The sequence below is a fragment of the Benincasa hispida genome, chromosome 2, assembly GCF_009727055.1.
Source record: "Benincasa hispida cultivar B227 chromosome 2, ASM972705v1, whole genome shotgun sequence".
Classification (NCBI taxonomy): Eukaryota; Viridiplantae; Streptophyta; class Magnoliopsida; order Cucurbitales; family Cucurbitaceae; genus Benincasa; species Benincasa hispida.
Genome location: NC_052350.1, coordinates 10,972,065 through 11,043,552, shown reverse-complemented (window position 1 = coordinate 11,043,552; position 71,488 = coordinate 10,972,065). Strand labels below are relative to the sequence as shown.

The window sequence follows — 71,488 nt, the reverse complement described above, 5'->3', positions numbered from 1 at the left end:
ATTAATTTCCTCTTTTAGCGCCTTGACAACTCCATCGATATGAGAACAACTTAGGTGACAGACCACTTGCAGTACGGTAGGCACATTTACCTCATTATTGTTGTGTTCATTATGAAATACTAATAGCTAAAATTCAACTTGTGATTGTTGTAGATGGAATGACAACTATTCTGTAATTAGAGCACCGACGCATGTTCTACCACAACATAGGTACATACTGGATACACATGCTTGACTAGGTAATATTTTATTCATTCATATATCATATATTGATAATGTTTCAATCTTCTTGTTCATTCATATTTTGACACATATGCATGCAAATTATTTGGGAGCCATACAATCATCTCATCCAACTATTGCCGTCATATTGTCTCGATGGTATTGAGATATGGACATTCAGATGTCCACTCATATGTTTTTTCGTTGTGGAGTGACATTATCCAGATCGTATGATGCATCAATTTGGGATGTTGCAACAAATTCCTCAACCTTGCAATACAGACGCCCAACTCTATTCACACGAACTAAGGGGTAGGCATAAGCGAGACTGGATTGCATATTTGGCTCATCAAGTTTCAATATGGGAAAATCGTCAAAGTTTGATTGTTAATGGATCTCATATTAACAAAGTTGTAGATACTGGGCTTGGATATATTGAATGGTATTCCACTGTGAGCAGAAGATACATAACAAAAGCATGAGCATTATATCACTTATTAGTATGAGTTTATTATTTACTAGGATTGTTTGATTTTATTTCTTCATTACATATCAAAATAAATTTTAAAGTCATTAACTTGTTATTCAATTCTTTTTCAGGCCGAGCTTCCAAATTTGACATTATCTACTAAAAGAGTCTTGCGTAGACTCACCTCTATATATCGAGTGCGATATTTTGATGATGATGTTCCAATGGAAGAATAAGGTGATCCAGCAAGACATCCGGATGTTCCTATTCGACCTAATGTTCAGAATGAATATCCAGCAACCCCATTTGATCATTTTACACACACTTCAATGATGCCCTCTCCTTCAACATTTGAATTTTTCGAGCAACCCTTAATACACTAAGTATGGAAGAAGGACAAACTTCACACGTTCATCCAAATGTCCATGACCAGTGTGTGACATACCGACATCGTGGTGAGGGTATACACATTACAGAGGAAAGCCAACCATCAAGTGTAAGATTTTGTAGCGATCGTGGACACTATTGACTCAACATGATCGATCTAGGCGTAATAGAGGATCTTCTTTTAGTCGTGAATAAAGAAAATTGTACATATAATTAAATTTATTAATAAAATTCAAATACGAAAATGCACTTGCAGCTACAACACATCCTAAAAAACCTTGAATATTATTTACAATAGTCGAAAGTTAATATATATTTTTGCATAAGTTTCTAACAACTTTAAACAAAAACAATGATTTGAAATTAAACTAAGAATACTATTAAAATTAATATTAACTATATCAAATCAATCATAGAAATTTCTTAATTCTCAAAGTAACATTATTGTTTATATTATTAAAAATTAGTAATATTACTATTACAATAAAAAACGAGATTAGTGAGATAGTTGATTTTAGGTAACAATGATTTATAATTAAACAAATGAAATATTATGAATTGGAAAAAAACATAAGTTGTTAAAAGAATATAAAAATATATATATATATATATATTTTACCCAAATTGTATACGTCTCTTTAATTTTTTAATTATTATTTATGAATGCGTCTCTTCAAGAGACACATTCTTAATTTTTTTTTTTTTTTTTTTTAATGAATGCATCTCTTAGAGATGCGTTCAAGTCCGAAAAAAATAATAATATATTTCAAAATGTGTCTAAATAAGTTGAAAAGTATCCTTTTTATCTAATTAAAATAAAAATTAACCCTGTTTTCACGTAATTTATGTACCCACATAATTACACACATATTTTGACCTGACCTAATTCAATAATTAATGTGAATACTGACCTAAGAGATCAAAATTTGAAACTACTAAATTATTAACCATAATAAATAAATAAATTCAATTTAAATCTATTTTTAAAATGTTTTATTAATTTATTAATTTCTTTACTTTGGCCTCACATTTTTCAAAATAAAATATAGCGAAGTTTAAAATATCCTTAAATATTTTTCTTTTTATTATTTTTTTTTAAAAAATAATGCATGAAAGTGGGTGTAGACCGTAAATTAGTCAAAACATAATTAAAATCAAGAAAAAATAAATTTAAATTATGACGTTTGATATGACATGGGGTGGAGTGGAGGCCGACCTGATATATTACTGGCACGTCAATGTCAATGTCAATGGGCTTTTAAGCGTTGTGCGCCATTCACTAAGTCAATCCTCATCATAGCCACGTCATACATAGTCAACATCTACTCAGACGACAAGCTCCACTCACACGTGGAAATTTCCGTTATTTATGCCAACACATATCCACGTCCGCCGAAAACCAACCTTTTAAAGATCCGTTTAATAACTTATTTCTCGTTTCTCGTTTTCTCTTTTTTTAGAACAATAATTATAAATATGTATAATAACTATTCGTATTATCTGTTTCTTAAAAGGAAAAAACAAAAATCAGAAACTTGTTTGATAATTATTTATTGTATTTTTTTTTTACTTTTTTTTTCATATTTTATAGTTTAAATATAACCTAATTATAAAAAATAAAATAAATTATATCATGCATTAAAATATAAAAAATAATTATCAAATATTTAAGGTCTTGTTTGATATCCATTTTATTTTTTGTTTTTTAAAATTAAGTCTATGAACACTATTTTCACCTCCCAATTTCTTTCTTTATTATCTACTTTTCACCAATGGTTTTAAAAACCAAGTCAAATTTTGAAAACTAAAAAAGTAGTTTTCAAAAAGTAGTTTTTGTTTTTTGAATTTGGTTAAGAATTCAACTATTTTATTTAATAAATTGTAAGAATTGAGTATGAAATGCGCTTAATTTTCAAAAAAAAAAAAACAAAATGTTTATCAAATGAGACCTAAACTATCAAATACACATGAGCCTCGATGTAAAATTAACATCAATACAATTGTTTGTATCATTCATATGTTACTACAATTTGATTTACAACATTATTTCTCACTAAGTCATTTGTTTTAAATTTTAAATGATGTAGATTCAAATCTAACTCAATTATATTATTATGTAAAGGTCGTGATTGTAAAAATATTAAAATGAACTTAAATGAATATCTTAGTAAATAAAATTTATATTATTCTAAAATTATAATTAGTTTCGAATTTAAAAAATAAATAAAAATGCAGATTACAAAATTTAAAATTCAAAATAAAAAAATATTTATACATACATATTGAAAAGGAAAATTATTTTAAATGACAAAAATATTGATAATATTTATAAATAATAGCAAAATATCACTGTTTATCGAAATTTTGCTATATTTGTAAATATTTTAGTTCATTTTTCTATATTTAAAAACAACCCTATTGAAAATTTGAAATTTAGAAATCAAAATAATATATAAATCTAAATATTTGAAAATTAAAAATTAAATTTACTATATTTGTATATATTTTTGTTCATTTTTCTATATTTAAAAACAATCCTGTTAAAAATTTGAATTTTAAAATATTTAAAAATTCAAAATTAAATTGAATTAACATATATATACATATAAGAGAAAGAAATATAAAAAGAAATATAGAGAAAAATGAAATATAATAAAGAAAGAAGAAAATAAATATAAATAAGAGATATAACTATAAAAAATATATATAAAAAAAGAAAGAAAAAAGAAAATAAAAGATATAAATAGTTCTAAAAAATATAAAAATATATATAGAGAGAAAAAAGAAATTTAGAAGAAGAACCTGCCTTCAAAACATATTTTAAACATTAAAAATAAAACTATTTTAATCAAATACTTTCAAGTTTGTTAATTCTGGTTCATCCACTTTTAAATTCAATCTTAGCTCATAATCTTTCAGCAAACAATTTTAAATATAGTCTCTATTATTAGTTTATTATAAAATAAAATTTGTTATTCATAGTGATTTGTCTAAAATGTTCCAACATAATATTCACACAAAAATTATTATTATTGTTTAGCAAATTTTGAAAAAAAAATCAGGGCAAGATGCAAAATCTTCTAAAATATTAAGGTAGTTGTAATTATATTATGAAATTTTCAATTATTAACAATGAACTTTAAGAATGTGTTTGGGACACATTTTCAAGTGTTTAATTTAAAAAAATAAGGGTGTGTTTTGGAATACATTTTAATTTAAAAAAGAAATCATTTTGAAATAAACTAAAATATTTGATAACCACTCAAAATAGCATTTTGATGTGTATTTTCAACCATTTTTGTCAAAAATATTTAAATAAAAATAAGATTTTGAAAAATGTTTTTTATCAGGTTAATCCAAACGAACTCCAAGTCATTTTTTAAGAACTTGAAGTATTGATAACGACTTAAAATAGCAAATATGTCTTAATTAGTTTTTATCAAAAGTATTCAAATAAAAATGATTCTTTTAAAAAAATATCTTTTTCTCAAATCGTCCTAAAACTTATATTGTACTCAAATTGGATTCTTAAAAACTTTAAAAATATAGAAATTAAAATAAAAAAATTAAGATGAAATCAAAATAATATTTTAATCTATTTTACAATTTTGGAAAGCTCGAGAAAGCACGATCATACAGGAACAAAAAGTAAGTCAACTTTTAAATGATTGATAATTTGAAAAAGGGTATTAATAATTTATTTGCTGTCTTTGGTTAAAAATTAAAAAGGCCGTAATTGTGGAACGTGAAACTTAAAGAATGTTCTAAATTCGAGGCGGCTTAATTTTTTTAAAATTTTGATACAACTTTCTCTTATTTTATTCCTTTCCAAATATAAATATATTTTTATGAAACATTTCCATCACTGTTCAAGATGTAGATGAATCGGGGGCGAAATCAATCAGGAGAATTTATGCAATTTTAAATAAAATTTCCGCTGTTTCCCACCAACCAATTCAGCTTGTCTTCTTCTTTTCCTTCCTTTTTCATTTTTCTTCTGTTCAATAATCTCTTAAACAACTAGAGACTAATGGGGTCTATAAATTTGGTGGCACTGGTTTGATTTTTGAAATGTATAAAGCCTTCACGTTGAAAAAATTCCCTCTCCAACTTCCGAATTCAACCGATTTCATCAGATTTCGTTACCCATTTTCGCCAAATCTTCATTTTCAACTTCATCGTCTTCCATTTACCTTTCCTCTGTGTGTTTCCAGGCTAAATTTTGGGGGTAATTTTAGAAGGTTTTCCAGTTTCAATTCGAAGATGACGATCACGACCTTGCCCAGCATCAAAGATGGGCGCCTCATCGTCGGCGATAAGGTGGTTCTGACAGCCGTACCGGCGAATGTTGGTGTCTCTCCGGTGACCCACCGGTCAGCTTTCATCGGCGCCACTTCTTCTACTTCAAGCTCTCGTCATTTGTTTTCCGTCGGTGTTCTTGAGTGAGTATTTTTCTCTCCCTCTTTCTGTTTGCGATTTAAGTCTATGGTAGTCAAATCCCCTTTTCCCGCATCCTCTTGCTTTTGATGTTTTGATATGATATCTGAAAAACAGAGATTTTTCTACGGATGATCCAATCCCAACGGCGTTAACATTGAATGACTCAATCCAACTAATGAAAACTAGCATTCTGCTAACATCATAGAACACTTCACCGTCGCTTGAAAATGGTCGGAGCCCTAAAGTGATTTTTATTTTAAACCGTCGGTTTGTCAACAGTTGATTTTAAAAAATCTGGATTCAAATGAATATCACATCAGGCCTCCTAACACGATAGTGCAATGCAATGTCAGTATAATGTTAATTTTCATTCATTTTTAGGATTGGATCATTTCACATTAATACATCTAGAGATGAGTCATCCGTTCAAAAACCTCTAAAAACGAATAGAGAAGCAGAACTATGCATTTACCGGCATTGACTAGACGTTAATTTTTCCTTTTGGGGTTTTGGGGGTGGGTTTTTTCAATGCAGAAGGCACGAATTTTTATGCCTATATAGATTCAAAATGTGGTGGATGATACCAAGACTTGGGAAATCAGGCAGTGAAGTTCCGGTGGAAACCCAAATGCTTCTTTTAAAAGTGGCAGAAGAATCTGCTTTGAATGATGAAAGTTCAGCTGATTCAGATACTGAGAGATCACTTTACATCCTTTTTTTGCCAGTCTTGGATGGAGTATTCCGTGCAACTTTGCAAGGAACCTCAGAAAATGAGCTTCAATTATGCATTGAAAGTGGTCAGTTCTGTTTGCTTTTTTTAGTTCAAGCTTCAGGTGTTCCTTTTGTATATGTTTGAATTGGATCTGATGTTGGTGTTTTCATTTAGGGGATGTTAATGTTCAAACTTCAAAAGCAATGGAAGCTTTATTTATAAACTCAGGAGATAATCCTTTTGAGGTCATTACAGATTCTATGAAGTAAGGCTCTCTCTTTTTCTTGTGATTTCTAAAACAAGTTAATAGCATGGCCAAAATTCTCTAATTTCACCGTGCATTCTGGTGTAGGGTATTGGAAAAGGTCAAAAGAACTTTTAGTCGTATCGACAACAAGAAGGTGATCAAAGTCTAAAAGTATTCTTCTTAGCTGTATTGTTATTGCAGGAATTAATGCTAAAACCTCGAATCGTATCCTGTTTTTCTTTTGATAGATGCCTTCACATCTAGACTGTTTTGGTTGGTGCACTTGGGATGCATTTTACACTGATGTTAATCCACAGGGAATCAAGGAAGGTCTCCAAAGGTAAAATAAAAGATGTGAAACTTTGTACATATCCTGACGACTATCCCTTCTACATGATCCATTTAAGAGATGAACTTTTCGAATTATGTTTTCGGCTTTGTGTATCTTTTTAGTTTCTCGGCTGGAGGTCTTTCACCGAAATTTCTGATTATTGATGATGGATGGCAAGAGACTGTAAATGAATACCGCAAGGAAGGTGAACCGGATATTGAAGGGATACAGTAAGCATACGCCTTTCTGCTGAAACTTAACAACCTCTTGTCAAGTAAAATTTTTGGTCTCAGCCACTCTCTTAATACGAATCTCTCTTAATACGAATTTTACTTCTTGAACTTGAACTGTAGGTTTGCTACAAGACTAGTGGACATCAAAGAGAACAAGAAATTCAGGGGTTCTGGTTCAGATGATTCTCTAAAGAAGCTTGTTCATAGCATCAAAGAACAATATGGGCTTAAGTGAGCTTACTTACAATCATGATAACTCTCTTCATTCGTTTATGGTAAAATGAATGTTTCCAAAATATTCTTGAGGATGGTATTATTGATATCTGCACTATTTGCTTTATAACATTGTAGATATGTCTATGTATGGCATGCTTTAGCTGGTTACTGGGGAGGAGTGCTCCCATCTTCTGAATCAATGAAGAAGTACAACCCTAAGATTGAATATCCCATCCAATCACCGGGCAACGTTAGCAATCTCAGAGATATCGTCGTCGATGTCTTGGAGAAATATGGACTTGGGGTGATCAACCCTGAGAAAATTTATGAGTTCTACAATGATCTCCATGGTTATCTTGCAAGCAGTGGTGTTGATGGCGTCAAGGTGGATGTCCAAAACATAATGGAGACCTTAGGTACAGGGTATGGTGGACGTGTGTCAATCACTAGACAGTATCAAGAAGCGTTAGAACAATCAGTTGTAAGAAACTTCAAAGAAACTAATCTGATTTGTTGTATGAGTCACAACTCAGACTCAATATACAGGTTTGTCAATTTGTTTATTCCTAGACGCTTCGAACAAGCTTGCAAGTTTTTCGACATACATTTTCTGATTTGTTAATTTCTGTTATCAGTTCAAAGAAGAGTGCAGTTGCTAGAGTATCAGAGGACTTCATGCCCAGAGAGCCAACATTTCAGACTTTACATGTTGCTGCTGTGGCTTTTAATAGTCTTCTATTGGGGGAGATTGTTGTGCCAGATTGGGACATGTTTCAAGTAAGTTGTCCAATCCTACCCTGTTTTTTTTAGTAAAAAACTGCAGCATGTTTTACTTCCAAAGTCACATTTGCTTATCTTTAATATTCATTGGAAAGCAACACTTCTAACTGGAAGATAGGAATGGAAAATTTTTGGTACTGTTTGATAAACATCTAGTTTTTGGTTTTTTTTTGTTTTTGAAAATTAAGCCTATAACACTTATTCCACCTCTATATTTCTTGTTTTGTTATCTGCCTTTTATCAATGTTTTAAAAAACCAAACCAGTTTTTGAAAACCAAAAAAATAGTTTTAAAATTAGTTTTTGTTTTTTAAATTTAGCTAAGAACTAAACTCTTTTACTTGATAAAGATGAAAATCATTTTAGGAAACTAGGAGGAACTAGACTTAATTTTCAAAAACTAAATACCAAAAACAAAATGGTTGCCAAACAAGGCCTTAGTGAAACAAGGAAAGTATAAAGCTCCTGTGCAATCATCCACAATATGTCTTAACACTATGATATCTAAAATGTTGCATTTTTCAATTTATAGAGCAAACATGAAACAGCCGAATTCCATGGTGCAGCAAGAGCGTTGGGTGGTTGCGCTGTGTATGTAAGGTAGTACACTTGTTTATGACAAATTTCTAATCTGTATTAGCCAATCTCTTCAAAAGTGTTTCTTACCGAAACTAACATCATAACAGTGACAAGCCCGGGAATCACGATTTCAAAATACTAAGGAAGCTAGTGTTGCCTGATGGATCAGTCCTAAGGGCAAGACATGCAGGTCGGCCTACTCGAGACTGCTTATTTCGGGACACAGTGATGGATGGAAAAAGGTATGGAAAAAATGTCTGTAATCGATCTCATTAGAACCAGTGCACAGAATTTCCAACCCAAGCATGATTCATGTCAAATATATTACCTTTTCGCATTGGCTTCCTGCAGTGTGCTGAAAATATGGAACTTGAATAAGTTTACTGGGATCGTTGGCGTCTTTAATTGCCAAGGAGCAGGACATTGGCCATTGATGAAAGTAGCTCAGAATGAACATACCTCAACTTGTACAAAATTAACTATCACAGGTAGTGTCTGTCCAGATGATGTAGAATTTCTTGAAGATGTTGCAGGTGAAAACTGGGATGGAGATTGTGCAGTTTATGCCTTCAACTCAGGTTTGATTTCCACTTCATTTGAATATTTTTTCCCCATTTCTCTCTGATAAACCAGGCATTTAAGCTGAAAAAAGTTCCAACTTATGTTTGTAGGATCTCTTTCTAAATTGAAACGAAAAGAAAGTCTTGAAGTTGGATTGAGAACTTTAGAGTGTGAGATATATACTATTACTCCAATCAGGGTCAGTAAAGCTCATACATATTAGATTTCAGTAAGTTATGAATATCATCACTTCAAGACTAATTCTTGATTTATTTTATGTGATCAGGTTTTCAGTAACGATGTTCACTTCGCACCGATAGGATTGCTCGACATGTATAATTCAGGAGGAGCCATTGAAACTTTAAGTCATAGTATGGAGGATCTTTCACAATGCACCATCAGAATGACAGGACGATTCTGTGGCCGATTTGGAGCCTACTTGAGCACGAAACCAAGCCGATGTGTAGTTGACATGAAAGAAGAGGAGTTTATCTATGAATCTGGAAGTGGACTATTAACAGTCAAACTTGAAAATGGTTCCATTTCAAGAGAGATAGAGTTCGTATATTGATATGACAGACCATGTAGAGTGATTGTGAGGATGTTCTGCTTGCGGCATGATGGAAATATGAATCTCAGTCATTACTTTTGGCTCAATTTTATAAAAGAATCACACTATTTCATTGAAAAAGTTATTTTTGACATCATTCCAAAATAATACAGACAGTCATATTTTGACTAGAAATCCTTTTAACTTCGCAGTCATAGGTTTACATCTCGCATTAATATCATATTACAAAATTGCTCAACTATTTTAACCACTGATTACACATTAAAATATCAATCCAAAGGATAAGGCATCAATTAGTAAGTTTCATAGTTTAATCTCCTACCCTCACGATTAGATTAAAACAAGATCTATTGAGCTTTCAAAATTTCTATCAATTTTTTTTTTCTTTTGGAAGTTTAATAGTTTGAAAATGTATTATTATTCTTAATAAAGTTGAAGTGTGAGTGATCAAATTATGAACTTCGAGATGATGATAAATGTTATATCAAACTGACTTTTTCAAATTATTTAATACTTGCACATTTTTCACTTGAATCCCCATAAAATTTAGTTAAAATTTCAATTTATATCTCAGGTTTTATCAATTTAAACCCTAAATTAATAATTATATCAATTTAAACTCTAACTTTTTATAAGTATATCGATTTACGCTCTAAAATTTTGTAAGCATATCGGTTTACGCCATCCATTACGTTTCGTTTGGAAAACAATGTGAAACTTATAATTGTATCAATTAAGCCTCTGAACTTTCATAAACGAATCAATTTAGACTCTTAAATAAAATTTTCTTTTAAAACCGGATATACATTTACTCTAATCGTTTACATGTCTTACTAACTTTAATGCATGACTGACTTTCGAAGGTAAATTGATATTTGGCCGAGAATTTCACAGTAATGGGATTGTTCGTCCTGCCCGGATTACAATCCTAATTGGAATGTTGAGAGAGCACTAGGGACTAGGCAACTGAGCCTGTGGTGTGGCCCAAAGAAAAATTTGGGCCCAAACTCATGTAAATGGGCCTTGTGCAAAGCCCAAAAATTTCAGCCTTCTTTATGCTTTCAAGTCGAGTCGCTGCGATATTTTGTTTGGCGATAAGGAGGAGACAGGCCATCTCTTTCTTCACTGCCCCTTATCCTCACCTCTTGGGTGTTAAGGCCTTTCCTCTAAAACCCTTCTTCCTCCTCCTCCTCCTCCTCCTCCTCCTCCTCTTCTTGAATCTCTTCCTTTCATCTCCTTGAGATTCAGTAATGGCTTCTACTTCAGCAACTTCCATTTTGAAGCCTTTATCCAAGCCAGATTCCTGCTTTCTCTCTTTGCCTTCTCTATTCACCGGCAGACCCCCACACACTTTCCTCTCTTTCCCTTCAAAATTCATCCCCTTCAATCTTTCCTCTTCTCATACTTCACTCTTTTCCTCTTCAAAGAAGAAAACCCATCTTCCCTCTGTAGCTCAGACTTCCGACTGGGCTCAAGAAGACGACACCATCACCATTGACCCAAAACTCGGCGACGACGAAGCAGCCGAAGAAGGTCCTCATTGGGAAAATCAAGAGCTCAGTGAAACTGAGTCTCGTATTTCTGATTGGGAAGGTGAAGCTGAAGGTGAAGATGATGGAGGAAGTGAGGCCGAAGGAGATGAGGAAGAAGGCCCTTATGAAGAGCCAAATGAAGATGCTAAATTGTTTGTTGGGAATTTGCCTTATGATGTTGATAGTCAAAAGTTAGCAATGCTTTTTGAGAAGGCTGGGACTGTGGAAATTGCTGAGGTGAGCTTTAAAACTTAGCTAAATTTACAATGTTGTGTCTTCTTTTTTGGTTATGGATTTGGTTTAAGGTTTTAATCTGCTTGTGGTTGTGAGGAGTGTAGGTTATTTACAACAGAGAAACAGATCAGAGTCGTGGTTTTGGCTTCGTGACAATGAGTACTGTTGAAGAAGCTGAAAAAGCTGTGGATACATTCAACCGTTATGTAAGCTTTTGATGTTCAACCTTAATTAACTTTTTTCGTAGACATGATTCAGCCATATTTGATTATCATGAATGAAACCTTATCCTCATTCTTACTTTTCAGTGGAAGCATTTACCACCATACTTATCTCTGCATTTAACCATTTTATTTTATTCTGAAGAGTTTAAATAATCTGTTTTTCATGAATCTGAGGGCTTATTAGTCTAGGAGTTAGCCATTAAGAGTTAAGACCAACTTCTGACTGGTGAGTTTGTGGAATTGAATTGTAACATCTTCTGTAATAATTTGCTTGTTTGAATGTTTGAGGATGAGATTAACTGCTTGTTTGAATGTTTGAGGATGAGATTGATTTTGTTAGCAGGATAAGCTAAGGTTCCCCTAGAGGCCATGTTCTTGTGTGGGCTGTTACTAGAGTATCTCAAACATATGTAATTGTTTGTTTTCATTTATTGAGATGCCTCTTGACTTTTGCCTGGTACTTAGTTAAATTTTTTATAGCATCTTTTTCATTGTCAGTTCATTTCTGGGAATAAAATGTATTTTCTGGGTTTATAGGAGTTATCAGGGAGGCTGTTGACTGTTAATAAGGCTGCCCCGAGAGGTTCAAGGCCAGAACGACAACCTCGAACATTTCAACCCGCTTTCAGAATCTATGTGGGCAATCTTCCATGGGATGTGGACAATGCACGCCTGGAGCAGGTCTTTAGTGAACATGGTAAAGTAGTAGAGGCCCGGGTTCTTTACGACCGGGACAGTGGCCGTTCTCGTGGCTTTGGCTTTGTGACCATGGCTGATGAAACTGGAATGAATGATGCCATTGCTGCTCTGGATGGACAGGTATGTTCGAGTTAACCCTCATTGTAGAATCTGAATTGGATAACACTTTTAGGAACAGCACAACACAAATGATGAAGTTTTTTTTTAGATGGAAACGGTGATTGAATCTTGTCAACTGCTAACAAAACATGCTGAAATTTGAAATGTGCAGAGTCTAGAAGGAAGGGCGATCAGAGTAAACGTTGCAGAGGAAAGACCAAGGCGCAACTTCTGAACTGAACCAAGATGAATTCAAGGCCCTTTTTTTCCTCTTGTTCTATGTTACTTTCATTTTTCCTTTTTGTTTCCCAGAAAATGTAGGTGAGTTTTGTAGTGCAATTGTTTAGCCACCTTATTACAGTGTAATTTGATGTCTTTTATGCTTCTAAAATTTCAAGTCTGTTATTAATTTGGATGATGTGTGAGTTACAAGTTCCGCAAGTACTATACCCTTATTTTTTTACCCTTCCCCAAATCAACTTTAACCGTGTCAATCTTTTGATACTAGCAAAATGATTGAAAGCAAAGGATATAACATCCTTATTTGTACTAAATATCCACGTCGAGGAGGAATTTACAAGGCTGACGTTCGAAGCACAAACAGTGTCTAAAAGTTTCTATACAACATTCTTGATAATAGAAGCAAAGCATCTGAAAGTGATGCCCAAAGCAGATCAATTGTCACGTAACTGAGCTTCTCGACTTGTAAGAGGCACGTAACGAACAGAAGTCTCATCGTGGATGTTAACAGAGCCATCACTATCTTTGTCCACAACCTTCAAATCCTGGAATATGTTCCCAACAGGAATCACCATTCTCCCGCCTGGCTTTAACTGGTCGATGAGAGCCGGTGGAATTTCAGCAGCTGCTGCTCCAACATGAATGGCATCGTACGGCGCACACTCGGGCCAACCCTGCCTCCCATCTGCAACATCCAATTGGTTGACAGTGAACTTTCATTAAAACCATCCTATTTTTGGCAAGTTAGATTCTCTGACCCTTATTGACCTTGATTATTCTACTAAGAACATTGTTAGGAGGTGGCGCCTATAGATTCCTGAAGAAGAATTGATTAAATTAAATCTAAGGATTCTTCCAGAATGACGTTCAGTCATCTAGCCAAAAGTACGTTAACATTTTTTGAGAGTAACTTGAGAGAATAAATTAATGTTTTGTCGTGTTTCACTCAAAAGGTAAAGCACTACTTTTAAAAGGTCCCTTGAACTTGCCATGGCAGTTCAAAACTAAAAATGAGTGCAAGATGGTTACTTAACGATCACTTCACTACGTTCTTCTTACGGTCAACTAAACTAAGGATAATAGTTCATTTTAGATTCAAAGAGAATCTATGGCTCTAGAAAAGGGAAAGAAGACAAACGTACCACCAACATGCACAGAGAGGGAACCTTCTTTCAGTAAAGGAGCAGCAGCACTTTTTTTAATATTCTCCATTGAGGAAGCAACCAGCTCCGGAATATGTTCCACACCAACTGCACGACCTTCAGGTCCAACCATTAACGCAAAGCATGCTGTCAAATATCCCGTTCCTGCCAAGGGGATCAATCATGTAAATTCAACTCAACTATAGAGGCAGTCAGGAGTACGTCGAGGAAACAATATTTCAAACATAAAAAGGTAGTAAAATTGTATCTTCTTAGAGCAGCAGTTGCACAATCCCAGAAAAATAAACTTCAGGAGGAAGTTAGTTTGTTAGTTTGTCTTTTCGAACAAGCATATTTAACCCGATTTGGGAACCAAGTAAATGGAAAAATCACATCTTGAAGAAGAAAGACTACGACCACTAACAAGAAGTATCAAGTAATGATGGGGCAAACGTCAAATCCTTAAAGAAATGCCCAAACTGAAAGAAGATTTTTGATGAAATTAGCAGTACCAAGGGGACAAAAAACAAAAAAAACAAAAACAGGTCACATAAATTTGTTGGTTGTAAATCGAGCCATAATGTCTTAAGTTGCTCAGAACTCAAACATAGTTGGGGGCTTCTTAAGAATGGTATAATCTTAGAAACACAAATATGGGTACAAGTAAGGATATAGAACATGGACCCGGTGACACGTTATCTTATAAAAATCTAGGACACGGACACAACACTTTATAAAAAATATGTATCATTTTTATACCAGAAGAAAATTTAAAGTCGTGGAAGATTTTTTTTACATAGAAGATTTTGGTTAGATGGAAAACCTGAGCCAACGTCCAAAGCCCGCATTCCAGGTTTCAAGTGTTTCTCCAATAACTGAAGGCAAGTAGCATGCATGTGAGGAGCAGATATAGTGGCATTATATCCTATCGGCACAGGAGTATCAACATAAGGTGGAATATCATCCGGCACAAAGAAGGCCCTATCTATGCTCTCCATTACTTCTGCAACCTTCTTTGACCTGACCACTCCATAGTTGTGGAGCTTCTCCACCATTTCTTTGTTCGTACCTATCCCACTTCCAGTCCAGAACCTCTGCAATGTGATTAAAAGATGGCATGCTACAATCAAACATTCAACTCCCTCCTTAAAAAGATGTTAAGGAACAATACTACACACCAATAGAACAAAATTCACAAGAAATTCCTAAGGCTATGTCTGTCCCAACTCTAAGCATGGAGTTTACAAATCAATTCATCTTTGAACCGATCCTTAGTTCATTCTCATTAACACAAGAAGTACCTTATGAAGCTCCACAGCCTCAGAAGCAGGGCCGTTTAGGGACGAAACCTGTCCCGATCCGTCCAATACACTCGGACATGTATGCCGTCGAATATCATAATCAAAAGATTGCATATCCCAAGGTAAACATACCAGAATAGAATAAACTAACCATACCACTCGAAATAAAACCCCCTGAAACTACATATATTGAATAATTAAGAAGAACATTCGAGAATTTATCAAGCAGTTCCAAAACGATGCTTCTCTAAGGAACAATTTCGCATATACATCAGATTGACAGAATTATCCAAAATCCAGAGGAAAAGACAAATTAGAAACTCCGATTAGAGGAATCCAATATTAGCAGTTAACGATAATTAAACCCTTCTAAAATCCTAATACGATAATATCAAAAGCTGGATTGTCGAAGCACATACAAACAAACAAACACGAAATACCTTCAGCATCGGACATGAACGGGGGGGCAATTTATCCATTTTGGGAAACCCGAGTATCTTCCAAATTCAAATAACGAAAAATCTTCGAAAGAAGAAGAGAGAATCAGTGGGAATTAGCGGAAGATGAAGAGAGAGGGAGAGGGTACCTCCATCCTGGAAAGATGACAATTACCCGTGACGAAATGAGGGCCTAGAAATCGAGGTAAGAAGGAGATGATAGTGGTGGTGGTGGTTTTAGGTGGAGAAGAAGTGGTCGGAGGTAGGGCAGTGGGAAGGCGGCGGCGGGGGCGGGGGCGGCGGAGGCGGAGGTTGAAGTAGAGTCCAAGAGAAGGCGCACAATAGCGGCAAGCATAAGCTGATGGGAATGATGATGATATTTGTTGAGTTATACTCATTTCTCTCTCCGCCTTTCCCAATTAATCTCTCTCTCTCTAGAAAAATACAAATTATTCCGTAAAATAATTAAATACAATGACACCTGTCAACTGTATACGCATTTACACCGACTTAGTATTTTTTTCACACGTGTGAGAGCACTCCAACTCGATCATTTTTATTATTGAAACAAATCAAAGCCGTACGTTGATATTAAGTTTATATTTGGAAGCGTTTGCCTCACCCGCAGTTGTGGTAGTATAACATATCAATTTAATATTTGGCCTACTAATTTTAAATATTAGTCGAGTTAAGTTAGTATATTATATCAATTCATCTCAATCCCTCTTTCTTTCAATATTTTCATTGGATTCATTCATCGGCCATCATTGATGACTACTATTGCCACACTTCAAGAACCAACTTCAACGACCCTTTCACACGACCAACTCCAAACTCCGACGACCACCTTTGCATGACCAACTCTGATGACCAATTCTAGATTCAGGTAACCACCTCTAACAATAAACTCTAACGAAAATCATCTTGACGATCAACTTTAATGGTCACCTTCGCGCGATCAACTCTAGGCTCCAATGATAAACTCCTACGACCAACTCCAAGATCACTTTCGTAAGACCAATTTTTTACTTCAACAACCATCTACGACTCTAAACTCTGATGATCACCTTTGATAATCAACTTCGACGACCACCTTCAATTTTGGACTCCAATGACCACCTTCGACGATAAACTCTAACGAAAATCACCTTTGATGATCAACTCCAATGTCAATTACCTCTAACGATCAATACCACATTCACCTAAGGCAATCAACTCCAGTAAAGAACACCTCTAACAATCAAGTTTAGTGACAATCTCATTTAGCGACCAACTCCGATGATCACCTTGAGCAACTAACTCCAACCACCAACTTTGTTGTTCATCTCCAATGACCAACTCTATCGATCAACTCAACCAATATTATACTATAAAAAGGAAAAAAAATGGCTCACGAAAGTGTATTCAAATACAAATTTGAAAATTATTAATTCATAGTGTTTAGTAGTCGTCTTTTATAGTAATTTAATATTGAGAGATTGTCTAAGGATGATTAGGTCATCCTTATAGACCTATTTGTCACAAACATCTAGAAGACTCATTGATTCTTAATAACTCCATCACAGTCAAGGAAGAGGTATTGTTTGGGTCTACTGGGTAGGACTAACTAACTTAACAATTTTAACAAACAATATATATATATATATATATATATATATATATATATATTGTATACATGAAATTGGCTTATTGTTGACCATGATTATATATATATACACACACCCTATTATAATTTTATTTAATTGAATTCACATATCTAATGAGTATTAAGAATTTGGAAAAGTATGTATGTAGTTGAATGGTGAAACTAAAAGTTAAGCAAAAACAATAACAAATAACAAAAAAAAAAAAAAATGGAGATTTGTTTCTTGAGACATTTTATGGCAAGAATTGAAAAATGAAGGTATGTTCTCTAATGATCCTCCAAATTTGGAGGAATTGAATGCAAAATTATGGAAAAAATGTGGTGGCATTCCATGGACTACTAAGATGATGAGAGAGATTCAATTTAAAAAATTTCATGACAGAGGAAAATACAAAGCAACAATCAGAAGAAGATGACGATGATGAAAAATTCATGGAGAAAAATTATGAATTAATTTTTTTCTCTTTTGTTTCCATTTTATTTAGCAATGTTCATGCAAGAAATGTAGTGAGTTAATTATTGTTTATTTTCAAAAAGAGAAAAAAGAAAAACCTTAAAAAAAATAAAAGAAAATAATGTAATCTATATTTTATTCAAACAAGAATAGGTAGAATTATTGAAAAAAAAAATTAAAAACAAAAATAGTTATCATAAAAGCAGATTATTTAGAATTAAAAAAACTGCACTAGATACCCGTGACACATGAACTCAACTATACACCTCAAACACAGACATATGAGCTCAAACAACATAATTTTGTACTCCAAACACAGACATATGAACTCTCTATGAAGAGATTGAATCTCACAGCGGAAGCGATTTATCACTTTTATCTTGAAAGTGGGAGAATGAAAATATATAATGAAAAATAAACTCCAGATTAAGCATACGTTCAAGAACAAAAGTTGGGATGAGAGGAATTAACTTTGAAGAACACTGTTTTCTTTAAAAAATTCTTTGTTATAAATAAATCAATATAGTACTTTCGAGGACACATTCAATTGATCTTTCCTATTATATCTCTAACAAGGACCGGATAATGGGATCCTCTTTTGAAAAAAATAAAGGGAAGTGTTGTTTTTTTGAGAGATTTTACATAGAACTCATTTCTTATCTAGAGAGAAGAAAGGGAGATGGGAAGTCATTTCTCTGCCATCACCAACCCATTTGAAAACTTTCCTCCCCTTTTCTTGTTTAACGTGAGGTGGGATGGTTACTTCACATTTTAATTAAATTAAATTAATCATATTTAATTTAATTAAATCAATTATTAATTACAATCATTAATAATTAAATTAATTAATTAATTTACCAAATTAAATATCTTATATTTAGTTTATTAAATATTTGAATCTTCAAATATTTATCTCTTTCATATAGTTTCAATATGAATCTCATTCACACTAAATTTTAACCTATAATATTAATATGAGTCCTATCATATTAATTATTTGAATCATTCAAATAATAAATCTCTTTCCATTATAAAGTTTAATTTTGGATCTCACTAAAAATTGACTGTATATTATAATGTATCTATATACATGATATTAATTATATCATATACAATTAATGTTATTCCCTTATTTAATTTGAACAATTCATATTCTTTCAAAATTATCGGTCTTTGTTCATATTCTTTCAAAATTATTGGTCTTTGTTTATCTGTTGTGAGCTAGTAGAGGAATCTAATGGACCTACAAATTAGAAGTTACAATGATTCGACATTAACTAATTAAACTATTTAATTATGTTAATGAACATTCATTAACTATGGATCATTCCACTAAAGACTCATAACTACACTCTTCGTATTGTAGAATATTTCTGCGTCCACAAATTTAACCATTACAAGAAGTCAATCTGTTCGTAATTACAGATGGGTCAGATTAACGTTTTACTCATATAATTACCTCTTACTCCTTAAGTACCACCGATCCTTTTAATGAACAATCTGTTTATGGTCCTATGATAAACCAAGCCTCTCTCGGATCAGAAAGAGAGCGAGTACCCTTTGTTCAAGACTCAAAACCAGCACTTAAGGGAACTACTCCTCTACTAACCCTAAAGACGAGAAGGAGCGAATTCCATCTTGTGTAACTATGTTCCTAGCTCCTTAATCGGACAAGTCCTCAAAATGTTAGGCTTATTAAATCGGCAACTTGGGTCACTCTCACCCATATAAATCAAAGGACTGCCCTCATAGATAGAGTCCATAACTCACTCAAAATTGAGATCAAGTTATATGGTTATCCTATGAAATAGTAATATTTTTAATTAACAGTGTTACAATGAAAGATTAAGCATTTCGCGCTCCGGTCTTATTCAAACTCATCGTATAGGATACTCCCACTCGCATGTATTTACATGAACGATTTGTATCAAATCGTCTGTAACAATTACAAAGTGGGTCATATCTATAGCATTACCAGGATAAGGCACCCAACCTTGATCCATATACTATAGACCCTTTAAGTTATTGCTTGAAACATGATCCACCTGTATGTCCACTATATATTGTTTCAAGTCTCATGAAATAATCTTAGATTTTTCCCGTAATGAATAACTAATTATTGCATATATAAAATAATTAGTTGTTATATCAAATAACTAATTAATTACAAGGCTTATGCTATGAGGCTTTGGGGCATAAAGCCTAATACTTTAGACATATGAATTTCACAGACATATGGACTCTAGATATCATATCTCAACTACAATTTTTATTGCATTCCATAAATTTTTTTTGGGCTTAATTATACAAAATATCCTTAAATTCTTTGTTTTGTATAAAAAATATCTTGAACTTTTCAGATATCTTAAAACTATTTAAAAGAGTTCAGAAATATCTGTTTCGAATGGAAACCGTTAATACTTTGTGTAAAAAACACCCATAAATTTTCGAAAATTTCAAAAATGTCCTTAAACTAAAAACAAAAAGTTCATAAATACCCTTACGGTTAGAATATGAATAGGAGTCTTAACACCCTCTTACTTCTCTATTTTCCCTCTATTTTCTTCTCCATCTTCTTTAATGTCCTCTTACTATTTGACATTTGTTTATATAAAAATAAATAAATATAAACTGCCCACTTCAGTTAGGGTATGTAGAAAGTAATGAAAGCACAAAGATATCTTAGGACTTAAATGTTATAATAAGGATGTACGTTAGTAGCTGAGTGTGTGTTAATAGGTAAAAACATTTTTTTTTCTTTTTTTTCTTTTTCTTTTTTTTTTTGTATTTGGCTATTTATTGTTTTGGTATGTTTTAAGGGAAGATTTTGATTTTGGATTTTTGTGTGATCTGGTGGAATTTTATTTTTAACTTAAAGTTTTTATTTTTATTTTGATTACTGAAAAAATTGGTGTAAGAATTGGACAAATAGGAGAAAAAATGAGTGTATCTATATGAAGGATTTATATATATATATATAATTTGTTTTAAATTGATTCTTTTCAAACTCAAGAAAACATCAAACAAAGTGAACGACGTGTCATTGACAGTCAATTTTGAAACTAAAAATACAGAGAAATAAAACAGAGAAACTGGGATAAACATTCATAATTATACAAAATGCTTTACTAGAGAGGAAGAGGAAGAGAAGAATTTACCCTTGTAGATCTCTTCTTCACGTATTTTCTTTCCACGAATCGCGAACAAAAAACTTCTCTACACGAACATAAAACTCTTTCCTTGAACTGAAATGAACACGAACACAACACGTCACGTACTCAAGGACACAACCACTTGAATTCCTCGCTATTCTCAAGCAAGGAATGAAATTGTGGGATTTCTTTTGTGTTTTGGAAGAGGTAAGGAATATAGAAAATTTTGAGAGTAAATCTTTTGAGAGAATTATGTATTCTCACATCTCTGTCTTTTGATTACAAATATAAAGATGAGGGAGGGGAGTTACAATAACTACCACCCACGTGAACAAAATAAAATTAATTAAATTAAATTAAATATAATATAACTAATAAATAAATAATTAACTAATCATTAATTATTAATCATATATTATATATTTTAATCATATTAAAATGCAAATCTCTTTCATTACCTACAGTTTTAATATAAATCTCATTTACATTAATTTTAATCTATAGTATTTATATGAATCTCATTCATATGATTAATATTTGAATCTGGTCAAATATATTACTCTCATGTATAGTTTTAATATAAATAATATTTATAATTAACTATATACTATAATGTATCAATATATATTATACTTTATATTAATCATATGAATATGATTAATACCTTTATTTTCCTTAAATAATTTGAACAATTTAAATTATTCTAAAACTATTTATTCCTTGTTTTATCCTTAATGAACTAGCAATGGGACCTTATGGACCTACATTTAGAAGCTTTAATGATACAAGATTAATTAATTAAACTCTATGATTAAATTAATCAACATTCATTAATTACATGCACTCCACTGAAGACCCACAACTGCTATCACAACCTCTCCCAAATTACCTTCTTAATCAAAGAGAGAATGTGATGGCAGTAGTCACCAACCCTTTTATGGTACTTGCTGTCTGTCTAGACTCCCTTAACCTGCTTAGATCACCCTGGATACAAGATAACACTATATACAACTCTTAACATCGCTTTATATAATAACCTGAGTAACCAGGGTTCAGCACACACTACATATATAAAATAATTACATATATTGAAACCTAGTGGGTTCCAAAAACTCTTTACAAATCCCTAAACATGACCATAACATCATTACAGACATAACCAGGATAAACACTTAGTTTTTCTTTAATCTCTAACTTGTACTTTGAGTGGCAGAGCAGTAGCGCAGTTATCTTCTAGGAGTTTGACCGCTACCTGAGGAAAAAAAACAATTGAAAAGAATGAGCTACTAGCCCAATGAGCGACTATTTTTTAAAACATATGTACTGAAAACTACCAAGCAAATCCATACTTAAAACTTTAAAACATAAGAGTACTGGAAATCTTTTAAACATCATAAACCTCGGTTGAGAGAGATCCCTTTTGCTCAATCTCTCAATGTCAATCCTTGGTTGGTGTGGAGTAATATTAACACAATCAATGTCAACTCTACCTATGTACACGTGGTAATATCTAAATACCGTCATACCTTAGGTACTAGAGGGCCCAGATACCTTCTTAAGAGTTCTTTAGTATCGAGTTCAACATTAAAACATCTACTCTGGATACCTTCTCAAAGTCCTTTGATATTGGGTCCATTTTCATAGCATCATAACACTTATGCCTTTGAATAAAACATACATTTAAACTAGAATCATAGGTTTAAACACCATAAAACATAAGGCATCAATCAACGCATGCTTCATGAACATACTGGTGGAAATAATTTAAATCATGCTTTCATTAACTCTTCTTTAAACTAAGCATGAATTAAAGAAAACTAGTTTTCTTGGAAATCCCTTTTGCAATGGTAACATTCAAAGCATGTATCAATAAATTTAATAAAAAAACATGTGTCCATTAAAGCATTTGTAAAACACTTAAACTTTGTCACTCACAGTCTTGGGCGTTTTTCCTAGGGTTGATAGGCCTTCCCTATTGTCGTTAACCCTGTAGAAATGATAAACACTCGTGGTCCATACTAATGGCTTCCTAATGAGCCTAACTCATTTAGCCGTGAGTGTCAATCTTTTTCTCAATGCATGACTACTTACTCATGGCACACTTAGGAGATACCTTAGGTCAAATGGCTAGGTGATAAGGCAGCAAGCGCTCACTTCTTGCGCTAGACCTTGCTTACAAGCCCATGCATTGTGTGCCCTGTTCAAGCGTCAACGCCCGTTCATCAATGCAACTGCACTCGTCTCTTTGCACACCACAACGCCTTGCACCCTACACTGCAACCCTTGTGTGCACACTTGACGCAATGGCTCATCCTCACGCGCACGTCCATAGCACCTCCGCTTGGCTAGCCAAGTTGCCTACTTACTCAACTAAAGCAGCTGCCTGTTTAATCAACTAAAATTTCCATATTCAAGTTTGAGCTTAAATAACTCTTTTTTTCAGACTTTATTTTGGAAAATTTCCTTCTCAAAACTTGTTTATAAATGTCTTAACTTGCTTACCTTAAAATTTGAGCTTCAAATTCTTCTTGGTCTGCCCGAAAATCTTCAATCTTTACTCCTAGCTCAAATTACTCGAGAGCTTGGACTACCTAGGTAAATCTTTAGATTTCAACTCGAATTCTTAGGATATTCCTTCCGGCAACCCAAGAGCTTCATCAGCACTCATCAAACTTCAAATGAGCTTTGGAATTTCTTCTTTAACCCAAGTAAAATGACTAAATTGAGAGCCTCATCAGCTTTCTTCTTTTTATAGTTGAAAATGTATTGCCTCAACTCAAGATTAAGATGCCAGGTAGTCCACTAAGTGGGTTTGATTTGCTTAACCTCAACAGCTGGCCCATTTAGGTTGGTGATTAAGCTGAGAGCTTCCTCTAATCCCCAATGCATGGCTCTTTCAAACAATTCTCACCAGTGCATTGTTCACTCGACCACACGCCCATGCTTGACCAATGCATGCTTTAGCACTTTTTCACACCAGCGCCTAGGCCAGTGTCGCATGGCTTCACTTACTCGCAAGCATCACGCTCGACTATCACACACACAAGTTGCACCAACGCTTAAGACATCCTCGCCTGTTGCTACGTGCGGCCAACACCTCGCTAACCTCAACACCTTGCTCAGCCAATGCATAAGCAATGCTCACCGCTTGGCATCCCTCTTGGCCCTTGCTAGCCAGCGAATGCCTAGACCTTGCCTCCATCAGTGCATACCTTGTGCCACATCTTCCTACCTTAGATGCACATGGTTGTCCTTTGGTCATCAACGCATCAGGTCTTCAATACAAGGTTCAACATTTAGGCACATTCCTTCTTCCTACTAGGCGCACAAGCAAGTTCTTACCCGAGAGCCTTATGCTTTCAACACTTAAAATAATTTCTTCTTCCTTTATCATTCTCAAGCCTTTTGCCTACAATCATAGTATTATCATGAGTTAATCATAACATACTAATCAACATACTTAAGTAGGAAAATCAATGCACAGGGCTTACAACTACACTATAGATATATTCTGTGTCCATTGATATAACCAATCAACAGTAAGTCAACCTTCACGAATTGCTCGTAACTATAACTGTGTCAAATTACCATTTTACCCTTGTAGTTACATCTAACTCCTTAAGTACCATTAATCCCTCTAATGAACAAACGGTTTATAGTCCAATTATAAACTAATTCATCTCGGGCCTGAGAGAGTGAAGCCTCATTGTTCAAGACCCAGAATCAACAATTAAGGAAACAATTCATCTACTTACCCTAAAGGCGGGAAAGAGTGAATTCTATCTTGTGTAGCTGTGTTCTCAATTCCCTACTCGGACAAATCCTCAAAATGACAAGCTTATTGAATCAGCGATTTTGGTCATTCTCACCCATACGGATCGAAGGATCACTTTCATACACAAGAGTTCACAACTTACTTAGCACTACGGTCGAGTCACCTGTGGTCATCCTATTGAAATATTAATCTCTTTAAGTAACACCGTTATAAAGAGAGGCTAATCATTTCGCGATTCAATCTTATACAAACTCTTTGTATAGGTGACCTCCACTCATATGTCTCCACACAAGTGATTAAGACCACATCATTTGTAACACTTTACAACTATTGTAAATTACAAAGTGGGTCGTATCCATAGTGTCACCAGGATAAGGTACTCAACCTTATCCATATACTACAGACTATTTAGGTTATTACTTAAACACGATCTACTTGTATGTCAACTACATACATATTTAAGTTACATAAAATAACCTTGGATCATTGTTTATTGGAATGGGTTGATGCAAACTAAATGTCAAATGAAATAACTTCTTATTTTATTAAATAAATAATTCGTGTACAAAAAATTACAAACTACGAGACCTACAAGATTTAAGGCACCAACTCCAACAAATTTTGCATCGAGGTATTCAAAGTTTTTGTTCATATACTAATCGTAAGAGTATTTTTAACTTTTTTTTAAATTTAAGAGTTTTTTAAAATATAATTTTGAAAGTTTGAGGGTATTTTTAAAACAAAATAGTTAGGGTCCATTTGGATCACAAAATTGTTTCATTGGTATAAATATTAAATACATGGGGTTTGAATGTTTGAGTTTCTAATGTCTAAGATAATTAATGTATATGTTTGGATATACAGAATAATTAATGTCTAGAAGTAAAATATCTAAGTTCAATTTACCTATTTTGAAACCAAAATTAAATAATTACTTAATTAAATGTAAGAGACCAATTAATGTAGTTATCAAGTAAATTTAGTCTTATTTAGTTTATTGTTAAATTAATTAATTAAAATAAAAATAAATTAATATTTTTTTATTAAACATAATTAAGATATTTAAATTAATTACTAAAAATAATTAAATTAATATAAATTAATTAGAATATTGTTAATTAATAATAATAATTTATATAGCATTGTTAATTGTAAAGGTATTAGTTGAAATTTATTAAGTCTAATATAATTATATTTAATAATTGATTAAAAATTAATAGTAATGAACAATCGATATTAATTTATGAATTAGGATATATTTTTATTATTCATCTCTCAGACATAAAAATTCCACCATTATACAGAATATCCTGAGTTTTAAAAAGTGAAATTTTGTGAAACAAAGATATTAAATATTTGTCTAAAATCTCATGGAAAACTTGTGAAATAAAATGGCCCTAATGATTTCCAATGATAAGAGTATTTTTTAATTGTTGAAAGTTTAAAGGTATTTTTGAAACTTTTGAAAGTTCAAATGTGACAAAAATTAAATTACAAAGTGGTATTTTTTATATAGGTTAAAAGTCACCTTGAAATTTGAAAGTACATGAACTAAATTATTAACGCTATATAAGAAATAACGATCTAGTCACCACTCTGCTCATTAGCCTTAACAATAAAGGAAGGGACTTCGAAAATATTGACAATATCATCATTTAGCAAATTAACTACCTTCAAACAAATTGAATCAATCAAAATATCTGAAATATGGAGTGATGTAATACTCTTGAGCCCATAATATATAGTCATCATTTCAAGAATCTTCACCTTCTTGGAGAGGGACGAACTTCAAACCAGTAAGATGAACATCCCCAAGTGATCTCGAAGCACCCAACCCAGTCTGCTTAAGTTGGTAACAGGGCTCCAAGCAGCATCACTGTTCAACTTCCAAAAAGATGTTGCAAGAGGTTGTCATCTGGTCAGCGACGGGATATTGACAGGAAGGGTCATCTCCTTGCCTTACATCTGATCCCACTCCAACATGTCGAATCTCAAGAATATGTCTATCAATCGAATCACTAATAGCCTCAGCATCAACTTGCTTCATCTAAAACACCAATTTGTTCCTTACCTACCAAATATGCCCAATGATGATCACGAGTTGTAACAATTTAGTCCATGCCGTTATAAATTGCAAAATACAAAGGTTAAAAATAATACTTATTAAAGTGTAGGATTAAATTGTTACAAATTTAGAAGTATAAAGATTATATAGTTAAAGTTCCGGAACTAAATTGTTACTTCTATTAAAGTTTAGGAACTAGAAGTTATTTTTAACCTATATAATATAATGAAAATACAATTATCTCTTCTTTTCGATATTGAACTTATAGACCTACGAAAATGTCGAAATGTTGACGAAAATTTTGAACAAAAACTATAAATACAAATCTGGATGGAATAGCTTCCAAATTGGGGTCTGCAAGCAGACCATCTAGATTGGAGTCCTCATATTAACCCTCCCTAACTTTTTTCTTTCTTTTTTTTTTTTTTTTGTGATATATATATATAAAGAGAGTAGGACCATACATTGCTTGATGGCATTGTCTTTGGAGAATTTAGCAGCATCCAAAATTTATTAATGTCACCTAAAGAACACTATAGCTAGCCATGAATCTCTTTTCATTATTACTGTTTTATAGCTTTCTCTTTTCATGCAACACACTGCTTCCTTTCTTCTAATTAGCACATTTATCCACAAACCAATTTTAAAATTGTTCTTTCCTAAAAGTGATAAAGTATAACCCTTCACATCTGGATGAAGATTATTCCAACTTTAACAACCAATTCCAAAGCTTCTTTTGGCTCAAACTAACAACAACAAACACTACTTAAAGTTCCCATCAGTTTCCTCACAGATCATCGCCACTTCAGGCTGCATAATATGAACCAGACAATCCATATCCCTTTATGAATATATATAATCCATGGGGTAACTAGCTTTAGCTTTTGTTTCAACTCTACTTGCAAGCAAGGAACTACTTCTACAATGCTTTATTCCATCGTACAATCCTATATAAACCTCTACCACCTAAATTTTAAATCACAAAACTAAGTTTCTACTTGTTCTTTTCAGCAAAACTCGTGTTTACTTTGTTATGGCAGCCTACACTCGCCCTGTTCCAAAAACGCATCAGCTGGCCAAAAATGACAGAAGAATGTTATCTGCCTCTGATGACAATGCAATGACGAAGCAAGTTGTAGCAACTCATGCTCCGGATGGCCGCGAGGTCAATGTCAAGCCCATTCTGCTTATCGTCGAGGAAGTTATCCGTCGTGCAACTCCCGATATTGGAAAAGTGGTTGATATGAAACCTTCCTGATTTACTCCATTTGGCTTTCTTTCTTACTTACTTAAGACTGATATAGTGATGAAATGATGTAGGGCAATGGCCAGCATGAGGATATGTTTGAGGACCAAATCAGTTCAGCAGAGATGGATGGTGTGCTTGAACCGCTGGCTCATGTCATACAAAAAGTCGGTGCCGAGGTCGAATATATATACATTTGCTCTTTGGAACATTTTGAATTTGAACTCTATCACCAGTTCTGTTATGTTTAAGATGTAAAGGCCTTTTCATTCTTTTTTAACTTTTTTAACACTGAGATACTTGAACTCTTGGTGGTTCTGTTGCTTCAGCTAGCTTGCAAGTGCTCAGGTGGAGATGCACACGCGACAACTATGGCTATACTGAACTTACTATCAAATTACTCATGGGATGCAAAAGTGGTGATTACAATGGCTGCCTTTGCTGTGAACTATGGACAGTATTGGCTTTTGTCTCAACTTTACACAACCAATATGTTAGCCAAGGCTCTAGCTCTGCTTAAGCAATTGCCTGATGTTATAGAGCATTCCAATTCACTGAAACCCCAGTTCGATGCGCTTAGCAAACTCATCACGGCTGTATTGAACGTAACGAAGTGCATTGTCAAGTTCACCGAACTGCCATCTCACTACATTTCACCAGACACACCTGCAATGTCGGTTGCCCTTGCTCATTTTCCTACAGCTGCCTATTGGACCATCAAAAGTGTGGTCGCCTGTACGTCACTGATTGAAAGTTTTGTCAGCTTGAGCCACGAGTGAGTAACATCATTGTAAAGCTTGAGCCTAAATCATACACAAGAATCAACTCTTTTACACATATGTTTCAGGCTAATTATTTCGACCACCGAAGTGTGGGAACTTTCGAGCTTGGCTCACAAGGAAACAAATATACACGAGCATCTCCAAACGCAGCTGGATCTTTGCTTACAACACATAGGTGAGAAAGCAAACATTTGATAGAAATTTGCAAACCTTTAAGTTTGTGCTGAAATGATAAACAAGCTACTTGATGCAGATGAGAAAAGGCATTTGGAGGCCTATCAGAATCTTGTGAGAATTTCAGAAACTCTTCACCTAGACAATATGAAGTTTATAAGGGCCTTAATTTCTGCAAGAGAAGACATACAGCCTCTCTATGATGGCACCTCCAAATTGACGGTTTGTTAAAAGTTCCAATATTCTTCTACTACTACACTATTGAATCTAACTTCAAACTGAAGAAGGTCTCATTTTCCTTGTGGCACAAGCAGGTTCACCTAGAAATACTGAAGAGAAAACATGTCTTACTGTTGATATCAGATCTTGATATCTCCCATGAAGAAGTTATGATTGTTGACAACCTATTCAAAGAATCGCAGCAGCGACCAGAAATTCGATACGAGATAGTGTGGATTCCGATTATTGATCGATCGATCCAACAGCACAGCAAGAATAAACACAAGTTTGAGGAGCTGAAACAGCTGATGCCATGGTACAGTGTTTATGACCCTTCAATAATTGAGCAATCAGTCATAAGATACATCAAAGAGAAATGGAACTTCAAAAAGAAAACCATTTTAGTGGCTTTGGATCCACAAGGAAAAGTTTCTTCCACGAATGCCCTTCACATGCTTTGGATATGGGGAAATCTAGCCTTCCCTTTCACTTCAGAAAGAGAAGAAGCACTCTGGAAAACAGAAAGCTGGAGGCTCGAACTTCTCATCGATGGCATAGATTTATCCATTCTCGATTGGGTATATCTCCATTTCCCTAAATCTTTCACCACATTCTCGAGAACCCCATTTAATAAAACTTTGAACATTTTCAAGAACATTAGACAAAAAAAAAAGGGGTTGTTTCTTATTCTGTTTCTTGTTCATCAGGCTGCAGAAGGAAGATACATATGTATATTTGGAGGGGAAGACACAGAGTGGATCAAGGAATTCACAAGCAAAACAAAACAAGTAGCAGAAGCAGCAAACGTAGACTTACAAATGGCGTATGTAGGGAAGAACAATGCCAAAGAACGCGTGAGGAAAATCAGCATCATGATAGCAGACAACAAACTAAGCCATTACTGGCCAGATTCAACATTGGTTTGGTTCTTCTGGGCAAGATTAGAGAGCATGATGTATTCAAAACTAAACTATGGAAAAACAGTTGAAAATGACCAAATAATGCAAGAGATTATGACCCTTTTGAGCTTCGATGGAAGTGATAAAGGATGGGCCATTTTCTTTGGAAGAGGAGGGGAAATGGCAAGAGCAAAAGGGGAAACTGCTCTGAGTTGCATATTGGCATTCGATCAGTGGAAAGAAGAAGTGGAAGAGAAGGGTTTCTTGAAAGCATTGGCTGAGTATTTGCAGCAACTTAGAACCCCACATCACTGCAACCGCCTGATTCTGCCGGGACTGACCGGAAACATACCGGAAAATGTGGTGTGTGCAGAGTGTGGAAGGGCAATGGAGAAGTATCTGATGTACCGATGCTGTGTTGAATGAATGAGTTTAAGCTATAAGCAGGGGATTTTATATTATGTTTGTTATGTTTAATTGTTTGTTTTTTGAGTTTTTCTTAATGCTGAGTTGAAAGAGAATTGTCTTTTGGTTGTGGGATTACATGTTACTTTACTTCTAACAACAAATCATAAATAAAGTTTTATCCTTTCTCTGAGACCTGCAAAAGACACACATTCTGCAGATTCTCTGTTTATCTTTCTCTCACAAATTGGGATTAAAAAAAATAATAATAAAACTGGTCCTAACACCTAAGTTCTAAATTTAGTTTTTAATTGAAGCTTCGCATTTTTTACTCTAACCTTTTCAGTTTTATTTCAATTTAATTTTTGAATCTCTAAAGTCCAATCATTTGATTTTTGAATATTTTTATTTTAAAAATTATGTCTATACTTCTATTTTCAAATTTTCTTTATTTGTTATCTATTTTTTAAAAAATTAAATGTACATCTGAAAATTAAAAAAAGTAGCTTTTGAAAAGCAAAAACAAAAAATGAAATTGTTACCAAATGGGGTCGAAATGATTATCAAATGTAGGCTAAATATTCTGTTTCAATTTGGTCCCTATGTTTTAACTTTTATATTTTTAACCAAAATTTTTCACTAAATAATCATTCCAATCTTTAGGATTTAATTCTATTAATTTTTTAAAATATAATTATGAAGTGAAAATTTTAATTTTACTTATAATGGTGGGATAAAAATAGTGAAACCTAATTAATAAATTTTTAATTCTTTTAAATGGTTATTATTATTATTATTATTATTATTACATAATATAATCTGTTCAAGTTTCTAAAAAACGTTAGAATCTTGCTTTCAAGATTCAGTAGAAATTACCACCTATGCTTATGTTTTACCTTTTTCTTAATCTCATGACGTGTTTTTTTTACTAGTATATTAGATAGATGAATCAAACATTTGACTTCAAAGTTGATAACACAAGTTTTATGGCAGTTAAACTATATTTGTGTTGTTGTCCCTAACGTGTTAAAACATTTTTTTTATTAAAAAAAATAACAACAACAATAATTTTTTTAAAGAGAAAAAGTGAAAAAAAAAAAAAAACAAAAAGAATGAATGTATAGAGAGGAATTGATTTTTCACGGCAAGATAAAAAAGCAATAAAGATGACACTAGAATCGATAAAGAGAGAAAGCTCTTTTTCAGTCTTTCATTCAATATAATCACTGTAGCTATAAGGGTACATTTATACAAAAAGGAAAAGGGAACCCTAGAAGGCATAATGGACAAAATAGGTGGGCCCTAAAAATATTATTCACCAATGAAAAGAATATGACAGTATATAAAGGGTATTTAATTAATTTGTGAAGCTATATCCTCTAATTGAGGTTTTTCCTTCACATCCCCCCTCAAACGAGAGATTAAGTTAATTATTTCAAGTTTGGATCTGAGATACATAAATTGTGAGTGAGAGAAAGGTTTGGTGAGACTGTCAGCAACTTGATCTGTTGTTGGAACATACCTGATTTCAAGAGCACCCTGAAGGACTTTATCACGCACAAAATGCATATCAATCTCAATGTTAAGGGTGGAAGTGGTTCGGTTCGGTTCGTTTGGAGGCTAAACCGAACCGAACCTCTTTTATTTATATATGAAACCGAATTGGTTCTATTCGGTTTGGTTTCATGAATCGGTTTCATTTTTCTAATGAATCGGTTTCACGAACGAGCGGTGGACGAACGAGCACGAACGAAGAACTCCGGTTCACTGGACGAACGAGCACGAACGAAGAACTCTAGTTCACTGGTTCACTGGCACGAACTCAGACGAAAAACTCTGGTTCACTGGCGGTCTCGAACGAGCACGAACGAAGAACGGCGAAAGAAGTCGTGCGTCCTGCATCGGACTCGGACCGGCGGCGGTGGCAACAAAAAACCATAGAAGTTCTAAAGGAAGCAATCGAAAGCAGAAGGAAAGGAAGAAGAGAAGTCGTGTGGTGCTTACTGATGTAATCGAAAGCAGAAACAAAAAAACCCTAGGGTCTTTACTAGTGTAATTTACTCTTTAGTTTTAAATTTAAGTTATTTATTATTAAATAAATATTAATATTATATATATATATATATATATATATATATTTAAACGGTTGAAACCGGTTTTCAAGCTTTGAACTGAATCGAACCGTTTAAATTCGGTTTCAACAGCCCAACGAACCGCATCGAACCGAAAAATTCGATTTTGCTTATAAATTGGTTCGGTTCGGTTCAGTTTTGTAATTCAGTTCGGTTTGAGCAGTTTTGCTGTCCACCCTTAATGTGTTTTATGCGGGCATGGAATACCGGGTTCGTGGTGAGAGGTCTGGTACTTATATTATCACATCAGATAACTAGGGTTTAAGGGGTGCGAAGACCGAGTTCATGGAGGAGCTGGGTGAGCCAAGTTATTTCAGCAGATGTATGTATAAGCTAGAGCTCTATACTCAGATTTTGTGCTTGAGCGAGCAATAGTTGTTTGCTTCTTTGAGGATAAAGAGACAAGAGAGTTACTGAGATACACACAGTAAGCCGCAACAGATTTTCGATCATTGATATCTGAAGCCCAATCAATATTAGAGAATGTAATGATGGCAAAGTCATCAGAAGGTTGAATTAGTAACCCCATGTCTTTTGTTCCACTTAGGTACTGTAAGACACGTTTGACTCCCTGCCAGTGAATATCAGTTGGTTGTTGAAGGAATTGGCTAAGATGATTGACAATGTAGGCTATATCCGATCGTGTATTGGTCAGATACTGCAGAACCCCAATGGTACTTCTATAGATGAACATATCTGACATGGGAATGCCTCTAGTTACAGAGAAACACCACTCAACAATAAAGGGAGTGGGAGACGACTTGAGAGAAGTAAGTTTGAGCTTGTGGAGTAAGTCATCAATGTATTTGGATTGTGTCAAAAGAAGCCCTGAGTCAGTCTGAGAAACTTGAATCCCTAGGAAGAAGTTAATGGAGCCAAAATCTTTAAGAGAAAATTTCTTTCCTAGGGCTATAACAACTCTGTTTATTAGATTCAAAGTGTTTCCAATGAGTATCACATCATTAACATAAACTAAGAGTAACATAATAGAGGTCCCTTGTTTGTAGATGAATAATGAAGTATCTATCCAACTGTTGACGAATCCCCATGATGTCAAGGTGGATTTCAGCATACTGTTCCAGGCTCAAGGAACCTATTTTAACCCATAGATAGTCTTCTCTAACTTGCAGACATGATTAGGGAATAGAGGATCAATGTATCCAGGTGGTTATGACATGTAGACTGTTTCATCAAGCTTCCCATTAAGGACAACATTGTTCAAGGCAAGTTGCCTAAGTTCCTAATTGTGAGAGACAACATTAGAAAATATAACCCAAATAGTTAGAGCTTTAACAACAGAGCTGTAAGTCTCAAAGAAATCTACGCCAAGATGTTGGTGAAAGCCTTTGGTTACAAGTCTAGCTTTGTGACATTAGATCGACCCATCAGAATTTCTTTTGATCCAAAACACCCATTTACATCCAACAATATTCTGACCAGTAGCAGGTGGATCAAGGATCCAAGTTCTATTCTGATGTAAAGCTTGATATTCATGATCCATGGCTTCTTTCCAAACTAGTGTGGACAGTGCATAGGCTCAGAGTTATGCCAGTTTGTTATGGAAGAGGATAGCCACACCTTGGGCTTGAAGATGTCTGCCTTGGCTCTCGTTATCATGGGATGACCAAGTTGAGGGTTGAGGATGGTTGATGGTTGTATGTGAAGGTATCCGTGAAGTGGAGAGGGGCAGTTGGGTGGTGGAGATGGAGAAGCAGACTAGCTTGGGGAAGACAATGAGTCAGTCGAGACTTAACTTGAGGAAGGATCCCCTCGGGTTGGAGAAAAAGCTGACACATAAGAAGGGGAAGTGGAACCAGATGGGCTGGGTGATGGTATATATGTGGCAGGTGAATGTTCTTGTGTTGGCTTGTTACAAGGAAGTGCTAAGGGTTTAGGACGGTATTTGTGTTGGGCATAGGTTGAGAGATTGTTGGGCTAGATTGGGTTATTAGTAATGGATTGGACCATTTGATAGACTGAAGGCCCAAGGAAGCACTCAGAACATGGCCTGTGGTGCCTGGACTGAAGAAGTTCAATGATTCACCTGATAGCCCAAAACCTGTTTCACAAGGAAAGGAATTTTCATCAAAATCAACATGTCTTAAAATGTAAATTTTACCTACCGAGTTGAGGCATTTACGTCCTTTATGGACTGGACTAGGGCCCAAGTAAATACACTTATTTTTATTTGTATTGAAACTTTTGAGAGTTATATGGTCTAAGGCATGGGTAGTAGGCACAACTAAAAGTTCTGAGATTAGAGAAGTTCAACTGTCTTTGTATTAATTTTTCCATTGGGGTCTGCCCTCTTAACACCATAGATGGAAGCCCATTGATGATTAACGTGGCAGTCATGAAAGCCTCCCACCAGAACTTTAAAGGCATTGAAGCTTGGGCTAGTAAAGTTAGTCCTATTTCAACTATGTGTCTATGCTTTCTTTCAGCTCTTCCATTCTAAGATGATGTATAAGGACAAGAGAATCTAGATTTAATCCCCTGGTCAGCACATATTTGATGTACCTTTGTATTCACCTCCATTGTCAGATTAAAAGGCTTTAGTAAATTTTCCAAATTGACTTTTCACTATTTTTAAGAAGTGATTGAAGACAGCCACTGCATCACTTTTTAACTTCAAGGGTTATATCTAGACAAGCCTTCTAAAATCATGAATCAAATGTACATAATATCTATAATCGTTAGTAGACATGACAAGGGCAGGACCCAACAAATCTGAATGAACTAAATCAAATGGAGCAAGGGCATAAGATAAAGAGTATGAGAAAGGAAGAACATGAGATTTGCCAAACTTACAAGCTTCACAGAAATTGAAATTTTCATTGGCTTTCACTGGTAGATTACATTGTTTAATGACATCATATAAAACTTTTAAGGATGGATGTCCAATTCTCCTATGTAAAACAGTTTTTAACATAACAATATTAACACAACTATTCTGAACGACTGCAAAGCAAGCCTTTATCTTATCTTCCGACATCAAGCAAGAATCAACCAAACCTAAAGCACTACCAGTGGCTCTTGTTGTTCCAACCTTGTAAAGCCCATCTTTAAGTTCCCCCTTCAACACCACTCTGCTCGTATGAATATCCTTGATAAGACAATAACCATCATGAAATTCAATAAACACCTTGTTATCTTGAGCCAATTTAGAAACACTAATGAGGTTTTTAGCAATTTCAGGAACACACGAGACATTTTTCAGATTCAACATCCCATCAACAATAGCTAAAGAGCATGAACCGATATGAGAAATAGATAAGGCACTACCATTACCAATTGTTACTTTCTCATTACCTCAATACTCAGATGAATGTGTCATGCCAAAAAAGTCTGAGGTCACATGATTCAAGGCCCCGCTGTCCATATACCAGCCAGGATCAATGACTGATTCAGGTATGGCAATGAATGGGTTGTTATTTTAAACAGCCAGAAATGCTTGATTAGACTGTTGTGTTTGATTGTAAGGTCCATTTTGTTGAACATTCCCTGAAAATGGCTGTCTCCGAGAGACTTTATTGTTATTCTGATTTGAGGGAAAGCGATAGCCAGTTAGTTTGAAGTAGGTCAACGCAGTATGACCTTGTTTGAAGCACACTTAACAAGTAGGATGATAGTTTCCACAACCGCATCCTCTTCCTCGATTGTTCCCTCTTGATCCAATGTTCTGTTGGGGAGGTCTGCTACTTGTGAAGGACTGTTGTTGTTTGTTTCCACCATTGCTTGTGGTGAGATTCATTGAGGATGTGCTACCAAATGATGTTGTTTTATGAGTGTTTTGCATATCAAAACGTTTTTCAAAACTCAACAACTCCAGTTGCATATCGGACCACTTAATGTTCTCCCTTACATGGATTGTTGCGACCACTGGATTATACTCCTCATCAAGTCCAATAAGGACCTGTAAATTCAAGATCGAGTTGGGATAAAACTACCAACTAACTCCAAGTTATCAACATGATTCTTCATAACATGTAAATAGTCATTCATTTTCATAGATCCCTTACGAGTAGATTGAAATACTTGACAAAGATAATCTTCTTAAGCACAAAACTGGATGTCGAAAAGCTCTTGAATCGCATCCCAAAGGCTCTTGGAAATTTTGTGACCCATTACTGAGTTGTAACTTCAGCTACCATGTAAAGCCATCCTAAAATGAGTTGATCTGTAGTTATCCACGATTCATATAGAGGACTCACAGTGGGAGAAGATGTTGTTGAGGAGCTTGAAGTGATAGCACCAAAAATGTGCTATTTTCCTCTTCTTAATTCTAGGTCGTTACTATGTTTAATGTGTTTATTTGACGATTTTGTAGGTATTGAGCATCTTGGAGGTAGAATCAATCATTACGAGCTATTTAGGATTAATTTGGAGTAATTAGGAGCTACTTTGAGCAACCGAGCTTCAAAAGGATGTGAACAGACGAAAACACCCCCGAACGGAGCGTTGCACAACGCTATAAGGCAATAGCTACCTATTTTGGGCAAAACAGGGTAGCATTGCAATGTTGAATGTAGCATTGCAACACTATGAACACCATGTGGACATGCGTACATGGTAGGGCAACATTGCAATGCTGCTTGCAGCATTACGATGCTACAACCAACTCCTATATATATATCTTTTCGCTTTAGGTCAGAAATACACGCCCACCTTCGGCCTCCAGCCGATTTCTTCTTCTCTCTTCCCTCTTCCACTTGTTATTTGGGCGTTTCTTTAGTAATTTATCGAGTAGATGTCGGATTGTAGCTTTTCATCCTCCATGAGAAGGTAAGATTTTGGTCTCTTAGTTTAGGGATTCGAAGGAACTCAATGTAATTTTGTGAGATTTCAATTTAATGATGTATACAAACTTGTTTATGGATTTTGATCCAAATTTATATTTATGAATTGCATGATTTTAATTGTTGATTGAGCCCCAATAGTTTTGTCGTGTGATTACCTTGTAATATCTGAAACATATTTATAAGTTAATCTCATTGGAAGCAATAGGTTAGTTAGGCAAAAAAGGATTGCTCCTAGCTACCTAGAGAAAAACCGTATTGATTGTTTGATTAGACGTTGAAAGTTAAACACTCATCTTAGCGTAATCTCTAGAACTTAATGCTATTCGTTAATTTGTATAGAGTGGATTCGTTTTCTATGCATTTTGATTAATTAGATAATTAGGACCATTAGTTGGGATTCCAATCAATTGGGCTAAACATGAACAATAAGTTTAAGTCATAAATTGGGTCAATGATCTAAATTACATTGGGAAAATCCATTCCTCTAAGCTAAGATATCTCAACTAATTGCACTTCTATCTTTTATTTTCTTGTACTTTATGCAATTTCAATTATACATCCACATCAACCCCCTCCATCCCCTCTCATTTATCACTTTAACTGAAAATAAGCTTTGATGAACTAATCTTCTACACTTCTCTGAGATTCAACCCCAGACTTGTCACTTGTACTACCATTTAGTATAAGTAGTTCGTTTGGTGATTTATAAATATTATTTATGTAGGCGCGGGTTTACGGGCAACGGTAAACTCGATCCTACCAAATTGACGTCGTTGTCGGGGAGGACAATTAGTTCTTCTTAGTTAGTTTTTAGTTAAAGTTTCTTTTGCTTTGATTTGTTTTCCTTTTGTGTCAGTTAAGCATGACAGGATTTCCGAATCAATCTTGGACGTCCGAAGGTCAAGTTGCAAATTTTGATGACGAGGTAAGTGGCCTTCACCATGAGCTTGCCGAGTTGACTTCCTTGGTTGATCATTTGGTGAAAAGGAGATCGCAACAAGTAGAGTTGTGCAAGAATTGTCTACTTGAGGGGCATCCCATGAAGCATGTCCGAGGTTGCAGTGGATGCCAGCACCATGTGGATTCGCTGAGGAGGGATATTATGGTCCTTGGGACTACGAGCCTTACCATTCTTGGTGGGAGGATTCCTTTGACCATAGATACTCAAAATGGCAACAGAGCTTTGGCGACCAAGATTTCACCGTACCACACCAGTTGACTCATGCTCAGTCTTTAGGGTTAGGTATGTCTTTAAAGGCTTTGGTTATGGAGCTTGCTGACATATCTTTTTAAGTTTGAGTAGAACAACTTCCGTAGGTAGCAAGAATTTGAGTGCATCCAATAGAAAAGTCTTCGCCCTGAGGCCGAGGGTAGGACTGGCTTGCAAAGTCTGAGTGACCTTGTTGCTCGACTTGCAACTTCAGTTGGGAGGCCAAATGAGTCATTGCCAGACCATTCCTTTAATTTTCTAGAGGCCTGGAGGCATGAGGTAGTCCATGTCGACACGGTGGAGGAGCAGGAACCACTTCCTGGAGATTCGAGTCTAGGTATGACTTTGGAGATTTTAATTTTTGAACTTGCTAATAGCACTTCTCAGTTTCAACAAGATACAAAGAACTTTCAGCAGGATTTTCAAGCTCGACTACAAGGATTGATCACCCAGGTTGCCCAGTTGACTAAGGCCATGTAGACACTTGAAAGCACACTAGAGCAGTCCATCGTCTATACCTCGAAGGCCGACTTCCTTGCGGAGTGCTACTACTTCAGTGATAAGGAGGACGTCACTCCATGCTTGCTAGTTTGTGAGGTTTAAGGAGAATTTTGAGCCTAAATCTGACGAGATCCAGGTGATAGAGTTAGAGGTCAAAAGACCTCACCCTATTCTTACTCCTAGTATTTCATATATTTTCGAGTTTTGTTCCCCTAGTCCTCACGAGCCTTTTGTGTCTTTTCTTTCTTTCGACTCTTTTGAGTCACTTGAGTCTTTTGATTCTTTCTTTTTACCTTTTTTTACCGTATTCTAAAAAATCCAAATTTGACCTGTCTGGTTCTCTTTAAAAGATGAGAAGCCTTATAGTCTTACAGGGTTATATTGACTCATCCAAGAAGGGACCAGAGAAATACAAGAATTTCTTTGTACCTTGACAAAGGACAGATCACGTCGAGCAATCAACGTTAAAAATTTGTCCTTCCTGGAGGGAGCTAGGTGAAAAATTTATTGCTTTCATTTACTGATTTCTAGTTTAACTTCTTGTTTTTCTTTAATAGGATCTTTCCCTTTGTCTTAAAGACGAAGAAGATCAATTTAGCACAGCCCTCTTACTACCATCCCGTGTGCAGAAACGTCATTAGGGGAGGTTTTCTATTCCCTTGACTATTTTATTTTATTGGGCTTAGAGATACATTGGGGACAATGTATTATTTTAAGTTGGGGGTGGGGTATTGTGGTGGTTGTTGGGGTCCTTGAGCGTTATGCTTGGACGATGTTTGTATGCTTAATTTGTTTGCTTGCTCTCTTTCTTGGTTGGTTACAATGAAGTAGTTGATGACGCACCCATTTTGTTGTTAGGTTTGCATGAAACTATGTTTAAAGAGCATGATCATGATTTTTAGCTCTTTTTTTTTTAAAAAAAAAAAAAAAAAAAAAAATCTTATCTCTCATGCATCTTTAAGTCCCTTGTCCAACAAAATTAGGACTTGCATGCTTAGAGTGGTGTTATGGGGCTTATATTTTTGTTCACACCGAAAGGCCTAGTTGATACGTGTTAAGTGACTGAAGCTCAACCTAGTAATGCATGACTAAGTTTTTGTCAAACTCTTGTTTTGTATTGTAAAAGCCAAGTGTAGAATATATAAAAAGCAAGTTTGTAAAAGACTGAGTGTGTTGTAAAGTAAAAGCAAGTTTGTATGTTATTTTTTAAGGGGATGACTCCTCTTTCTTGAGATATGATTAACCTGGGGCGACTATGACACCCGTAGTTTCCCTCTGAGCTAAAGTATCTCGAGAAATGAGTAAGCTTCGACACCTTGTTAAGAGACATTGCTTGTAGTTGGATGACTCGTATGACACTCGTGTGGACAAGCCAAAACGAAGGTGATGTGTCTAGATAAGGCTTCTTTTTTTTTAGTAAAAAAAATAATAAAATAAAAATAAAAGTTTGGTTTCCTTAAGTGTGCCATTATAAAGTTGGGTCTAGGAAGCTTGGCTCTTGAACCTTCGAGCTAGTGTAGGGGAAAACAAATTGAGGGCCTTATAAAACCATTATGGGCTTTGCGAGCTTAATTAATAGGGTTTTTGACTCACTCATGCATGAAAAGTTTAGAATCATTTTTAAATGTGCTTCATTGATTGGTTGTAATTTGATTACATTTTTTTATTTATTATAAATCTCATCCTTATAGACTGTTGAAACTAGAGTAACGACCTTTGTGATGGAACAAGCATAATTTTCTGTGTGAATGTGTGATTCTATCTTGCTCGAGGACGATCGAGAATTAAGTTGGGGGTATATGATAGCACCAAAAATGTGCTATTTTTCTCTTCTTCATTCTAGGTCGTTACTATATCTATTATGTTTATTTGATGATTTTGTAGGTATTGAGCATCTTGGAGGTAGAATCAGTCATTACGAGCTATTTAGGGTTAATTTGGAGTAATTAGAAGCTAATTTGAGTAATTGGACTTCAAAGGAACGTGAACATATGAAAACGCCCTCGAATGGAGCGTTGTGCAATGCTATAAGGCAATAGCTACCTATTTTGGGCAAAACAGGGTAGTGTTGCAACGCTGAATGTGTTACAAACACCAAGCGGACGCGCGTACAAGATAGGCCAGCGTTGCAACGCTGCTTGCAGCATTACGATGCTGAGACCAACTCCTATATATATGTCTCTTTGTTTTAGGTCAAAAATACACGCCCACCTTCGACCTCCAGCCAATTTCTTCCTCTCTCTTCCCTCTTCCACTTGTTATTTGTGTGTTTCTTTAGTAATTTATCCAATAAATGCCGGATTGTAGCTTCTCATCCTCCATGGGAAGGTAAGCTTTTGGTTTCTTAGTTTAGGGATTTGGAAGATCTCGATATAATTTTGTAGATTTCAATTTAATGATGTATACAAACTTATTTATGGGTTTTGATCCGAATTTATATTTATGAATTGCATGATTTTAATTGTTAATTGACGCTCAATAATTTTGTCATGTGATTCTAATGTTTTGTGATTACCTTGTAATATCTAGCACACATTTATAAGTTAATCCAATTTAAAGCAATAGGTTAGTTAGGCAAAAAGGACTGCTCTTAGCAACCTAGAGAAAAATTGTATTGTTTGTTTAATTAGACGTTAGAAGTTAAACACTCATCTTAGTGTAATCCTTAGAACTTAATGCGATTCATTAATTTGTATGGAGCGGATTCGTTTTTTATGCATTTTGATTAATTAGATAATAGGACTACTGGTTAGGATTCCAATCAATTGGGCTAAGCATGAACAAGAAGTTTAAGTCATAAATTGGGTCAATGATCTAAATTACATTCGGGAAATCCATTCCTCTAAGCTAAGACATCTCGATTAATTGTGTTTCTATCTTTTATTTTCTCGCACTTTATTTTGTGCAATTTTAATTATATATCCACACCAACCCTCCCCCCCTATCATTTTAACTAAAAACAAGCTTTGATGAACTAATCTTCTACGCTTCCCTGAGGTTCGACCCCGGACTTATCGCTTGTACTACCATTTAGTATAAAGTAGTTCGTTCAATGATTTATAAATATTATTTGCGTAGGCGCGGGTTTACAGGTGACGGTAAACTCGATCCTACCATGATGCTCTTGTGTCGATTTGTACAAATGGGGTGCCTAGCCCAGCAGTAGTGACAGTTGCGAAGGTTGAAGCTACCAAAGTTACGGGTGAAGTTGCAGCGGTTTTAGATTCGATGAACATAGGTGGGCAAACATTTTCACCAGTGAGATGCCCCTCAATGCGATAACTCCTCAAAATTAGGAGGACAAGTTCTTCCATAGCAAAAAATTGCTCATGTCCAGCTTGTAATCTAATTTAAAAGTTGATTTAATGGTGGGTTGCTGTAGGTAAGACTGCTGAAGGATCCACAGGCATTAGCAGAGGCGTAGGCCATCGAGCTCTGATACAAAAAAGCAATAAAAATGACACCAAAATCAATAAAGGAAGAAAGCCCTTTTTCCGTCTTTCATTCAAGACAATCACTGTAGCTATAAGGGTACCTTTATACAAGAAGGGAAAGGGAATCCTAGAAGGCATAATGGACAAAATAGGTGGACCCTACAAATATTATTCACCAATGAAAAGAATATGTAAGTGTACAAAAGATATTTAATTAATTTATGGCTCTAATTGAGATTTTTCCCTCACATGTATAAGCTTCGGTCTATTCTCACACTCCAAAACCAAACTTCATAACCGGTAGAATGGTTTTATACAATTTGAGTCTCATGGAATTGACAACCATGTTGATCAATCACTCTGTGGTTTTTCTCTAAAAAAAAATATTAATAAAATAAAAAAAATAATAATAATAATAAATCAGTGTTAGATGTAAATTAATAACTAAACCTAAACTATGACCAAATCTTTTTTTTTTTTTAATTTTTTTGAAGAAAATGACCTGAAAAATTCAGTCCACTCAATGAGTTGAATTATAAATTTTTTTATTGAATCCTCTCAAAATCAATTTAAATTCGGCAGTTCCAATTCAATTTGTGCATGACGCATTAAATTAATTTTATAAGTTAATCTGATTGTAACTCAAATTATTTAGGCTTTTTATGTTTACTTTCCGACGACGACGACCCATCTTTCTTTATCAATCGTGTTTGAAGGTGCAACGTTATCTTTCTGGATTTAAAAAAAAAGCAAAAAATAGAATATATGGTTTTGGAAATTAAGCGGATATTTTCTTAAAATAATCTAATAAAAGTATTTTTTTTATTTTTAAAATAATCTAATAAAAGTATTGTTTTCTTCTTTATTTACTAAATAAAAGGATTGCTTTTTTTTTTTTATGGGGCACATAGTCCTCTCTCATATTTATTTGTATTTATTATGTGTAATGAAATTACCAAGTTATCCTCCCAATCACTATCTCACTCAAAACATTTTAGAAATAAACATCTCTGGTTAATTGTATTTTAGAAAAACTAATTTGTTCTTCCTCAATTTTGTTTTTAGAAAATTTGTCAAACAATTGCATCAAAATAATAGCTTAAACTCATATATTCATATTAATATATTATTGTCTAATTCATAATTTAATTAAGATTAGCCTTGTTGTAGGGAAGAGGGAGGTGAGAAACTAATGGGTAAATAAAGATTAAAAAGGAGTTAAAATAAAAGGGAAATATTATAATTTAAAAAGTTATGGAATAAATGAGGGGCGATCAATTTAGTAGCTTAGACCTCGTTTGGTAACAATTTTGTCTTTTGTTTTTTTTGTTCTTTAATATTAAGCCAATTTTCTCCTCATTTATCTTTATGATTTGCATCTTTTTTAAATACAATTCTTGAATTTTTAGTCAAATTCCAAAAATAAAAGGAAATTTTTAAAAACTACTTTTCTTAGTTTTCAAAATTTGATTTGATTTTTTAAATCATGGAAAAATGTAGATAATTAGGTTTCACAATTGTTCATCATCATTAAAATTTAATTTAATTTTTCACTTCATAATTATTTTAAATAAATTAATAGAATTAAATGTTGGCTTTTTTTGCCATTAATCTCAAATTAATTAATTGATTAATTAATATTTTGATGATAACAAACCTACTTTTATTCATTAACAATTTGAATTTGAGTATTTTGAAGTGTCCATTGCGTAGAACTCGAAACAATGATTTCAAAAAAAAAAAAAATTGAACCACTCAAATCAGAGTTCAAAACGAAGAAAATATGATCAAAACAAGCCTAACAAAAAAATATCGAGCTGATGACATGACATAATTTTTCTCAATCAAAGTGGACTTATTGAAAGGTGCTATTTGGAGCAATGGATGAGTTAAACATAGTAGATCTTTTTATTTTTGGATTGATCTTTTTATTTTTGGATTGATTTTAAAAAGAAAATGAATTAAAAATTATTTTATTTTTGTATCTAACGGCTAGTTTGGACACACGGTGGACATTGATTTTTGTTGGATTTTTAAAAGATATATATTGTTATACTATTTTTTTTTATTTGTGTCTAACTGTAAGTTGAGTTTAACATCTCCACCATTAATTTTACTTTTCCAAGATTTAATGGTCCAAATTAAATGTGGTTTTCAACAATTTTTCCTCTTTGTTTAAACTAATTTTCTTCTCCAAATCATGATAACAATTTTTGTTATTTTCAATCCTCCATAACTCATTAAGCCACCATGATTGCTCTCCATTGTTGTTCTATCTCCAAGCTTCAATTTTCTTTTTTTCATCTTCTTATTGAGAGAGATATTTTATGTTGTGAGGATTGGTTCGTTGAGTGTTAAATTTGTAAATTCACTCTTTTAGAAAGTTTTTCGAGTGTGCTCTCTATTTTTCCAAACTATTGTAAGGATTGCTCTTGGTCTCGAAAAAATAGCCATTGTAATGGTTTGATCCTCAACCATAGGGTTTGTTCTTGGGCCCGAAAAAATAAAGTTGTACGGTCGGACTCTAAGCCGTAAAAAGAGTCAAGTTCGTAGTGACATACCCAAGAGGAGCTTGAGAAGTGGAGGTAGGCCGGTTGCACCGAACCACTATAAAATTTTCGGTGTCAATTTCTCTATCCCTCTCCTATTTAATTTTACATTTAATTTGTTATTATATTTTATTACTTTAAATTAATTACAATTTTTGTTCTTGAAATTAATTGCTTATATTGGATTATTTTGATTGGTTGTTCTTGAATTTCTACATCCATTATCAATCTTGTTACTAGAATCAAATTGGGTGCTTTAAAGTAGTATTATTAATGATGAAATGTACAAGCAAGCAACGGAAGCAATTAGAATCAATAGGTACTCCAAATATACTTAATTTGAGTTCTAAAGGCATGTTACATAATAATTTATCAAAGTAAAGGGTTTCAGAATGGATACCTTTGATGAATCTTCTAAATCCAAGCTCCTCTACCCGAATCTGAGCTTCAAATCAACAGTAGATCACTAAGAGTGTATTCTCTACTATTCTTAATCTTGGATTTGAGCAGTGGAACTCAGAAATTCAGTGAATTGAGAAGGATAAAGGAGAGGGTTTGAGAGAGATGGAGAATTTCTACCAAAAAAAACATTTTTTCAGCATTCATCATCCTTCCATAGGAGAAATCAAGTACTTTTATGTAATAATTACATGCAAGCACTTGACATTCAACTCAATCCACTTCAAATTGCACTCAACATTATGGCTAGGTGTACAATTAGCAATTAATCCACCACATCACTATTAAAAGTGGATTTTTCCACTAAACCAAATTTGATTTTCAATTTTTTTTTATTTAATTCAAAATTAAACAAAATCCAAAATTCAATTTCTAAAATTGAATTGTAAATTGGATTGAAAATTCAAATATAATTTAATTCTAATTAATTAAACAAATTTAATCAATTAAATAATTTAATATCAAATATTAAATTAATTAAACACATATTTCATATATGAATCATGTTCATGTAATTTAATATTTAAATCAACATTTAAATATTTTAAACTCTCCAATTTCGTTTAATTTCGACAAATTAAACGTCTAATTATATCAAATATAATTATTCAAACCCTAATTTGAAATTGAACATTTCAATTCAAACCCTAATTAGAAATTTGAACACTTCAAATTGCAATCCTAAATTCAATTTGGACATTTCAAATTAAAGATCAATTTGAACACTTCAAATTGAAAACTCAATTTAGATTTTGAATATTAAAAAAAAAACACTCAATTCACTAATCCACGGTGTTCATGTTTTACGAGCTAGTAGAAAGACCTTATGGACCTACAGATCATGAACTCCAACAATTTGAGATCAGTCGGACTCTTTAGATCGATTTAATCATATTCATTAACTACCGAGACACACCACTATAGCTCGATGGTTGCACCCTCCTCACTGTAGATATATTTCTGTCTACTTGATTTAATCATAATTAGCAAGTTGATCCTGCACAAGTTGTTCCTAATAACGGTTGGGTCAAATGTTGTTTTATCCCCGAAATTATAGTTTGCTCCTTAAGTTCCACTGATCTTCTAATGAACAATTGGTTTGTGATCCAATCACTAAACCAAATCCCTCTCAGACCAATGAGAGGATGGGCCCCTCATTCAAAATTTGGATCCAGTACTTAAGATGACAACCTTTCTCCTCCCTTAATTAGGTAGGTATAAATTTCGTTTTGCACCCTATTGTTGGGTGATGCCCTAGATCTCGTAGGGTCCTATAGTTTGTAAACATTGTTGAACAAACTCATTATGTATTTAATAAAATATATGATATTTTATTCATTGTCTATAAAATATATGATATTTTAGTTGCATTAACCACAAACCAATAAACTAACACCCAAGGTTATCTTTGTAACTTAAACATGCATGTAGAGACATGCGGGTGGATCATGTTTAAGTGATAACTTAAATGGTATGTAGTAGATGGATAAGGTTGGGTACTTTATCCTGGTGATACTACGAGTATGACCCACTTTGTAGGTGTTACAATTGTTGTAAAGTGCTATGTATAGACATGCAAACGAGGATATTCTATACAGAGGAGTATGTATAAGACCGGACCACGAAATGTTTAGTCCCATTATATAACGTCATTCATAATAGAGACTTAATTTTCACCAGGATGACCATAGGTAACGTGACCTGAATCCTGGATGAGTTGTGAACTCCTGCCTATGAGGGTGGTCCTTTGATTTGTATGTGTTAGAAATGTCCTAGAACTCGCAGTACGTAAATTTTGTGTTAAACATTCTATTTGTCAATAAAATATTATTGAGTATTTTTATAAAGTTGTTGATATTGCATTCAATTATACAAATCCAATAAACATATCAATGGCTACAGTATGAATACTTTAACTTTATGTGGTGACATAAACAGGATCAAGTTAATAGTATATAGCTCGAATAGTCTATAAGTATATGGATGAAATTGAGTATCTCATCTTGGTAACACTATTGGATACGGCTCATTTTGTATAGGTAATACAAATTATGTGACCCACAGATCATTCATGTAGAGACATATGAGTGGGGACATCCTATGCAATGAGTTTGCATATAGACTAGATCACGAAATAGTCACTTTTCTTTATAACGACTGTTTACTGTTAAAATTGACTATTTCATACTAAAGTAACCTAGGATAACTCGATCTTAATCTTGAACTAGCTATGAACTCTTGTTTGTTTTGGATTATCCTTTGATCTGCATGGGTGAGAGTAGTCCAACAACACTGCTCAATAAGCTTTCCATTTTGGGATAAGACCGGATAGATAGCTGGGACATAGCTCTGCAAGATGAAATTCACTCCTACCCATTTTAGGGTTAGCAGATAGGTTGTTCTCTTAAGTACTGATTCCTGGTCTTAAACAATCGGGGCCCCGCCTTCTCATAATAGAGAGAGACATGATTCATAAGTAGTATTATGAATCAATTGTTCATTAGAGAGTCAGTGAGAACTTGAGAAACAAGATGTATTTACAAGGGTAAAATGGTACTTTTGATCTAATTGTAATTACGCGACCTGTTAAGGATCGATTTACTGGTTATGGTTTACATGGACAGAAATATATCTACAGGGAGGAGAGTGCAACTATCGAGCTATAGTGGCGTGCCTTGATAGTTAACGAATGTAATTAATTCGATTAGAGAGTTTAACGAATTAATTACAAATCATTGGAGCTCATCATCTGTAGATCCACTAGATCCCTCTACTAGCTCTTAAATTGGAAAAACAAATTAAGTGTTGGTGTATGAAATTAGGGTTATGAATTTGAAATGTTCAAATTCAATTTTAGGGTTTTCAATTGATTGTATATGATACAATTAAAAACGTTTAATTTAATTAAAATTAAACAAAATTGGAAAATCAATTAATATTTAAATTATGATTTAAATATGAAATTGATTTATATTGGTGAAATTGGTATTGTATTAATTTAATATTAAGATATTAAATTAATATTCTTTTAATTAAAAATTAAAATTAGTTTTATTTAAATTAATTATTTTTTGAATTAATTATATAAAAGTAATTTAAAAGTAATATGAAATGATCATGTTAGTGTATTTTTCCAAATTTTGGGAAAAATCCACTAACTTCATTTTAATGGTTTTTCACCAAAATCCAATTGAATTTTGCAATAATCACCAAGTAAGTGGTGTCATCCATGAAGTCCTATTGGTTTGCATGATTTTTATCTATATATAAAAGCTCTACGCAAAAAGATGATAGAGAATTCTGAGTTACTTACTGAAGTGGAAAAACTGAAAACCTTACCCAACCCTCACTAGTTCATCCTCAATTCAGCTTGATTTGAGTGTTTCCACCGCACATTCATTCAAACAATAAGATCCTACGAGATTTAAGGCGTCAACCCCAACATCAACATTATTGTCTGGCTCTTCAAGCTGCTTGCTTGTTCAACCTAAACAACTGCTTGCTTGTTCAAAAGTTTCAGATTCAACTTACAATTTGAATAACTAATTTTCTAGGCCTGTTCTCAAGAAATTTCCTTCTACAAACTTTCTCTAAATTGTCTTAGCAAGATTACTTTAAAATTTCAGCTTATAAATCCTCATGGTTTGGCTGGAATCCTCAAATCATCAAGATTGGCTCGAGCTTACCCGAGAGCTCGACCTTCAACCAGATTCTTTAATCTTCAGCCCGATTCCTCTAGAATTCTCTTCTAGAAATTCAACCTCAGAAACTAGACACACTCAGGGTTTGAATGGCTCTGGAACCACTCCATTTGCAGGAGTAAATTGTTCAAACCCTTTCTTCAAAGCCAAGCTTCTCTTCTATACTAGCAGCTGCATGCTAATCCTTCATTGATAAGCTGCCACCTCATCCTTAAAGAGATAACAACAAACCTGAGCATGACAGTTGGCTTAGCTAATCGTTCACTAAGCCGATCCTTTCCCCTTGGTCATCAATGCAAGGGTCAACTCTCAAGCCAATGCTTGCAACCACTTGGTCGCATGCCTCTTTCAAACAATGCATCGTCCAAACTTGGCCAACGTAGAGCTCACTTTGAGGCTATCGTGTCCCTCCTATGGTCACGTACTTTAGACCAACACATGTCCTAGCCCACGCATGGCTTAGTCTTAACACATCATCAACCAAGCATTAAGCATTCCTCAACGCACAACCACCAGGCATCGCATGCCTTATGTACCTTGCGCCAAGACTGCCAACGCTTTCCAAGTAATCGCACAGTCTTCTAGCGCAATCGCATACCTCATCGTATACTTCCTCACTTCATCGCATAGCTGCAACACGCATCAAGTATCCAGCGCCTTGCACTCATCACCACACACTAGTTAGCGCGCACGCCCAGCCTCTACGCTCAGCCTTGTACTTATCGTCTACTTCATCACCACACACTAGTTAATACGCACGCCCAGCCTCTACCCTAGCGCACATCATCTACTTCATCATCTTGCGCTCATCATCTAGCGTTTATCGTCTAATAGTTATCGTGCAGCCCTGTATGCACTATGCGATCACCCTTGTGCAGCGCCCCAACGCCCAGTGCCCACGCTCGCGCCTGGCCCATACTTGTTGCAAGATGGTTCTTCCTTGTTACACGATCACGCAAGCCTCTTGGCTGCCGCATGCCTTGTCAACGCATAGGGTTGCAAGCGCTCAACAAGACCACCTTAACGTGCACAAATCCTAGATTCCTCCATACTCGGCCATACTTGGCTTCCACAAGAGCTCGTCTAACCTTCAAAGGTAAGGTCAACACATACAAACTCTCCTCCAATGCCAACGCAAGGCTAATGCATATGCTACACCATACCAACACTTAGCCATTTTATGGCTTGCCTAACCTCCAAGGCAAAACCGACAGCTATTCTTCCAAACCAACGCCATCAATTCCTTGGCCTATACCTAGCCAATTTGTCACTTGTTAGACGATCTAAAACTCACCCGAGACTAGGTTTTTCCCACACTTAGAATTTTCTTCCTCTATCTTCCTACTTTCTTACTTCCTTTTACAACTTTACCTTAACATATCTTTAGTCTTTGCTTAGGATTCTTATTACTCACTTATGTAGGGAAAAATGGAGTAGGGGGTTTACAACATTGCTAATTCATTTACAAAGGTCCTCACAGCTATGGTGTTTAATGGTCACCTACAGAGTATGGGTCTACGGGACAGGCCACGTCTGGACTAGGGCAAGTGGGAGATATTGTACTGGACACGTGTTATGCCCTGGTTTATTATTTGTGTACTTTGTATTTTGATTATATTGTACACCCCACTAGCGAGTTGATGTCCTAAATCTCGTAGGGTCTTATAGCATCTTTCTCAAAGTACGACTGTTGAATTCTTAGTCAAATTTCAAAAACAAAAATAAGTTTTTAAAAGCTACTTTTTATAGTTTTCAAGAATTGACTTGGTTTTTTATACCACCGGTAAAAAGTAGATAATAAAGGAAGAAATTTGAAGGTAGAAATAATATCTATAAGCTTAATTTTAAAAAACTAAGGCCTATTTGGTAGCGATTTTATTTTTTGTTTTTGTTTTTAAAAATTAAGCCTATTGACACTACTTCTACCTCTAAATTTCTTCATTTGTTTTCTACTTTTCACCAATAGTTTAAAAAATCAAGCCAAATTTTAGACTTAATTTTATGGTTGTCCAAAGAGAGCGTTTAGGGCAAAGAGTTGTTATTATATTCCTCAGTTATTATAGTTGGGTTATAATAGTATGTGTTTGGGGTGTAGGTTATTTTAGTTTGAGTTATAATACTCCGCGTTTGGAGCGGAAATAGTAAACATTGTAGTAAATATTAAAAAAATGATGAATGTAAAATAGTAAAAACTGTAGTAAATATAACATGGGTTTTGAAATATTGTTGACTGTAACTAATTGGAGATTATAAAATAATATGTACTATAGCAAGATGTGGTTATTATAGTCATAGAATAATTTTTGCCCCAAATGTCTCTCAAAAGATTATCAAACGAGCCTTAATTTATATCATTTCACTTTTTTAAAACCTTGAAAAGGTAAGGAAGCTCATGTAATGAGGTGGGATCTCTCTTGATTATTAGACAATATTTTCCTACAAAGTAGGCAGATGTTTGTAGGCAGATGTTTGCAGGCAGATGGAACATTTTTCTAAACATATTATTCAATTTGATGAAATTAATAGTGTTCATGATAGCTTTTGTAAAACCCAAAAAAAAAAAAAAAAAACAATTTTTTTTTAGGGAATTATTAAATATAAGATATTTTTTTTATATAGCTTCTAGATGGATTTTAGATGATAAGGTATTATTTTAATCTCAAAAAATATAAATTATTTAAAAAGTAGATTAATGTGAGAATTAGTAAAATGACTAAAAATCTTCCAAATATATACTAAGAAAATAAAATATTTATAATTAACCTAATCATTTTAGTGCAATAAAAATATATTTTAAGGAAATGTAAAGATGGAAAGGATTTTAAGAAAAAAAACAATGAGACTAAAATGTATATTAAATTATAGGCAACAGTATAAGAATTCGCTAAAATGAGCATAGTTCAATTAATGTAGTGTTTATATTATCAACTTTGAAGTCATACGTTCGATTCTCTCGGTTCACATATTATCAATAATAATAANTATATATATATATGAATTCAATTTTTTAGGACCTTCATTTGATTTTTAAAAAATAAGTTTGTAAACAATACTTTCCACCAATAATTTTTTTGGTTTTATTATTCATTTTTTATTAATATTTTCAAAAATCAAGTAATTTTTTTGGGGGACATATTTCAAAATTTTTATTTTTATTTTTAGAATTTAACTAAAGCTCCATTTGTTAAAAATTTTGGTTTCTTATTTTTAATTTTAAAAATTAAGCTTATAAACATCCCTTCCACTCCTAAATTTCTTTACATTGTTATTTATGTTTTACCCATGTTTTTAAAACCAAGCCAAAATTTGAAAACTAAAAAAAAGTTTTTAAAAAATAGTTTTTGTTTTTCAAATTCGGTTAAGAATTATCTGTTACTTAAGAAAGATACAAATTATTATAAGAAGTTAAAAGAAAATACGCTTCATTTTCAAAAACCAAATATCTACCAATAGTGGCCTAAGTATTCAAGTATTTTTTTAAGAAACATGATAACCATAGTAAGAAATTTATGAAAAAAAATATATTTTTTTAAAGAAAATATCTTTTTTTTTTTCAATACAATAAACATAAAACTTAAAAAATTATCCGAAAAGGGCAATATTTAGATGGATACATACAAATATGCTATTAAAATATTTGTTAAAAAAATGGTCAAAAGAATTTACTATGTGTTAAATTAAGATTAGATAATTTGATAGAATACACAGGAATTAATATTGAATTTTCCAGTTAAAAGAAGATGTAATAAATGATAAATACATAGAAGAAAACGACGTCATTTTGTGTGGTATGGGCCTGTGGGGGCCGTAGATGATATCCAACGGCTGATAATAGCTAGAAGACTCAGTCGTCAGTCCCCTTGTGCCCTTCAATCGTTGACTTGTATTACCCAATGGAAAACGACGACTTTATCGTGTATTGACTCAAACCCTCGAGGAAGTTTCAAAGTACTTTTTCATTTTAGGGCAAATATCCCATACAACCCTCTTTATTATATAATATAAAAACATTCATTTTTTTATTCAAAAGAAGGAAAATTTTCAATTTTATATTCCCAAATTTCAATATACCATCTAATTATGTCTCATTTGAAAAAAATTTCAAGTTAAATTTATAATTATATCAATTAAATCCATAAAATTTTATAAATGAATCAATTTAAGATTTTTTGAAAATTGTTTATTCATTTACTCTAATCATCCATTTTGTAAATCTGACATTTGAAGAAGTTTATACACGTGTGAGAATTAATTGTATGGATGATTTTCGATGTAATTATAATGAAATAGTCTAAATTGATTGGTTTATAAAATTTAGGAGTTTAGTTAGCTTAAATTATAAGTTTCACACGATAACTTACGAGAAATGTGTAAATGGATGGAATTTTAATGAAATGTGGAATGTGGAATATGTGTATGTGATGTTCAAATAGTAAAGTAAAATATTTTTCACTTTTTGGAGTTGGAATTCAAGGTAGGCCTGGCATGACTTTTAAGTATTAATAAAATGTTTTAAAAAGAAAAAAAAACTTTTTTTTCTCTTTCAAACAATTGTTTTTGACAAATTATAAGTTTTTATTATTATTATTATTATTCAAGTACTTTAAAAATTTTCAAAGAAAGGCTTAATATCTACTTTTGTTTTTCTTTATTATGAAAAATGATCACTACTTGAAAGTTTTAAGATTTATAAACAAATTTACATTGGTTAAAAAAGTATTCAAATGGAACAGATGAAGCTTTTAGTTTGTAAAAGTTGTATTTGTATTAAAGACATAATTTAATTTTTAAATTCTGATGTTCAAAAACTGTTTTTCTACCGCTTAAATTTAGGAGCTCTCTACAAGGAAGTTGAAATTTTGAACTTACATTCTGTTGTAGTTCTTTAACTAATCAAATAACATTAATATTTTTTTGTTGAGTTCTGGTCGGTTAAAATCTATTTTTTGGGGGCGAATTTTCATTCCTCACGACGCTCGTTGTTGGAGTTTCTAGTCTCTTTTTCTCTTCGTCTTAATAGTAACAGAGGTTTTTCTTCTTCTTTTTTCCTTTTTCTTTTTTCTTTCTTTTTCTCTTTGAATTATTTACCAATCTTACCCTTAAACATCCTATTAAGTATTAGATTAAATTACAATTTTGATTCCTATGCTGTGGAGAAAGTTTGATTTTAGTCTCTATGGCTTATAATTAGAATTTAGTCCCTGTAAAGATTATTTATGAGGGATTTATCCAACTATAAAAACTAAATTCTTACTTTCTAATACTATTATTACTAACTTGGTGTAAAAATAGAGATGTTGATGTTACCAATAAAAAAAATAACCATTTAATATTTTTAAAAAATCAAATTACCAATCTTACATCAAGGGTTCAATTTATAAAGCTTTATTATTATTTTATTATACTTTTTAATATTGGTAGATGATATAATCTTGAATTTGTCTTCACCCATCAACTTAATCTTATAGGTCAATCAATAATTTACCACATATGGTTAATGAAACAATTACTTTTTTTTTTTTTACTAACTTTCCAATCATTTATCCTTTTTATTTAGTTGTCATGTTTTAATTAATTAGAAATATAAAAAGAGCATTATGATAATCATCCATATTTTATTTCATTTCCCTATGAGAGTAAACACCAATAGATTTTTATTACAACATTAAAGCTATTTATCTTTATTACAACATTAAGGCTATGTTTACACTAGTTCAAAGGTAATACATCAATGGTAATGTAAAAAGTGGACCCCAGTTGATTATTTTTGTTGTTGTTTACCTAATTTCCCTAATAGTAATGAGATGTGGAGTCCACCTTCAAATTTGTAATCAAATTATGTAATCTAATTGAGAAATAAACATTCCTCAATCTGATCGCGATTGAAAATTATATGAGATTCACTAACTTTACCAATATTATCGTTGCAGTTACAGATATTTTTACTAAAACAATGAAAATTATGAATTTATCATATATACTGTTACCTTTATCGCAACTGTTACTTATACCGTTATAGTTACTATTACTGTTATAGTCAAACATTAACATTAACAATAACAATAACAATAACACTAAAATGTGACAAATTCATACTTTTAGATAAATGCGATAAAAAAAACAATCTAATTACGTTTGTGATTCGATTTTATTACGATTCATTATGATTTCATCGATATTTGTAATATACAAAATCAAAGACATATGATTCCCTTTGCAAGTGAGGCTCATTAAGATTGATATATAAATGTAAATTCTTTTTTTAATACAAATTGAGAGAGATTTAAACCACGGACCTCTGGATCTTTAACACAAAGAGTTGAACTAAACTTTTATTGATAGATTTATAAAACATAAACTTATTATAATTGCAATAATTTTAATTATGATTTAGTAAAAGTAACCTAAGCTCATTTTAGGTCCATGCATCACAATTGATCGGGGGAAAAAAATGTAAATTGAAGGTGCAATCGCCATCTAGTAATCGGATGGTTTTAGTAGCATTCTTCCCCACTAAAATCGAGATTCTAATATCTAATTATTACCAACGTTATCCATGAATTCTAACCAAAAGAAGAAAAAGAAAGGGAAAATCATTGTGGAAAAAATCAGACCAATCAACCTCGGCCATTCTGTCGTCTTCGTGGAACTGGAGAGGGTAAATAAAAAGGAAAATTAAACTGGGCTCCACCGATCCCAGTGCGATCCCCATTCTCACTGATAGAGGCCCCTATAAAGAAGAAGAAGACCACGTCCAACATTACTGCCAAGTCTTTCCTCCCTGCAAAACTCCGTTCATACGCCGCCGGAAAAAATGGCTTCACCTTCCTCCAAACTCCTTCCATTCTTCGCTTTTCTCTCCCTCCTCCTCCATGTCCATGCCCGACTGAACCTTGATCCTTCAGATCTTACAGCCTTTTCCATCATTAAAAATGACTTGGGCATTGACGGTCAACTCTCCCCCTCCCCATGCCACAATACCGGTGTGTTCTGTGAGCGGCGGCTCTCCGACAACGGCACTTATGTTTTAAGGATTACCAGGCTCATTTTCAACTCCAAAGGTCTCACTGGTTCTCTTTCTCCGGCTATCGGCCGGCTCACGGAATTGAAAGAGCTTACGATTTCTAATAATCACCTCGTTGACCGAGTACCTTCCGAAATCGTGGACTGCCGGAAACTGGAAATTCTCGATCTCCAAAACAACAAGCTTTCTGGAAAAGTTCCGTCTGGATTGTCCTCGCTGATTCGCCTTCGAGTCATCGATCTTTCGTCCAATAAATTCACGGGCAATTTGTATTTCTTGAAGCATTTCCCCAACCTGGAAAGTCTCTCCATAGCAAATAATTACTTCACAGGGAAGATCCCAGCTTCAATTCGTTCTTTCCGTAATCTTCGAGTCTTCAACTTCTCTGGAAATCGCCTTCTCGAAACTTCAGCCTCCATCGTAAAGGGTGTTGAGTTCCACTCGGCTACCGAAGTTCCCAAGCGTTATAAGTTAGCTGAGAATTCCAGTACGAAAGGTACGCACAGAGCCGCCGCTACAGCGCCAACTTCGAGTGCTCAAGCTCAAGCTCCAGCTCCCGCGACATCCCCGCGCCGGAAAAATAAAACAAAGAAGATAATTTCTTGGATACTTGGGTTTCTTGCTGGAGCAATTGCTGGAAGTTTATCGGGGTTTATCTTTTCTCTACTGTTTAAACTCGTCATAGCAGCTATTAAAGGTGGAAGCAAGAATTCAGGTCCGTCTATCTTTGCTCCTAAGTTGATAAAAAGAGATGATTTGGCTTTTCTAGAGAAAGACGATGCGCTTGCATCTTTGGAGCTGATTGGAAAAGGTGGATGTGGAGAAGTTTACAAGGCTGAATTACCTGAAAAAAGCGGGAAAATGTTTGCGATTAAGAAGATAACTCAACCCCCCAAGGACGCGGCTGAGTTAGCTGATGAAGATAGCAGACTTATGAGCAAGAAAATGCGTCAAATTAAGTCGGAGATCAGAACTGTAGGTGAAATCCGGCATCGGAATCTTCTTCCTCTTGTGGCTCATGTCCCTCGTCCTGATTGCCACTACCTTGTGTATGAATTGATGAAGAATGGCAGCTTGCAAGATATGTTGAATCAGGTTTCAGCAGGTGTGAAAGAACTAAATTGGCTTACTCGACATAACATTGCTCTTGGAGTGGCATCTGGGCTGGAGTATCTACACATGAACCATACCCCACGTATTATTCACAGAGATCTGAAGCCTGCAAATGTTTTGCTCGATGATGACATGGAAGCTCGAATTGCTGATTTCGGGCTGGCAAAAGCAATGCCTGATGCCCAAACTCACATGACAGCTTCAAATGTTGCAGGTACTGTAGGATACATCGCACCGGAGTATCATCAGACATTGAAGTTCACTGATAAATGCGACATATACGGCTTCGGGGTTCTGCTAGGTGTCTTGGTGATAGGGAAACTTCCATCTGATGAGTTTTTCCAGAACACGGATGAGATGAGTTTGGTTAAGTGGATGAAAAATGTTATGACTTCGGATAATCCTAAGGGAGCCATTGATCCAAAGCTCCTGGGAAATGGCTGGGAGGAGCAAATGCTTTTGGCCCTCAAAATTGCCTGCTTTTGCACTATGGATAATCCAAAAGAGAGGCCTAACAGTAAGGATGTCCGATGCATGCTGTCACAAATCAAGCACGATGTACCTGAAACTCCCTCTCAAAATGTCTAAAATAATAATGCATGTATAAGAACGTTATCTGTTAGATTCTGCTTCCAACGATGGGCATTGTCAATCAAATATATATATATTTGCATATTTGTATTGTCTTTAATCATCCACTTGCATATTCTTAAGGCAAAACCTCACCGTCAATTTTGGAAATGAAATAACAAGGTTTAGGAAAGATGAGGAACACCGCTAACAGGATAAAAATCAGTTTAAGAGAGCCAGGAAAAAGAGCTACTGGTCTATTACTATAATCCAGATTGCAACCAAGATATTTGTCCATCTCAGTAAGCATTTCATAAAATATTATGCATATGCTTTAGAACACCCAACATTACACATCAAATGATAAAACGTAACTACTTTTATTTACTAAGCATCCATTGAGGCAGTCCACTGGCATCCTAACAATATGAACCCTGGATAGCATGTTAAATGGTCATTATCTGCTACCATAGTACCATATCTACCATTCACATTCTGGTGGATGTAACTTTTCTGCCCTAGAAAGTCCCTGGACAGGACTATAAAATTTTGATCAAGGAAATTCATATTTTCTACCTTTCTATTTTTCTGCTTTTCTATTTCTTATTGTGCCTTCATCAAAGAAAGGCTCGTCTTTCTACTACTTACTAATCACGATAAGTTATTTGATAGTGGAAGAACATGAATCAGGCACCCTTCTCATACAAGTTCTTTTACTAGCTGCCTGGTTCTCCTGGAAATACATTTTTTTAACTGATTATAGAGGAATCTATTATAGAAGCCATTATAACTTGACAACACCAAGACCCAGCTTCATAGACATTTTTTAACGGATTGAAAGTTCTTTCATTGAGAAATTTATCCACATCAACACCAAGCTGTATTCTCTAGACTATGAAGCACTCAGTTATAATTGGACTGATGAACCAGATTGATGTTTGTATTGGGATCAGAAGAAGACTACAAAACTTGAGAAGTCTCCCCAACTCTCCCAATTGCAAACCACTCCCCCCCTCCCAATCTCATTAAGTTTGTGAGACATCTTTCATATCAGCAAACTTACTCATTAATGACTGATACAGGCCAAATAATCACTTCGATAAATCAAGAACTTAACCTTCAAGAGCAAGACATCGAATTGTGTGGAATGGAATGCTACCTCAAAAATCCAGTAGTAACTGCGGAAGAATTCTCTCCAAATGAGTGGCTTCAATTCTGTTAATACCTTCTGCTTCAGCAATTGTTGCAGCGCGCTGCACAGCCTCTGCACAAATAGAAAAGCTAACCTAAGAGAAGAAGGAAACAGTTGGACACCAAATTAAGCATCTGACTTTTCACCATAAATACCTGAGACAAAAATTTGTACAAGTTTAGAGCTCAATTTAAGAGCATTTGCATTGGCTGCATGGGAATCGCAAGGTCAGAAATAGATTTTGCATCTTCCGGTAGATGGTAACCATTCAAATAACACGAGCTCCATAGAAAATAGCATGCTTAATAGAAACTCTAATTTAAAAATGAAATATTAGTAAGTAGTTGAAGTAAACTAAAAATTAATGATACCTGACATCGGCCTGCTCTTCTTGGATGTTCCAGCGTCAACCTGAAAAAAAATTGTAAGCTAGAGATCAACTCCACTGGTCTAGTCGAGAAAAAACCTAACTCCATGTTTACAACAAGATAGATAATCACTGACTTGTAGTTAAATTCGCTAGACTACATATCAACTTTCCATATATACTTCTGCCCTGTGCAAATGTTTGGTAGTAGAAATGTGCATAAAATTGGTGGAATCGTGAGAAATTCAAGAACTAACAAAGCATTCTAAGATTAACCTAAGTACCAGTGAAACCGAAACGAAAAACGACAACAAACATTTTCACAAAAGAAAGCAGTAGCGATTAAACAGTAAAAATCACAAGAAACTCAGGGAAGGGGAATCACCTCACAATCCATAGCATCCGGATTCTCATTTTTCTCGCGCTCTGGGGAAATGCGAGCACCAAAGCAGGAAATGAAGAAGTGATCAAAAAAGAGGGAACGAAGAATTCAAAACAGATAGATAGACAGAAGGATAGAGTGATCCGAAGTCCGAACCAAGTGATCTTCTGCTCCACTCGAGCTTGAAGATGGCGTGAATCAGATCCTGTCAATTATACATAATTGAAGAGAAAATATAAACGTAGCAGACATTTAAGAACAAAGAATCGTCGAATTAAACTTGGATGAAAACGATTAAACATGGAGATGAAAGAATTACAGGATGAAATGCGTTCTCTTCCATGGTGAGCGAAACTGGCGACTGGGATCCTGTAAGAAGCAACTTTTCAAAATTCAACTTATCTCACACCAAGCGTGTTTTTTTTTTTATCTGTTTTCAAATTGCCGCTAGTTTTAGTTTTTATTCGGCCCATTTGAGCTTATGCCCTTCATTTGGGCTTATCTTGGGCCCAAATTTAAGGGCTGCCCAAAGCCACCTCTTCATATGGAATAGGGTGTATATAGTTCGGGTTGAATCGGGTTGGAAGAATTTTGTGGACTCGGATTGGCTAAAAATGAACCTTATTATTTCATTTTTGGAAGGTCAACCCAACCCAAAATTTATGGGTTGGGTCGGGTTGGGTCACCGATTCTGTTACACAATCGCTTACCAAATAGCAAATACTACATGATCGCCTACCAATGTTATACAATCGCTAACCAAATGCTACACGATCGCTGAGCTCGGCTACACGACCGCTTAGCTCTGCTACACGATCGCTGAGTAACAAAATGTTATACGATCGTCTACCCAATACTATACAATCGCCTACCCAATGCTATACGATCGCTTACCAAATGCTACATGATCGCTTACCAAATGCTACACGATCGTTGAGTAACAAAATGCTATACGATCGTCTATCCAATGCTATACGGTCGACTACCAAATGTTATACGATCGCTTATCAAATGTTACACGATCGTTGAGCTCGGCTACACGATCGCTTAACTCTGCCACACGATCGCTGAGTAAAAAATGCTAATACGGTCGCCTATACCGCATACCAATGCTATAATAATCGTCTACCCAATGTTATACAGATCGTTACCAAATGCTACACGATCAGCTTACAAAATGCTACACGATCGCTGAGTAAGCCTATACGATCTGCCGGTTTTATGTTTTATTTCATTATATATATATATATATATATATATTCGGGTCGGGTTAACCCGAAAATGAAATGGGGTAACCCAAGACCCAACCCGAATTTAATATTTTTAAAAAATTTTAACCCAACCCAACTCTTGCGGTTTGGGTTGGATAGTCCGGGTTGGTCGAGTTACCGAGTTTTTTGAACACCTCTAATATGGAATGTGTCCAGTTGGGTTATGAAGTTTTTGAACTCACAAAAAGGTTGTTTGGGATGCTGAGTTGAGATAGGATATCTAGAGTTCATGTCCGTGGAGTTCATATATCTATAGAGTTCGTATGTCTGTGTTTGGAGTGTAGAATTATTTGGTCTCAGTTCATATGTCTGTACTTAGGGTGCAGAGTTGAGTTCATATGTTTGGGTATTTGATGTAGTTTTTTGAACTCTAAATAATATGCCTTTATGATTACTATTTTTGTTTTGAGACTTTTTTATTCAATAATTCTAGCCATCTTTATTTGAATAAAATATGGATTACAATTATTTTCTTTGAATTTTTAAAACTTTTATTTCTTTCTTTCTTTCTTGGCCTATGAACAACAATTAACTCATTACATTTATGGTAGAAATATGGTTAAATAAAATGAGAAACTAAAGCGAAATAAAATCTTTTGATTCTAGCTAATTTTTCTCCATGAATTTCATTATCATCTACTTCTTTTTCTTTTTCTTCCTATTGTTGCTCTATGTTTTTATTGTGTCATAAATCTTTTTAAATAGATCTTCCCCATCATCGCAACAAAAAATGGAATGTCACCATGTTTCTTCAACAGTTTCACTTTCATTTCCTCCAAATTTGGAGGGTCATCAGAAAACAGATCTCTATTTTTCACTAATTCTTACTAGAAAATGTTCTAGAAAAAAAAAATCTTGCTATGTGTTACATACTTTTCAATTGCATACGTACTTTTCGTCTAAATATTCTTAACACTCGTTTGATATGTAAATTCATTACGTATAAATATTGTACTTAATGTAGACAAAATAATATTTTTTATATAATCAACAACCCTAAAACTTACTTTAACAGCCATCAGTCTTATAATAATCGGAAGTGGTTGTCGAAGTTGATTATCGAAGATGATTTTTGCTGGAGTTTGTAGTCTAAGGCGGTTTTCGGAACCTGAAGTTGGTCAGATGAAGGTGTATTGGATTTGGTTGTCGAAGTTTGTCATCGGAGGTGGTTTTCGAATCCCAGAGTTGGTCGGACGAAAGTGGTCGGTTCACGGTAAAGAACTATCCTCGGCGATAGTTTATATGGCCGAAGTTGATTATCAAATATGATTTTCGCTGGAGATTGTAGTTGGAGGTGACTATCAGAGTCTAAAGTTAGTCGCATGAAGGTCGTATTAGAGTTGGTTGTTTGAGTTTATCGTCCAAGGTGGTTGTCAAAGCCTCGAGTTGGCCATCGGAGTTGTCACTCAAAGGTGATTATCGAAACTGATTTTCATCAAAGTTTGTAGTCGAAGGTGGTTGTCGGAGCCTACGAAGGTGGTTGTCAGAGTTGGTCATCGAAGTTTGTTGTCAGAGCCAATTGGTCATGGGAGTTGTTAACGCAAAGGTGGTTGTCGAAGTTGGGTCAATGGAAGTGGTTGTCGGATGCCAGAATTGGTTGTCGAAGTTGGTCACTCAAAGGTTGTCGGAGCTCAGAGTTGGTCGTCGAAATTGTCATCGGAGGTGATTATTGAAGCTTGGAGTTAGTCGTTGGAGTTGTCATCAGAGGTGGTTGTCGAAGCTTGGATTGGTCATTGAAGTTTTCATCAGAGGTGGTTGTCGGAGTCCAGAGTTAATTCTCAGAGTGTGATAGTGGCCGATAGGTGAAGCCATTGAAAAAAATAGGAAGAATGGATAGTTGGGGTGAGGTGGGATGAGTTAGGATGCGTTAAGGTGAGTTGATAAAATATACCAACTCAACTCCATCAACATTTAAAGTTGGTAGGCCACAATGAGTTGATATATTATACTAACTCAACTCAACTCATGTTGGTGAGCCAAACACCCCAAAAAAGTCTTTTTATTTAGTACATGCAACTAGGGGTGGCAAATCTAATTAAGGAAATTCAAGTGTAGTTTGGATTTTTTTGATTTTGTATAGCAAAATCCTCACTCACACCTTTCACACACAGATCTCCTCCCTTCTCAGCCATCTCTTCAACTCTCACGTTTTAGTCTCGATTTTCAGATTGCCAGATAGCAGTTGCAGTACGATATTGGAAATGAACAGCAGAAATGACGGAGAAGAGTTGAAGTCAGCGGGGACATTCAAGGACGACGAGAAGAAGTCGGTTGTGCTTCACAATGTTGGGTCATTGGCATTGGAACCCACCTTTAATCTTTGAAAGTAGGGCAGATGAGGGGGATAAGAGCATTCACAGACAACGAGAAGAAGATGGCTAACATTGCCGGTAAGTTATTTGCAATTTTCTTTCTCTCTTCTCTCTCTCTTTTATGTGGCAACTCCTCCCCTTTCCAAGATAAAGTGACCCTAATTGAAGAAGATCTATTTAATCACAAAATTGCCGTAATTTACGCAAATGTCCTTCGATTTAAAACACTTAAAATAACTAATCATCTTTTGAAAAGATTGAAATTTCCTCGCAACAGAAGCAATTGGATGTCGTTGTCTCTAAATTCATTTTACAGAACATTCAAAAAAACAGAGTGACGAAAACTAAGGATAAACAAAGACCTAAGCATGCTGTTACTGAAAATATAGATAAGAGGGAAGGGATATCACATACTCTTGAAGAATACTGTCTTCTCGCTTCCTCTTCCAAGCACGAACACGAACTGTTTAATTGTATATATGTGTGTGTGTGTGTGTGTCTATATATATTAAACTACATGTTATAACACATATAACATATAACCTATAGTTTATACTATATCACATATAATATAGCCTATAGTTTTTATATAAATCACATTCATATAAATTAATATTTGAATCATACTCAAATAACAACATCTCCCATAAAACTATATAGTTTCTGAAGGGATTGGAATTCCCCATAGCAAAAGCAATAGGACGCATCAATCTTTAAAGTTCATTTTACATAATACATAGGATTAAGAGAGACGAAAACCATGGAAAAACATAAACCTAAGCATGCTTTCACAATTCAAATAAAAAGGAAGGGATTGAGAAATCACATACCCTCGAAGACCAAATCTTCACGTTCCTCTCCAATTCAAGTCGTCTTTTCCCGATCTCATGAACTCGAAATCCACTAATTCAACAAACAGGAATAGACACCACCAAGGAGTCTTCTCTGTTATTTCAGGGATGAAAACCGTGCAGAGGTGTGGGCTTGTACTCAGTCTTGACGTGAGGGAAGCAGGAGATAACTGAGAGTTTTTCTTCTCTGTAGATCACAGAGAAAATGAGAACTAGAAAGAGACACAGAGAGAGAGAACTTTCTCTCTCTTCCAATTTGTTACGTGTGGAAGAGAGAGATTAGGGGCAAGAGAGATATAACTCCCTCCCCTTTATTTTTAATCAATTCAAAATAAAAAATTTGAATTTAATATATATATTTAAACTATATGTTATATCACATATAATATATAACCTGTAGTTAATATTATATCACATATAACATAAACTATAGTTTATTATTTTTTTAAATAACCTAAGGTATTAATATAAATCAAAATCAAATTAATTTTAACCTATAGTTTTTATATGAATCACATTCATATAAATAATAATTCAATCACATTCAAATTATAGCACCTCTCAATAATATATATAAATTTAATATGAATCATATTCATATTAATTTTAACATATAGTTCATATATGACTCATATTCATATAATTAATATTTGAATCATATTCAGACACTTATTTCTCTCAAAAAAGTATATAAATTTAATATAAATCATATTCATATTTAATTTTAATCTATAGTTTTTATATGAATCATATTCATAAAATTAATATTTGAATCATATTCAAATATTTATTTTTCTCGTAAAAATATATCAACATACATTATATTATATAATGTATTGATATATATTATTTAGTTGTATCTTATACAATTAATTCTCTTTAATTAATTTGAACAATTCAAATCACACTAACATTAATTTGATTCTCATCCGTCCTCATTAAACTAACGAGGGGACCTTGTGGACCTATAGATTGAAGCTCCAATGATATGAGATTAATCTATTAAAATATTTTAATCAAATTAATCAACATTATTAACTATCGGTCACTCCACTAAATACCGACAGTTGAACTTTTCGCACTATAGATATATTTATGTGCCCACTATATATAACCAATCAACAACGCATTGACTGTTCACAGGTTGCTTGTAAGTACTATTAGGTCAAATTATAATTTTACCCATGTATTTACATCTAACTTCTTAAGTACCACTGATCCGTCTAATGAACAATTAGTCATAGTCCAACTATGACTAAATCCCTCTCGGGCCAGGAAAGGGTGAAGCGCCTCATTGTTCAAGCCCTGGTTACCCTAATTATAGGAAATGACTTAATTTCTTCTTGTGTAACTGTGTTCCCAGCTTTCCAATCAGACGAATCCCAAAAGTAATAGGCTTATTAAGTCGGCGAATTTAACCACTCTCACCCATACATATCAAAGGATTGCCCACATAGGCAAGAGTTCACAACTCACTCAGGATTAAGTTCAAGTCACCTATGGTCATCCTGGTGAAATGTAAGTCTCTTCTAGCAACAACATTATAAAGAAAGATTTAATATTTCATGGTTTGGTCTGTATACAAATTTTTTTTGTATAAGATATTTCTGCTCATATGTCTCCACAAGGATGATCAGGATCATATCATTTGTAGTACTTTACAACAATTGAAACAACTACAAAGTGGGTTGTATCAGTAATATTATCAAGATAAGCACCTAACCCTATCCATATGCTACAGACCATTTAGATTATCACTTAACATGATCCACTTGTATGTCTCCACATACATGTTTAAGTTATATCAGATAACTTTGGATCTTAGATTAATGGATTATTACACAAGTAATATAAAATAAATCAACCATTGATTCAACTAATATAAAACTACGAGGCTTTAGGACATACAACCCAACAGTTTCAATATGAATCATATTCACATTAATTTTAACATATAGTTTCTATATGAATCATATTCATATAATTAATATTTAAATCATATTCAAATATTTATTTCTTTCATCAAATTATATAAATTTAATATGAATCATATTCATATTAATTTTAACATATAGTTTTCATATGAATCATATTCAAATATTTATTTCTTTCAAAAAACTATATAATGTAACAACATATATTATAATGTATCAACACACATTATTTAATTATATCTTACGCAATTATTTCCTTTAATTAATTTAAACAATTCAAATTAAACCAAAATTAATTTGATTCTCATTGGTCCTTATTGAGGTAACAAGGGGAGGGGACATTATGGACCTATAGATTGAAGCTCCAATAATACTTGGTTAATTAATTAAACTTTTTAATTAAATTAATCAACTTTCATTAATTGTCAATCACTCTACGAAAGACCGACAACTACACTCTTCACACTATAGATATATTTCTATGCCTATTGGATATAACCAATCAATGATGGGTTAACCTTTCACAAATTGTTTGTAAATACAGCTGGGTCAAATTACTATTTTATCTCTGTAGTTACGTCTAACTCCTTAAGTACCACTAATCCCTATAATGAACAATTTATATAGTCCAACTATAACTGAACCTCTCTCAAGCTAGAAGAGGGTGAGACGCCTCATTGTTCAAACCCCAGAATCAGCCCTTAAGGGAGCAATTTATGTACTTATCCTAACAATAAGGAATGAGTGAATTTTTTCTTATGTAGTTGTGTTCCTGGCTCCCCAATTAGATAAATCTCCAAAATGGTAGGCTTATTGAGTTGGCAAATTTGGCCACTCTCACCCATACAAATCAAATGACCGTCTCATAGGCAAGAGTTCACAACTTACATGGAATTCAGGTCAAGTCACATATGGTCATCCTAGTGAAATGTAAGTCTCTTTTAGCAATTGTGTTATAAAGAGAGACTATACATTTCGTGGGCTGATCTTCTACAAACTATTTATATAGGATACCCCCGCTCACATATCTCTACATGAATGATCAGGATCAGATCATGTGTAGTACTTTACAACAATTGTAACAACTACAAAGCGGATCGTATCAATAGTGTTATCAGGATAAGACACCTAACCTTATCCATATACTACAGACCATTTAAATCATCACTTAAACATGATCCACTTGTATATCTCCACATACATGTTTAAATTACATAAGATGATCTTGGATCTTTGTTTAACAGATTATTTTATATAAAATTTGTCAACCAATTATTCAAATAATGTATAACTACGAGGCTTTAGGGCATACATCCCAACAATCTCCCACTTGCACTAAAGTCGGGAAATGTAAGCCGGTGAGACATGTATCCTAGGGCATACCCTACATGCTCTCCCACTTGCCCTATCACACTAGAGACATGTCTCATAGTCCTAGATATTCTAAGAGATTCTCTCACACTTTAGCGTAGAGAATCCTTTTATATAATTCAAACTGTTATGCCAACAAAAACCATTTTTTCACCAATAAGATGTTTCTTGTATTCTATTTTATTCCTAAAATTTGGTGGTTACATATGTCCTCAAACTCAATTCTTGCACCACATGATCTCATAAAGTGGACAGATTAAGTATGAAGGAAATCGTTTTAAGAGATCCTTGAGTGGAAGCAGATCGTCCAAATTCCATTTTGATTGAATAAACAAAGTTACAGTAAACATACAAGACATGCATTATATATAAATTACCGCATGTTCTTTATAAAGAAATAGGGTTCAAGAGATAATACCTTTGAAGAATGTTTCTTCGTGTAAATCCCTCGAACTTAGCAAGCCTTGAAAACTTTCTACAAGAACCAAAATAGACACTAACATAAGGAGCCTTCGATATACTAAGGGTGAGAGTTCAGGAATGGTGAGCTCTGACTATTTTAGTTTGGAGGGTTTTTCTATTTTGGTTTGGAGGAGGAAGGATATTGAAGAAGACACAGAACGATTCCGTGATATTTTCTATCATATAGTAAAACTCTGAATCGTGTAACCACTGTCAGTAAGAAGAAGAAAAATTTTCTTTAATTCCTTTTGCCATAAAACCAATTAACCACCCACTATGGTGGTTGGAGAAAAATTAGGAATTATTATCCAAAATAATAAAATTAATATAAATAAATATTATAACTAACTTATAATATCTTATTTATATAAAACTATATGTTATATCAAATATAACACAACCTATAGTTTTAATATTGTATCATATACAATATAAACTATAATTTCTTTTCTCTATTTTATGGCAATTAATATAAATCATATTTATATTAAATTTAACAACTATGAATCACATTCATAGAAAATATATTTGAATCTCATTCAAATATTTATTTCATCTAATTAAACTATAATGTATCAAATACATTATAACAATTATATCATATATAATTAAATTCCCTCTTATTAATTTGAACAATTTAAATTAACCCAAAAATTGATTCTCAACTAAATTCTTTTAAGCTACCAAGGGGACCTTATAGACCTGTAGCTTGTAGCTCCAACGATATGTGAATAATTGATTAAACTCTTTAAGTTCATTATTCATCATCCGTTAACTGTTGGGTACTCCACTAAAGACCGACAGTTGTACTCTTCGCACTGCAGATATATTCATGCGTCCATCGGATATAACCAATCAACAGTACGATGACCCTTTACAAATTGTTCGTAAGTATAGTTGGGCCAAATTACCGTTTTGCCCCTATAGTTACATCTAACTCCTTAAGTACCACTGATCCCTCTAATGAACAATAGATCATAGTCCTACTATGACTAAACCCCTCTCAGGCTAGAAGGAAGCAATTTATCTACTTACCATTGCCTTGAGGAAGAAGTGAATTCCATCTTGTGTAGATGTGTTCCCAGCTCCCTGATGCGTGAAAAATAGAGAGTAAATATGCGTGCATCTTATGATATGCATTGATCTCCATGCGCCGATGGTCATGCGTTGGACTGAGAAATATGCAAGATGCGTTTAAGAATATATGCGATGACCATGCGTTTCTGCCATAAGTTTTCTTGCTCTCTCGCCAAGTATAACGAGATCGCAAGTTTCTCGGGGTGATCCGAGGTCGAACTCAGGGACTTGTAACTAAATGTTGCGAAGTAATGTGTTTGCAGCGATGAATAAAAGACTATACGTTACTCCTACTCCTAACTAAACAGATTAAGTAATGGAAGTATGACTATGAGAATTGGTAGAGACGCGACAACTGTTAACGCGTAATAAGATGCATGGAAAAATAGATAAAATAATGGAGGGGATAAATTCACCGCATCATTAAGCTTGATCGCAAGGGTAATTCCAGCCAGCACAAGTTATACGATCATGCTTTACACAAATATATGCATGCGATGCATATGCGAAAATGTCGAGAGAACTTATTTCTAAGTTTCTATTCTTACTTATGCGCATTTAAGACAAGATGACCGCATACCACCATATCCTATTTCTAGGGTGCATGCGATGTGTAAATAGCAGATAGAACTTATTCCTAAGTTTCTACTCTTGCTTATGTGATCCAATCTGACTCTCCGAAGCCTAGATTTTGTCTTTAGACTACTCTCCCAAGTATGTCCAAATGATGAATGATGCATTCATAAGACAAGATGATCACAAAAAGCATGGTTGAACATAAGATTATTCCTATCTCTAGGAACACTGCTTACTTTGCCTATTGAGTTCCACTACTTACCCTCTCGGGCAGTTAATCGCCACTGATCAGCTCATATACAAGCATAGCGATCGCTCATAGACAATCGTTGCTACAGCCTCACACTAAGCAAAGAGGATTTACTCATTATACTCATCCAACACACACCTTTCGAGGTTTGCTACATGCTTCATATGTCTATGCCACATGATTGAGTATGTGATACTCTTGCAATCTTACTTAGTTCGTTGCAATGAAGGTAAGGGATGATAAAGAAGAAGTTAATGAAGAAGGATTCGAAAGAAAATAAAGAAATGCATTGATTACAAAATATATTAATGTCTTAAGCCAAAATGTAATACAATACAGAGATAGAAGAGAGGTGGAGGGTTAGATGTAGGCAATCTCTTGCTTCCATCAGATGTGTGTTAAGGCTGTCGGTGGTGCCGTGGATGGGCGGTGGAGTAGTCTCTTTCGAGATCCATCTATGGCAAAGCTCCGGTCGTCACTCAGAATGGGTGAAGGAATGAAGAACTCTCAAAGAATGTCTTCTCACGCTCTCATCTGTGATCACAAGGATCTGCCTTAAGGTAGAAGCTCGGATACCTTGAATTTGAGCTCTAAGGCTCTACTTATAGAGCTCAATCGCCGAAAGCATTAATGGTCCCGCTCTGAATCTCTGCCACTAAAGGCGTGATGGTCCCACTCTGAACCTCTGCCACTAACGGCATGATGGTCCCGCTCGGTTCTCCCAAGGTATGCATTCATACTTGTTTTTGCCGAAGTATCATCGCATTCCATCAACCTTGCGATTACCATTCTATCATGGTTATTACTCTGTAGCCGCAACCTCCATGCGATGAACACATGCGATTAATAGCCGCAACATCCATGATATGAACGTATACGATCGCTCTTACGATGGTCTGGGATTCATTGCATGCGACCAATTCCTGCGATAGCTACAAAAATAGACATTTTGACATAGAATAACACATAATATTGGGTTAGCCGAGATTTTCAATACTGATCAACCCAAGCTTGGGTTAGCCGAGATTTTCAATGCTGATCAACTCAAGCTCACTTTTCACATGAATTCTTAGTATAATCACCGCATATTCTACTTGTTAGCCCTCATAATTCTAAATAAAAGGCTACAATAACTTGTATTTCTATCGGCTATCACTCCTTAATCAGACGAATCCCTAAAATGGTAGACTTATTAAGTTGGCGATCTGACCACTCTCACCCATAAAAATCACAGGACCGCCCTCTTAGGCAGGAGTTCAAATTCACTCAAGATTCAGGTCATGCTACCTATGGTCATCCTAGTGAAATATAAGTCTCTACTATGAACATTGTTCTATAATGAGACTAAACATTTTGTGGTCTGGTCTTAAACAAACTCCTTTATATAGAATATCCCCGCTTATATGTCTAACACATGAACGATTAGGATCAGATCATTTAGAGCACTTTACAACAATTGTAACACCTACAAAACAAG

The 71,488-nt window shown here is 34.2% G+C and overlaps 7 protein-coding genes across 13 annotated transcripts; 4 read left to right on the top strand and 3 right to left on the bottom strand.

The window, feature by feature from the left end:
• Window positions 1–4,942: 4,942 nt before the first annotated feature.
• On the top strand, window positions 4,943–9,833 carry LOC120070608 (probable galactinol--sucrose galactosyltransferase 2). Its single transcript, XM_039022422.1, has 14 exons — window positions 4,943–5,520; window positions 6,053–6,315; window positions 6,405–6,495; window positions 6,583–6,631; window positions 6,726–6,817; window positions 6,931–7,038; window positions 7,162–7,272; window positions 7,393–7,803; window positions 7,893–8,034; window positions 8,569–8,636; window positions 8,723–8,857; window positions 8,967–9,193; window positions 9,287–9,375; window positions 9,463–9,833. Exons 1-14 carry the CDS (start codon window positions 5,150–5,152, stop codon window positions 9,745–9,747), a joined length of 2,442 nt encoding a protein of 813 aa, XP_038878350.1. The 5' UTR covers window positions 4,943–5,149; the 3' UTR covers window positions 9,748–9,833.
• Window positions 9,834–10,833: 1,000 nt separating this feature from the next.
• On the top strand, window positions 10,834–12,976 carry LOC120071061 (28 kDa ribonucleoprotein, chloroplastic-like). The gene is made up of 4 exons (XM_039023069.1): window positions 10,834–11,516; window positions 11,618–11,719; window positions 12,275–12,556; window positions 12,708–12,976. Exons 1-4 carry the CDS (start codon window positions 10,998–11,000, stop codon window positions 12,768–12,770), a joined length of 966 nt encoding a protein of 321 aa, XP_038878997.1. The 5' UTR covers window positions 10,834–10,997; the 3' UTR covers window positions 12,771–12,976.
• Window positions 12,977–13,051: 75 nt separating this feature from the next.
• Window positions 13,052–16,108, bottom strand: LOC120071062 (protein-L-isoaspartate O-methyltransferase 1-like). 3 transcript variants are annotated; one of them, XM_039023073.1, is made up of 5 exons: window positions 15,805–16,108; window positions 15,219–15,398; window positions 14,741–15,011; window positions 13,918–14,082; window positions 13,052–13,460 (listed from the first exon to the last, which is right to left on the bottom strand). In XM_039023073.1, the coding sequence occupies exons 1-5, from the start codon at window positions 16,051–16,053 to the stop codon at window positions 13,210–13,212; spliced, it is 1,116 nt and encodes a 371-aa protein (XP_038879001.1). In that variant the 5' UTR covers window positions 16,054–16,108; the 3' UTR covers window positions 13,052–13,209. The 3 variants fall into 3 exon arrangements, with proteins under 3 accessions (XP_038879001.1, XP_038878998.1, XP_038878999.1); XM_039023070.1 differs by lacking the exon at window positions 15,219–15,398 and having other exon boundaries at window positions 15,805–16,105; XM_039023071.1 differs by lacking the exon at window positions 15,219–15,398 and having other exon boundaries at window positions 15,659–15,947.
• An 11,257-nt stretch (window positions 16,109–27,365) lies between these two features.
• On the top strand, window positions 27,366–30,666 carry LOC120071828 (protein SIEVE ELEMENT OCCLUSION B-like). 4 transcript variants are annotated; one of them, XM_039024221.1, is made up of 7 exons: window positions 27,371–27,980; window positions 28,067–28,171; window positions 28,322–28,767; window positions 28,840–28,949; window positions 29,028–29,170; window positions 29,263–29,745; window positions 29,875–30,666. In XM_039024221.1, exons 1-7 carry the CDS (start codon window positions 27,780–27,782, stop codon window positions 30,490–30,492), a joined length of 2,106 nt encoding a protein of 701 aa, XP_038880149.1. In that variant the 5' UTR covers window positions 27,371–27,779; the 3' UTR covers window positions 30,493–30,666. The 4 variants fall into 4 exon arrangements, with proteins under 4 accessions (XP_038880147.1, XP_038880146.1, XP_038880149.1 ...); XM_039024220.1 differs by having other exon boundaries at window positions 27,372–27,983; XM_039024219.1 differs by having other exon boundaries at window positions 27,366–27,980; window positions 29,263–30,666.
• A 2,250-nt stretch (window positions 30,667–32,916) lies between these two features.
• LOC120071967 (uncharacterized mitochondrial protein AtMg00810-like) lies at window positions 32,917–33,588 on the bottom strand. The gene has a single exon (XM_039024399.1). The coding sequence runs from the start codon at window positions 33,586–33,588 to the stop codon at window positions 32,917–32,919; it is 672 nt and encodes a 223-aa protein (XP_038880327.1).
• Window positions 33,589–55,696: 22,108 nt separating this feature from the next.
• Window positions 55,697–58,090, top strand: LOC120071161 (leucine-rich repeat receptor-like serine/threonine/tyrosine-protein kinase SOBIR1). Its single transcript, XM_039023266.1, has one exon. It carries the CDS (start codon window positions 56,074–56,076, stop codon window positions 57,982–57,984), a length of 1,911 nt encoding a protein of 636 aa, XP_038879194.1. The 5' UTR covers window positions 55,697–56,073; the 3' UTR covers window positions 57,985–58,090.
• Window positions 58,091–58,644: 554 nt separating this feature from the next.
• On the bottom strand, window positions 58,645–60,339 carry LOC120071162 (protein MHF2 homolog). 2 transcript variants are annotated; one of them, XM_039023267.1, is made up of 6 exons: window positions 60,227–60,339; window positions 60,064–60,112; window positions 59,911–59,951; window positions 59,530–59,569; window positions 59,314–59,367; window positions 58,645–59,230 (listed from the first exon to the last, which is right to left on the bottom strand). In XM_039023267.1, exons 1-6 carry the CDS (start codon window positions 60,248–60,250, stop codon window positions 59,127–59,129), a joined length of 312 nt encoding a protein of 103 aa, XP_038879195.1. In that variant the 5' UTR covers window positions 60,251–60,339; the 3' UTR covers window positions 58,645–59,126. The 2 variants fall into 2 exon arrangements, with proteins under 2 accessions (XP_038879195.1, XP_038879196.1); XM_039023268.1 differs by lacking the exon at window positions 59,314–59,367.
• Window positions 60,340–71,488: the final 11,149 nt, after the last annotated feature.

Bases quoted from the DNA above. Each gene is read 5' to 3' on its own strand.
- LOC120070608 (XM_039022422.1), top strand. From the start codon at position 5,150: ATGTATAAAGCCTTCACGTTGAAAAAATTCCCTCTCCAACTTCCGAAT. The intron at 7,039-7,161 runs GTAAGCATACGC...CTTGAACTGTAG, and splicing joins CCGGATATTGAAGGGATACA to GTTTGCTACAAGACTAGTGG. The intron at 7,804-7,892 runs GTTTGTCAATTT...TTCTGTTATCAG, and splicing joins AACTCAGACTCAATATACAG to TTCAAAGAAGAGTGCAGTTG.
- LOC120071061 (XM_039023069.1), top strand. From the start codon at position 10,998: ATGGCTTCTACTTCAGCAACTTCCATTTTGAAGCCTTTATCCAAGCCA. The intron at 11,720-12,274 runs GTAAGCTTTTGA...CTGGGTTTATAG, and splicing joins TGGATACATTCAACCGTTAT to GAGTTATCAGGGAGGCTGTT. The intron at 12,557-12,707 runs GTATGTTCGAGT...TGAAATGTGCAG, and splicing joins TTGCTGCTCTGGATGGACAG to AGTCTAGAAGGAAGGGCGAT.
- LOC120071062 (XM_039023073.1), bottom strand. From the start codon at position 16,053: ATGAGTATAACTCAACAAATATCATCATCATTCCCATCAGCTTATGCT. The intron at 15,399-15,804 runs GTACCCTCTCCC...CAATATATGTAG, and splicing joins GTCATCTTTCCAGGATGGAG to TTTCAGGGGGTTTTATTTCG. The intron at 13,461-13,917 runs GTACGTTTGTCT...TGGATGTTGCAG, and splicing joins CCTCTCTGTGCATGTTGGTG to ATGGGAGGCAGGGTTGGCCC.
- LOC120071828 (XM_039024218.1), top strand. From the start codon at position 27,780: ATGGCAGCCTACACTCGCCCTGTTCCAAAAACGCATCAGCTGGCCAAA. The intron at 28,172-28,321 runs GTCGAATATATA...CTGTTGCTTCAG, and splicing joins TACAAAAAGTCGGTGCCGAG to CTAGCTTGCAAGTGCTCAGG. The intron at 28,768-28,839 runs GTGAGTAACATC...CATATGTTTCAG, and splicing joins TTTGTCAGCTTGAGCCACGA to GCTAATTATTTCGACCACCG.
- LOC120071967 (XM_039024399.1), bottom strand. From the start codon at position 33,588: ATGTTACTCTTAGTTTATGTTAATGATGTGATACTCATTGGAAACACT.
- LOC120071161 (XM_039023266.1), top strand. From the start codon at position 56,074: ATGGCTTCACCTTCCTCCAAACTCCTTCCATTCTTCGCTTTTCTCTCC.
- LOC120071162 (XM_039023267.1), bottom strand. From the start codon at position 60,250: ATGGAAGAGAACGCATTTCATCCT. The intron at 60,113-60,226 runs GTAATTCTTTCA...TATAATTGACAG, and splicing joins AAGAGAACGCATTTCATCCT to GATCTGATTCACGCCATCTT. The intron at 59,231-59,313 runs GTATTTATGGTG...CTATTTGTGCAG, and splicing joins TGTACAAATTTTTGTCTCAG to AGGCTGTGCAGCGCGCTGCA.